The sequence below is a fragment of the Lissotriton vulgaris genome, chromosome 1_1 (genome assembly GCF_964263255.1).
Source record: "Lissotriton vulgaris chromosome 1_1, aLisVul1.2, whole genome shotgun sequence".
Classification (NCBI taxonomy): domain Eukaryota; kingdom Metazoa; phylum Chordata; class Amphibia; order Caudata; family Salamandridae; genus Lissotriton; species Lissotriton vulgaris.
In genome coordinates this window covers 1443418827-1443490915 of record NC_141685.1, presented here as the reverse complement: position 1 = coordinate 1443490915, position 72089 = coordinate 1443418827, and positions in this window count along the sequence as shown.

The window sequence follows — 72089 nt, the reverse complement described above, 5'->3', positions numbered from 1 at the left end:
TATATATATATATATATATATATATATATATATATATATATACATATTCACTGAAAAAACCATAGATTATAGACCATATATAGTTAGGGATTAGCATTTACAAAACCTTATTGTACTCATATATATATATATATATTACCTACTGGCGGTCGCCAGTAGGTATATATAGTTAGGATTTTTTCTCTATGGGATTTTAGAAAATTCTATGTCTAATAACTTTGGCGTTTGTGGACGGAATCGGCTGAGCAGCCCCTGACAATTTGGGGGGGTTTCGTCAAGGGGGGCCGAGAAAAAAGGGGGTCCCAAAACTTGTTTTTCCCATGTTAATTTCCATAGGGCGGTTGGCCTCACTTTTAGCTCGAACGGCTGAATGGATTTGCACGAAACTTGGCAAAATTGTAGGGACTGTTAGCCCGATGTGCCTTTGCTAGGTCTCAATATATGTGCTCCAGTGGATTTTGAGTAATTTAGGTTAAAAAAAAGATATATATCTGGGCGGAGCCTAACCACACATCTGATCTGATTGGCTGTCAGCACTTCATCCAAGAAGTGTTGGCAGCCATCTTGGGACCAATATACATGATAGCACCTCATTAAAAAGCATTGTAGTTAATAGAGGGTTTTAGGACTTTAGTTACATTATAAATCATTTGTTGATGGTACCATACTCGTTTTAGGAATTGTGGTGGGTTCTAAGGTGATTTTACCATGTGAAAAAACCTTCTGCTGTGATATCATGAATATTGTTTGAAAGAAAACTAATATCTCATGATTTTCCCACAGTGGTTTGGAAGGGGATCTATAAGCTAAATTGAAAGCATATTTTCTGTAAATTCACATTATCTTTCTCAGTCATGTGAAAATGAAGTCTGACATTCTCAGTAAAACATGTACATCCAACAACGACAGAGACTGTCAGTTGATTCCTTTGTGTTCTACTGCAGCCTCCTAGAGTGTTCTAAAGAACAACTAGAGCGCTAACAGTTTTGCCATAGAAAGTATGATTAGTGCTGCAGAATGAAAAATTAGGGCACATTTTGAGTGACTTCTCAAATCCTTTTCTATTTCATTAAAACATTCTGACATGCAGTCTCCCAAAAAGGCCACCAGAGACAAAAGAGCCCAAATGTAGCCCAAATATCACCTAGATGTAGCCCAAGTATAGCCCAATGACAGAATGTCCCAGAGTGTTCTAAAGAACAACTAGAGCGCTAACAGTCCTATTTATTACAAAGGTATGGCACACCTGAAGCCATCTTGATTGGAATAAAGTGGTAACTCTTAAAACATTTAATTTAAAAAGAAACAACATGAGGGGGTATATTTTGCCATAGAAAGTATGACTAGTGCTGCAGAATGAAAAATTAGGGCACATTTTGAGTGACTTCTCAAATCCTTTTCTATTTCATTAAAACATTCTGACATGCAGTCTCCCAAAATGGCCACCAGAGACAAAAGAGCCCAAATATCACCCAGATGTAGCCCAAGTATAGCCCAATGACAGAATGTCCCAGAGTGTTCTAAAGAACAACTAGAGCGCTAACAGTCCTACTTATTACAAAGGTATAGCACACCTGGAGCCATCTTGATGGGAATAAAGTGGTAACTCTTAAAACATTTAATTTAAAAAGGAACAAAATGAGGGGGGATATTATGCAATAGAAGGTATTATTAGTGCTGCAGAAAGAAAAATTAGGGCACATTTTGAGTGACTTTTCAAATCCTCTTCTATTTCATTAAAAAACTTCTGACATGCAGTCTCCCAAAATGGCCACCAGAGACAAAAGAGCCCAAATGTAGCCCAAATATCACCCAGATGTAGCCCAAGTATAGCCCAATGACAGAATGTCCCAGAGTGTTCTAAAGAACAACTAGAGCGCTAACAGTCCTACTTATTACAAAGGTATGGCACACCTGAAGCCATCTTGATTGGAATAAAGTGGTAACTCTTAAAACATTTAATTTAAAAAGGAACAAAATGAGGGGGTATATTTTGCCATATGAATTATGATTAGTGCTGCAGAAAGAAAAATTAGGGCACATTTTGAGTGACTTCTCAAACCCTCTTCAATTTCATTAAAAAATTCTGACATACAGTCTCCCAAGATGGCCACCAGAGACAAAAGAGCCTAAATGTAGCCCAAATATCACCCAGATGTACCCCAAGTATAGCCCAATGACAGAATGTCCCAGAGTGTTCTAAAGAACAACTAGAGCGCTAACAGTCTTACTTATGACAAAAGTATGGCACACCAGAAGCCATCTTGATTGGAATGAAGTGGTAAGTCTGAAAACACTCAATTTAAAAAGGAACAACATGAGGGGGTTAATTTTGCCATAGAAAGTATGATTAGTGCTTCAGAAAGAAAAATTAGGGATCATTTTGAGTGACTTCTCAAATCCTCTTCTATTTCATTAAAAAAATTCTGACATGCAGACTGAAACATGCACTTTGAATACCAGCAGCAGACGTCCCTGGTGAGCAGTAGCTTTACTACAGTGATATAATGTGCAACTAGAGTGCTAACATTCAGAATTTATGGCAAATGTGTGACACATCTGAATGCCTTCTTGATGGAACCAAAGTAAACAAGCATTGAAAATGCAATACATCTCGCCCTCGTTTAAGTTAAAGCCATTCTGTTTGTAATGAGGTGGCTTTTTAGCTTTGCTTTTATTAGTGTTTTTTCAACTTTCATGTAAATAACATGCATCTGTATGCATATAAGTATATGTATGCATGCATTTATGTTTGTATTTATATAGATATACAGATGATATATGTTTATATATGTATGTATATATATATATTCACTGAAAAAACCATAGGCTATAGACCATATATAGTTAGGAATTAGCATTTACAAAACCTTGAAAATTCACTGAAAAAACCATAGGTTATAGACCATATATAGTTAGGAATTAGCATTTACAAAACCTTGAAAATTCACTGAAAAAACCATAGGTTATAGACCATATATAGTTAGGAATTCGCATTTAGAAAACCTTATTTTACTCACACAAAACCATTGAAATTCCATATATAGTTAGTTGCACTAACTATATATCGCGCACCCGCAATCCACTGCTGATGATGTCACATATTACATCATTCATGACATGGTCAGTGACATCACTGATGACATCACTGATGACATCTCAAATGACATCACTGATGACATCACTGATGACAACATCCAGTGACTGTATGTTTCTGTAAAGTTAAAATATGTCTTACATATTGAAGAATGAGTGGATGTATAAGTGTCTGGATGAAGGATTTAGTAGGTGCATGACTGACTGTATGAGTGAGTGATTAAATGTGTCTCACTGAGTGCATGGGTTAGTGACTAAACTGTCTTAATTTGTGCATCATTATGTCTGTTGTTCTGTAAACTGTTGCATGTGTTGATAAGTAGCTATATGAGTAACTATATGGGTTATTGATTGGTTGCCCAAGTATTTGTATGGGAGACTGAGTGTGTGTGTGGGTGGCTGGGAGGTGTATGACTCTGTGCATAGATGTGTGAGCAGTTGATTCACTAGATGTATGGTTTCAAAAGTGCATGTGGAAACAGCTGTATGGGCGGTTGACTGTGTGCATGAGTGTATTGGTGAGTGAATGGATATCTCAGTGCTACATGTCAAAGTAAGTACATATGTAAAACACAGTACATGTGAGAGTTGACATATATAAATAACTGTGCATTAGAGCCAGTGAATGTGTGAGTGGCTGTATGGATCATTGTGAACTTGTATCAGGGATTGTATAAGAGAGTAAATATGTGTTAGTATATGTTTGAATAAGTAAAGTTTGTATAACTGTATAGTTGAGGAAATGGAGGTGTGATTGATTCTTTGCATGACTGACTAGGTGTGTGAGTAACTCCATGGATGAGTGACAGTCTGTGAGTGTCTGTTTACACTGATTGTATCTAAGGTTATATTAGAGTCTGAAGAGGTTCATCGTATTATCACATGAATGATATCATCAGTGATGTGATCAGTAATGTCAAATGAGATGTCATCAGTGATGTCATCAGTGATGTCATTTGAGATGTCATCAGTGATGTCATTTGAGATGTCATCAGTGATGTCATCAGTGATGTCACTGACCATGTCATGAATGATGTAATATGTGACATCATCAGCAGTGGATTGCGGGTGCGCGATATATAGTTAGTGCAACTAACTATATATGGAATTTCAATGGTTTTGTGTGAGTAAAATAAGGTTTTGTAAATGCGAATTCCTAACTATATATGGTCTATAACCTATGGTTTTTTCAGTGAATTTTCAAGGTTTTGTAAATGCTAATTCCTAACTATATATGGTCTATAACCTATGGTTTTTTCAGTGAATATATATATATATATATATATCCAAAAACACAAGGTTGCCCCCATGAGAAAGCCACACACAAAGGAGTACAGCACAACACTCCGCAAGCAGCAGCGTTCGATCAGACTGCGTGTGCTCCGTCTGGCCATACGCGTTTCGAGCTCCCTTGAGCCCTTGATCACTGGCGGCATGAAGAGGGAAACAGGTAAGTAAGAACGAACTGCTTTTATTCAAACTTGAAGTCCCGCCCATGTGGGCGTACAAGACATGCTGGTCATGGTAGTTCCAAATAGTGCATAAAGGGCTTCTGCGTTCTCTAACCAAGTGGATCCTGCTCCCTCTGCACTTTAAAATGTCAATCCCGTTAGGAGGAGCACTCTGCCAGTCTTTCACTCCCGCCGCTAAGTCTCCAAGCGGGTGAGGCCACCTTTGTCCCACATGCACCCAAAGAGACGCAGAAGCCCTTTAGGCACTATTTGGAACTACCATGACCAGCATGCCTTGTACGCCCACATGGGCGGGACTTCAAGTTTGAATAAAAGCAGTTCGTTCTTACTTACCTGTTTCCCTCTTCATGCCGCCAGTGATCAAGGGCTCAAGGGAGCTCGAAACGCGTATGGCCAGACGGAGCACACGCAGTCTGTTCGAACGCTGCTGCTTGCGGAGTGTTGTGCTGTACTCCTTTGTGTGTGGCTTTCTCATGGGGGCAACCTTGTGTTTTTGGATATATATATATATATATATATATATATATATATATATATATATATATATTACGCTCCCTGTCCCACTGGAAATCGAGGCACTCGTGGGCGGGTGCAGTTTGCGGTAATGGGTACCCGCAGTAACACTCTCGCTCTGCTTCAGAAATTATCTCTTCTAAAGGACTGCACTCGTGGGACCAAAGGTTTTGCGGTGCTCACACCAAAGGTTTATTCACAATTATTGACAAACGCGTTTCAGCATACGCCTTCCTCAGTGTCAATTGCATTGTGGAAACTGTCCCGGGATATAGCGGTAAACAATCATAGACATGGTTGACGGACTTTACTGTTTATGGGTCGCGCCATCTTTGAACATGTAAATACACTTCACAATGGGTGCATATTACCCCTGTTGGAAACAAAACAAAACAAATACAGCCGTGTATCGGCATGGTTCCCCGTATTTATGCATCCGGGGAAGATGTCCATTTTGGTTTCCAGAGTCCATCGAGCCATGTATTGGCAAGACCCGTTTTTCGGCCAGTTTCAGTGCAATATATTTACAGTGTCCCAGCTTCCCATCACCATTCTAAGGATCAAAGATCCCAATCATTACAATCATATAGTTAAACTTTACATGAACTCGTTATTGGATCTATTGGGTTTGATATTGTCTCTTTCATTCTTTCATTTCCCCAGATGTACTGCCAATTCTTCCCCATGATTCAATCCCCTTGGTGCCTTGGTCATAAGGTCAATTATATACCTCGATTCCAGGCGTCTCAATGTTTTTAATCTGTCGCCTCCTCTTGGGTTTTCAGGTACAAAGTCTAAGCCGAAGTACTGCAGTTTAGTTCTGTCTCGCTGGTGCACCATATCAAAATGTCTTGCAACAGGGTATGCTGGGTCGGCCTTCTCTATTGCCCTTTGGTGTTCGAGTACCCTGATCTTGAGTTGGTGGATCGTGCTTCCAATATATCTTAGCCCGCATGGGCAGATAAGGCAATACACTGCATAGTTGGTACTGCAGGTTAGGAATTTCTTGATGGATTTGGAGATTCCTGCCTCTGGGATGTCATATTTGCGCACCCTCTTACATCCCGTGCAGGCTTTGCATTTCCCGCAGGGGAAGAATCCCCCCAGCTCCGCAATTTTGCCAGTTCTCGATGTTGCCTTTTTGAAGTGGCTTCTCACCAGAGAGTCTTTCAGTGACCTCGCTTTTCGATACGTGATCAAGGGCTTAGTTGGAATGTCCTCTTTCAGTATGGGGTCCGTTCCCAAAATGTGCCAGTTTTTTTGCAGGATTTTTCTGAATCCCATGGAGTTGCTGGTATATGGCGTAATCAAGCGAAATTTACCTTCATTTTTGGATTGTTTCTTGGGGACATTAGGCTTTAGGAGTTCTTCCCTTTTGATTTTTCTTACTTTTTTCAAAGTTTTTTCAAGAGACACCGGATCATACCCTCTTCTGCTGAACCTTTCTATGCAGCCAGCTGCGGCTGTCTCAAAGTCCTGCTCCCTGCTGCTGTTTCTTTTCATCCTGAGCAGTTCTCCATACGGGATGCTTTGTATCAGCCTTTTTGGGTGGTTGCTATCGGCTCGCAGAATGGAATTGCCTGCCGTCGGCTTACGGTATAGTGATGTTTGTAATCTGTTGTTGTCTACTACTACCCTCAGGTCCAGGTACTCAGTTGTTGTTGCACTTATTGTTCCTGAGAAGTGTAGGTTGCAATTGTTGTCATTCAGCATTTTGATGTACTGCTGTGCCCCCTCCATCGTCCCTTGCCACACGATGAAGAGGTCATCAATGTACCTAAGCCATTTTATCACTCTTTGTGTTCCCTGTTCCTCAGTCTGAAGGACCATGGGCACCCGCTCCTCCCACCAGCCAACGAACAAGTTCGCGTAGCTGGGGGCAAAGCAGGTGCCCATCGCGGTCCCAGAGACCTGTGTGTAGAGTTGGTCATTGAACAGAAAAATGTTGCTTGTGAGACAGAACTCTGTAAATTCCAGCAACATACGATTGTGAAGAGCGAATCTGGCAGGCCTTTTGTTTAGGAAGTGCTCCACTGCTGTCACGCCTAAGTCGTGTCTGATGTTAGTGTAAAGACTGGTTATGTCTAACACGACCATCAGATAAGTAGAATCCCATGTTATATCAGATATTTTTGTTAAAAAATCTTTAGTATCTTTTACATGTGATTTAAGCTGCGTCACTAGGGGGAATAGGAAACTGTCTATGAACTTCGACATATTTTCTGTTAGTCCATTTATTGATGACACTATGGGCCTCCCTGGGGGCTCCCTTGCGTTTTTGTGGAGCTTGGGTAAGTGGTAGAAGGTTGGAATGGTGGGGTTGTTGCTTCTCAAATATATGTTCTCTTCACTCCCCAGCATGGATTTCTTGTACCATTTGTTAACCAGTTCATCATACCTTCTTATGCCCTCTTTATATTGTTTGTCATCCGTTTTTTGATAGTATTGTGTGTCCGATAATTGTCTCAATGCCTCTTTTTGGTAGTATTCCCTTGTTAGTAATACAACATTCCCCCCTTTGTCCGAGGGCTTTATTATTGTGTTTTCATCCTTTTCCAGGTTGCGTAAAGCTTCTCTTTCCTGTGGGGTAATGTTGTCTTTGGTGTGTGACGTTTCTCGTTTTCCTCTTAGAGACACCAGATCGTTCAGAACCGTTTCGGAAAATGCGTCTATTGCGTCCCACGGCATTACTGGACAAAATGTGGACATTGGTTTAAAATTGCTTTCAGACAGATTAAAAACATTGAGACGCCTGGAATCGAGGTATATAATTGACCTTATGACCAAGGCACCAAGGGGATTGAATCATGGGGAAGAATTGGCAGTACATCTGGGGAAATGAAAGAATGAAAGAGACAATATCAAACCCAATAGATCCAATAACGAGTTCATGTAAAGTTTAACTATATGATTGTAATGATTGGGATCTTTGATCCTTAGAATGGTGATGGGAAGCTGGGACACTGTAAATATATTGCACTGAAACTGGCCGAAAAACGGGTCTTGCCAATACATGGCTCGATGGACTCTGGAAACCAAAATGGACATCTTCCCCGGATGCATAAATACGGGGAACCATGCCGATACACGGCTGTATTTGTTTTGTTTTGTTTCCAACAGGGGTAATATGCACCCATTGTGAAGTGTATTTACATGTTCAAAGATGGCGCGACCCATAAACAGTAAAGTCCGTCAACCATGTCTATGATTGTTTACCGCTATATCCCGGGACAGTTTCCACAATGCAATTGACACTGAGGAAGGCGTATGCTGAAACGCGTTTGTCAATAATTGTGAATAAACCTTTGGTGTGAGCACCGCAAAACCTTTGGTCCCACGAGTGCAGTCCTTTAGAAGAGATAATTTCTGAAGCAGAGCGAGAATATATATATATATATATATATATATATATATATATATATATATATATCCCCAGTTTTCACACAGCAAAAACACGTTCTGCCAATGCACTCCACTTCGATATAATCACCACTGCCACGTTCTGTTGCAATAAAGGATTTATTTATTCCAGCATGTTAAATTCGAGAGACGGAAAAACCTATATATATATATATATATATATATAGGGCACTTTGGAATACAAAATTACAACACAGCAGCCTGGCCGTGAGGAGGAGCACCATCACTGACAGGAGGGGAAACCTAGTTTCCAACAAGTGAGGCTGTCGTCATGCAATGATCAAGACGTTTTCCAGCACAGAGCCTCATATGCTGATTTAATCTGCTTAATGATCCGGAACCTACTAAGGAATGGCAAATCCAAAATGAAAAGGATCACTTAAGCAGGTTACATTTGGAAGCCATATGGGGAGGCTTTGTCGAGTGACCTCCTAAGCTTCAGGGCACTTTGGAATACAAAATATATATATATATATATATATATATATATATATATATATATATATATATATATATATATATATATATATATATATATATATATATATATATATATATATATATATATATATATATATATATATATATATATATATATATATATATATATATATAAAGTTCCATACCTCCTCCGAGGTAGCCGGGACTCCAGGACAGCGGTGCGCCCAAGGGTCGGAGGTTGCCCTTTTGAAAGGGCAACCTCCGACCCTTGGGCGCACCGCTGTCCTGGAGTCCCAGCAACCTCGGAGGAGGTGTGGAACTTTATTGGGAAGTGAGCCGGTCGACCACACTGCCGAGCGCTGTGTTGGTGGCGTTGTTTGGAGTAACGGTGACTGCGAGGAAACAGTCCGGCGGGATTCGGATCTGTACCTGAAGCCTGCGCTGACGAAAGAATCGAGGAAAAGAAGCCCTGATTACCACGCGCATCAAACGACTGCCTTGAGTTCCCGCAGGGTGAGTTTTCAGAGGTGATCCTGTTTCCCCAATCTGCTGGCTGTAATAAACTCTCAGCACTGCCTTTGTTTTACACGCACCACCATTTCCATTGGGAAGCGCCTTGAACGGCAGCGCGACCTTTCCCTGCCCACTTTCCAGTTGACTGTCGAACTGGCATGTGATAGCGGGGACCTCCAAAACTTACCTATTAAATCAGAAATTTAAAGAAATCTCGGGTTTGACTATCGGAACGATAATCATTAATCATAATGCATGGACAATAAGGGCAGGACGCCTGTAACATTGAGCAAAGATGGATGATGAAATTGAGTCACGCAGGAGGCTCAGAGCACAGTCTATGTTTCTGCAACAAGCTAAGCAGGCGTCCAACGCAGAACAAACAGCAGTCTCCAATATTACTGTGAATAAGTATCAAAAATTGGAGAAGCTGATCCGTAAAGAGGTGTCCCGATGGTGGGAAGCTATAACATTAGAAAAGTATCAGGAAGAGAAAAGAGTTCCTAGGGGTCTACGGATCTTAATTTCCCCCTCACATGAAGAACCTGATGTTGAATTGGCTGAAGAATGGGCAGGGAACCTCATGGACTGCTCGAACAGAATGATGTCAATATTGATTAAACATGCTTGGAAAGATAGACTTATGCTACTTAAACAAATAGCAGAACTCAAGGATGAAATAGAGAAGGAAGAAACAGCTGAGAATTTTACTAAGAAAATGGAGGAAATATCCAAGCGGATCTGTAAACATGAGGATGAAATTGTGGCTAAAAAAGGAAGAAAGTTTACACGAGACAAAATTGATTATCAGGCTGGCCGTATCTTTACCTTTAGCCGCAAGTATGACAACATGAAACGGAAAGGTATTCAAGCTAATCTGGATATGGTACAACCAGGGAATGAGGTGGATGGTGAAATAAGTGAAAGCGACATCTCAGAGGATGGCACAACGCCAGTTGGAGTACAAAATCCTCCTAAATCGTCAAATTTTTGGGAGGAATTTTGCATGATGAACCAATCTGCTCAACAGCAAAACTGGCAGATAGATCGAGGCCGAGGGAAGGGCAGAGTTTTTCGCGGAAGAGGGAGAGGAAAAGGCAATGATGAAGGAGAGGTCATGCAATCCAAAAAGAAGCCAGGCAAAACGAATACAACCCCAATGGGAGTGGAAACACGGGGTCAAAGAAAAAGAGGAAAATGAACCTGAACCTAACGAATGTGGTAAATTTGTCTTCCCGTACTCTATCTAATATGGAATACAATGTTTTGCAACATGGTCTTTCCTTTTGTCCTACCTCTAACTTTTTGTTACTCCCAAGAACGCATTGATTTGTTCAAATTCACCAGAAAACTAAGACTCCATAAATGGCACAAACTTAAAGTTAAAGGCACTGTTAAAAGTACTGCTGTAGTGCCTCCGGCCATTGAAACCATAGGAGAGGTTGAAACTCTCATTGTTTTGAAACAATTGGAGATTGAAGACCTGGAGGATGGAACTATCAATGCTATGTCTTTGGGCTTTAATACTAACCTTAATAACATCAACACTTTCAAACCTAAATCTAACTTTAACCCTACATTACCGTTTTGTGGCATTGATACGTTTGAAAATCTTTTGATCAATGACTTAAAGAAATTGGCTAAGATGAAGCATTGGTCCAATGATACTCTCAGCAAACCTGAACGTTTAGCAATACGTACCCTAGAATGTGATCCCTCAATTGTAATCCGCCAGTCGGACAAAGGGGGGAACGTTGTTGTTTTGGATACAGTTAAATACTTACAGGAGGGGATGCATCAACTAAACTGTACGGAGTGCTATGAGAGTACTACATTGGACATAATTGAAGGCTCTAACAAAATGTATTATGATATGTTGAAAAACTGGCATGCAGATGGGATTTTAGAATGGAATGAATATTCTTTTCTGCTCAATCGCAATCCTAAAGTGGCAACTTTATATCTTCTACCTAAATTGCATAAGAACGCAGTGGAGCCCCCAGGGAGACCTATCATTTCCTCTATGAGATCACTATTAGAAAAAACATCTAAGTATATAGACCACTTTTTGCGTCCCTTTGTTGAGAAACTCCCGCAGAGACTTCATTACCAAAATCAAAGATGTAGATTGGAAAGATGGTTACTTGTTGATCTCTTTAGATGTATGTAGCTTATACACATCAATTAGACATGCTGATGGTATTCAAGCATGTCGCCATTTCCTCAAAGCCCGTTCAATCTCATTTTTAGACCATACTGAGATGTTACTTCAGATGATGTTGTTCTGTCTGGAAAATATTTTTTTTATTTTCAATGACAACTTCTTTAGGCAACGACAAGGGACTGCCATGGGAACTTGTTTTGCTCCCAGCTTTGCCAACATCTTTATGGCCAGCTGGGAGCAGCAAGTCGCACGGACTCAGGATCTGTATCGCAGCCATGTGATTCTTTGGCTGCGATACATTGATGTCCTGTTTATCATCTGGGATGGTCCTTGTACATTGGCAGAACAATTCATCCATAGACTGAATCAGAACACTCTGAACCTTAGTCTAGAAGGGAAAATAAGTGACAGCACGATGGAATTTTTAGATCTCACTGTCCAGGTGACAAATAAGAAACTCGTTACCAAACTTTTTAGGAAGAAAACTGCCGGTAACACTCTGTTACACGCAGACAGTGACCATCCAAAATCCCTGATTTGGAGCATACCATTTGGCGAATTCCTCCGGGCTCGGAGAAATTGCAGCTCTGAACAGGACTTCTTAGCTGAGGGTGCATGTATGACTGACCGTTTCATTGAGAGGGGCTATGACACTAATATCATCCAGGCAGCATATGTGAAAGCTAGTTCTCTTAGCCAGGTAGAACTACTAATGCCCAAAGAGAAACCACTGGATATGAATGACAATAAGATCAGATTTGTAGCCACCTATCACTCCAAATCTTGGCAGGTACAAAAGAGTCTAAGAAAACATTGGAAAGTACTTGGTACAGAATCTACACTTGATGATGCATTGAGTTGCAATCCGGACATTTCATATCGCAAAGCAAGTTCCTTGAAGGACAAACTTAGCAGGAATGATGTAAGCTCTTTGAAAAATAGGAAATCTGATATAGAAGGTTTTTTCACCTGCATGGCCTGCAAGGCTTGCAAATTCAGCACCAATGTTAAAAAGGTTTACTTTCCAGTGGAAAATAGGGAGAGAATTATCAAAAAACATCTGTCGTGCTAGTCAGACTATTGTGTTTATGTTCTGATTTGCCCTTGTGCGAAAAAATACGTGGGCAGTACAATGTTCCCCGCCAAGAAACGTATTCTTGAGCACATGAGAGCAATTCAGAACAGGGATCAAGTGTCGCCGATTGCTAGGCATTTTGATGAACTACACAAAAGCAATCGGAATTTGTTGAATTTTTCATTATTGATCGGGTCCCCCCAATGAAAAGAGGAGGAGACAGAATACGGAAACTTCGACAGCTGGAGAGTCAGTACATCATTGATTTAGACACTAGATCCCAGTTGGACTGAACTCTGAGGAGGAGCTGTCTTGGTATTTGGGAAAGTGATTAGAGCTGTGATTACGTTTGATTTTGTCCTATCCGTTTTCTGAATCTACCCTTGAGTGTTCTGACATACTGTGTTTTTAATGGGAACATGTATTAGCCTCCTGTGTCTAGGCTTTATGATTGTTTTTAATCTTCACGTAACTTTAATTTTCACTGTTTGTTTATTGTTAGCTATTACAAGCTAGGGCTGAATCACAAGGCATTTATTCTTTAATATATAGTCTTTACTGAGGTGGTTTTCTTTTGCTTTGTTTTGTCTAGGCATAAGAGCAATCAAGATAGGATACTGTGAAGATCTACCGACATTCAAAAATTTGCAATGAACTGTCCTATTGACTTGTGATTATGGGGTATCATGGTGTCGAATTGACAATTTCCCCCACTTGGGACTACTTGGATTTATTCTTTCTGTGATTTTTGCCATGACGCAATGCAATATTTACAACAGTTGGTTTCTTAATTGATGAATTTTGGATATTGCTTCCAGGATTTCATTATTAATCTCTTCTATCATTCTCCCACTGGGGACAGAATATTTATCATCATTGTGTTTGCAACTACCCACTGGGGTAACCAATATTATACCAAATGCAACTAGCTCTGATTATTGTTTTTGCTTAATTGAGCATGTATTTCTTATTGCATATTGCCAACAGCGTCTAGGTTACAGGTCACTATCGGCCTCTATAATCTGAAGGCGTCAATTTATTGGGCAATAATATTTGGTAATGTCCATTAGTTTGAAAATCATTTAAAAATCATTTAAACTATACTTGTGATGTATTATGATCTCAATGTTATTCTTGGTGCCTGACATGTTATATGCGGTTAATTTGTCAATATGAATTTCTACGAATGCATTAATTCAGTTGTTTCTCATAAAATAAGAATGGCATTTATGTGATTCCACAGTAAAACCCCTCTCTAAGATGGCCGCCACTTGCAACAGCTATCATTGTGAAGTCCTACACCTATGTTGAGCACCCACTGTTTGTGTGTTTTCACTTTGTTTGTACTTTATTTAAAGAACTGCATGAGGCATGGGTGTTACCCGTGAGCAAGACGAGTTCATTGTCGAAACGCGTTGGGTTTTTCCATCTAGCTCGTTATACCATGCTTAATATTATGGAATAATAAACCCGATTTTTCTGCAAACCATAATGGAGTGGTAATTTGTCTTTTGGAGTGGAGTGCGCCAGCAATTTCTTTTTGCGTTTGTGAACCACTGTATATATATATATATATATATATATATATATATATATATATATATATATATATATATATATATATATATATATATATATATATATATATATATATATATATATATATTTATTTTTTTTGTTCACTGAAAAAAACAAAGGTTACCGGGATGTTATAGTTAGGGAAAGACTTCACAAAACCAAAGAAATTCAGCAGTTATAGTTAGCTGAGCTAACTATAACTTACGCCGCCACAATGCACTTCTTATGACCTCACATACTTATGACATGGTCAGTGACATCACTGACATCTCAAATTAGGTTCTCTTGAGACCCAGACAAGGCAGTAGAACAAAGGCAAAGTAAATGCTTCCCCTGAGGACATCACAATAGTGGGCAACCTCTTTTAATAAACACTGTTGTTTATTCACCACAGTGAATACACATGTTTTGATTCTGTTGTTCTCAATAAAAACTACCAATGGAAAGCATATAACGCACAAAAGCGATAAACTATTAGCACACTACATGGAATCCACACCTCCTTTATAACATTTGGCTGTGAAATATTGCCAACAAGAAAACATACCAGTGACATAAACGCTATTCACACAACTGGAGATGCGTATTATCATGTAGCATGCAGATGAAATCCTGTATTATAAATATAACAAACAACCATGAGTATTATTGACTTTCTAATCAATAGCAACAAAACTTGACCATGAACATAATTTTGCCTGCATATGTTAATAATGTTGTGAGGCTTCTCACATATCTGTAGCATATGGAAAGTTGGAATACTTACAAAAAAATGAAACTAGTATTTATTGAGAAGGATAGCACAACATACATTACACTTTGTGGAAACAGCATTACAGACGATATCACTTTTGCATATGTAAAACACTTGTTTCCCATAGAAAACTGGCTAATGTGCCTGTTAGTCTGTTATACACTCCAGGCCTCATCCTGATGTCACTCAAACTGGGTTTACACGAGCCAACTATCAGCTGCTGCACTGCAGCAGGATCGAACTCCGTGATGTTTCTGCACAAGCAGCTTCTGCGCTCTGTATGCACTATGGCAAGTCCCTGAGCAGCCAGATTATGATAATGTCAGCAGGAGGGAGCCATTCCTTGACTTAGCTCTTGATACAGCAGCTGTTTGCAGTGCTCGACCTCACTGCCCCAGTATTGTCACTGAATAGAAGGGAAAAACGGGTAGCGCAGTCTAGACCTCAACAGGGTTCTGCTCTCTAGGTTGTTAACTGGGTCCTGTTCTTTCCCATCTCAGATTGAAGGAGTTAATTGATTACATGCTAGGTGTTTCTATTTTATTTATACATCACAATATATAAATATCATAACTAGTTTATCTTAAGTGCTTCACTATTGAAATATCGAGTAAAAGATCAGATTAAAATTAAAGAATACTAATAAAAGAAAAATTTGAGTTATAAAATACACACATAATTATCTTCAAGTACAGCATCACTTGAAAGTGTGAGTTTATATAATACAATTTTAAATATTTATATATAATGTTCCTTGTACACGTCTACCCTTTCTATGTAAATATGTATATATACATGTATTTCTTTACTCCTACAGTAGAAAGAAAGAAACAAAAACCTTGAGGCTCTCCAATGCACTACTCTGTCTCTCCCTATACCTCGCTCATTATATCCTCTACCTCCACTCTCTGACTCATTTCAAACCTAATTCTACTACTATAACCTCCAAAATAACCCTTTCTAGATTCGTCCCTCCTCTATCTCTCCTTGGCCTACCCAACACCTCAGTTTGCTACTATGATTTCCAAACAACCTTTTCCAAATTCTTCCCTCATTAATCCCTCCTTTGACTCACCCCAAACATCATTCTACTATTATGATCTCCCAAATCCCTTTCTAGAGACTCTTCCCTCCTCCATCTCTCCTTTTACTCATCCCAAACCTTATCTGACTACAATGATATCTTAACTAACATTTTCAAAACTCTTCTCTTTTCTATTTTTCCATTCTCGTATTCAATAAAACAAACAGACTTGCATGTCCACCATTCAAATTAACTCCTGTTTCCCTATATTAATCCACCACTAATCCTTGCAGGTTTCAGAGTAGGCCGGGACCCGCTAAAAAGCACTTCAACACCTCATCAGGGGTTGTAAGCTCTATATAAATATAATTGCAATTAATTAAAAATCAAAAGAGAAGTTGGAAAATGGACACACAAAATGCAATGCTGGTAGTGAATACTAAATGACATATGTTTAAGGAAGCATAGTGGCAAAACAGGTGGAGCAATCTCCTGACCTGCTGAAGAAACCACCTCTGCTTCTGGTTGGGGGTGTGTGAAAGAATAGCCCACATAAGGTTGAACCATTGCAGGTTGAACACCCAGCCACAATACACTATTCAAGTTACTAACATATTCCAAACAGTGTCTTGCACCATTAAACATGAATGCTGACTCCCGTCTTATTTTCCTCCTGTCAGATCTGTAGCCATAAAGATGGACAGATGTAAATGGAACTTTTCTCTTGTATTTCCAATAAATAGGTGCACGGAGTAATGGTGCTTGGGGTGCTGCAGCCCTCTCACAATTATCATATTGGTGTAACTGACCAATAAATATGATTTCAATTTTGTTTTTATCTTGTCAAATTTGTTGTGCATTCAAAGACAGAGGTCAAATGTGAGGATGTGTTTTCTGACAAATTGCTGATTATTTTATTAACACTGAGATTGGTGTTTGTTTTCTCTAGCTGCAGATTGAGAGGATTCTTTAAAGTGCACTTTGTGATACTCTTGCCTGGGTACCAGAGGTGTGTAAGGAATGCATATTTAAGTAACTCTGAAATATGATGGAAATAAATATTGTAATAGGATCCAACAAATCAAAACATTTTACTTGTTGATGGTCAGTGATTGATGCAACCCAATTTTCACTCATTGGTTGTGTGCTATATAGATTTAGGAGTAAAACTGCATGCCTGTGCAAATGTTGTGGTGATTTCATTTTAAAATGTGCTGCCTGCAAATCACAGTGTGCTACCACCCCATGTTTTAGTAATATATGTGTGAGAGTGTGCTCCAAAATGCACCACCAGCTTCCCACCACACCCTTATCACTCTCTTGCTGAATGGGCTTAGCTTATTTGCTACACTTGTACTTTGTGAGATGTTTAGATTCTTCAAAATTCCTATTACTTCAGTAATGTATCATTAATGGAAGCCCCCCATTCTGAAAACTGTTCCAACACCATTGATACCATATAAAGTGTGTTTCATTCCATTATGCTTTCAGTGTGGCCTCTACAGGGACATTTTAGAAAACTTTATCAAATTGTGCTAGACATCTTCCACAGCTAAATGGATACAAGTTTCTGGAAAAGATACATTTTTGAAATGAGACTCCAATGCTGCAGCACTTGAAGAGCGGGTGTGCTGTCGGATTCCCCAATGGTGGGCGGTGGGGAATCGCTGGTTATTCATGTGTGGCTACCCCAGTGACAGCCGTGGGTATGAGAGGGGTTGGGGGATGGTCCGCCGCCCCCAAAACTCTTGTTGTCCAGGCGATCCCCCACCCCTCCTTACTGTACCACTGGGTGGTAAAGAGTACATGCCATTAACCTCAAATAAATGAAATGGCAGCTAACCAATGGTGCACAATTTCAGATGCTTGGTGACCTGCAGCAATGCAGCGCTTTATATTTCATGAACCCTCTTTATGAGTAATAGGAATATTTATGTTTAGAACGGGCTTGTGGCGCAGGCCTTTGCAAACCGCTTTCTAACATTAAGGTAAATATTGTCACAGTGAGACTATGTACACAGGCTGGTAGGACCATCCTCTCCATGCCACCCACTGACTTACCTGGCTCAGTTTAATGCAGTTCAGAAGTATAGCTGAGGTATTGCAGGTGAGGCATGCTGCAGGGGGCGCAGACCAACTAGTAGTACTCTCAGGGCAGCTGAGAAATCAGGATATGAGAAATGTATTAGTACTTTTGAGAAGACTGTTTCACGCAATGTTGAGCTGTCTGAGAACCATGGCATAAAATACATTTTCACATATGCCACTACATTATGGATAGGTTATTATGTTGATTCATATACACGTTACACTTCTCTCATTTTCAGCACTGAGAGAATATGTAGATTTGGCAGTGTGATCCATAATGCACAGCACATGGTGCATTATACACATTCGCAGACAGGGACCCCGTACATTTTTAGACCATGGGCCTTTGGAATGGAGAGGGAGGAAGAGGGAGCATCAGCTAAACCAATCCCTCGAGCTCCAGAGCTCACCCTGTGCACCAACCTTCCCAGTTGGGGACATTCTGTTTAAGGGAGACGGGGCAAGTTAAAAAGACCTATCTGAGGAGGCAAGCCAGGGCACCAAGATTTTACAACGCATGATAAAATATTAAAATATTGAAGAGGATAGGAGCCTCATAAAGCCATATGTGTATGGATTTTGTCAACTAGGAGCTTGTTTCGTAATTTTAAATGTGAATGATATTTGTATGATATTTAATATGTATGTTGCACTGTTTATGGCAACTTGATGCTGGATTGTTGCTAAGGTCTTAATTTGGGGAAAGTATTAGTAGGCTTTGTTTGGGTTAGTTATTATTTTGTTGTGCTGTTGTTTTTGTTTTCTGCTTTCAGGATTTTGTGTGAGGCAGGATTTGTATTTGTTCTCAGTGAGTTAATACTATTATCTTGCCATATAAAAATGCATATTTTCATACAACTTTGAAGCTTGACATTATTCAAGATCTGGTTTTGCTAGTATTCAACTTTAGTCCCTTTTTTCAAGCTCCCTGCATCTGCCTCCTGTATTACTCATTTTTAGCAAAAGTATTATTTTCCCACCTGCTTCAACCTTATGTGTTGCAAACCCTTTACTTTTACTCTCTCTTTTTTCAAACCCCTTATCCCCTCAGCCTTATAACCATTTTTTCAAATCATTTACTCGCACTCCCGCTGTCCTTAACATTCCAATCCCCTTACTCCCCCTTCTGCTTTATTCCAATCTTTACAACCCTCTGTGCTCTCATTTTATTCCTATTTGTCAACCCTTTACTCCTTGTTGGACCTGAACTCTCTACAGGGTCACCAAACCTTTTGCCTAAATCCTCCTGTTTTCTGAACCCATTTTTGTTGGCCTTACAATTCTGCACTAACCAGTGCTGAAATGCCAGAAACCGGTCCCTGGTAGCTTGTCTCCTTTCTGGTGAAGAATTGGCTTGGTAGTTTAGTCTGCCCTGTTCCCATGATGCACTGGGACAGGGACAGACTGATTTGCATATAGCCAGGTTCTGAGCTGGGGTGGTGCAGTGAGCTAAATAACGGTGATGGATCAAGCCCTGATCTTTGGACTGGGTAAGAGTGGTCTGCTTAATTCAGACACTCTGTTCATCACCACCCCCTTTTCTGAATCGTTTTTGGCCACTATAGGTGTGGCAGGGTATACTCAGACATGAGTCCCTTGCTCACTGCACCATCAGGATTCAAGCAAGCTGGGCCGACGATGGCTGAATTGCCAGAAACCGGTCCCTGGTAGCTTGTCTCCTTTCTTGTGAAGAATTGGCTTGATAGTTTAGTCTGCCCTGTTCCCATGATGCACTGGGCCAGGGACAGAATGATTTGCATATAGCCAGGTTCTGAGCTGGAATGGTGCAGTGAGCTAAATAACGGTGATGGATCAAGCCCTGATCTTTGGACTGGGTAAGAGTGGTCTGCTTAATTCAGACACTCTGTTCATCACCACCCCCTTTTCTGAATCGTATCACAGGTGAGGCATGCTGCAGGGGGCGCAGACCAACTAGTAGTACTCTCAGGGCAGCTGAGAAATCAGAATATGAGAAATGTATTAGTACTTTTGAGAAGTCTGTTTCACGCAATGTTGAGCTGTCTGAGAACCATGGCATAAAATATATTTCCACATATGCCACTACATTATGGATAGGTTATTATGTAAACCTTACACTTCTCTCATTTTCAGCACTGAGAGAATATGTAGATTTGGCAGTGTGATCCATAATGCACAGCACATGGTGCATTATTCACATTCGCAGACAGGGACCCCGTACATTTTTAGACCATGGGCCTTTGGAATGGAGAGGGAGGAAGAGGGAGCATCAGCTAAATCAATCCCTCGAGTTCCAGAGCTCACCCTGTGCACCAACCTTCCCAGTTGGGAACATTCTGTTTAAGGGAGACGGGGCAAGTTAAAAAAACCTATCTGAAGAGGCAAGCCAGGGCACCAAGATTTTACAACGCATGATAAAATATTAAAATATTGAAGAGGATAGGAGCCTCATAAAGCCATATGTGTATGGATTTTGTCAACTGGGAGCTTGTTTCGTAATTTTAAATGTGAATGATATTTGTATGATATTTAATATGTATGTTGCACTGTTTATGGCAACTTGATGCTGGATTGTTGCTAAGGTCTTTATTTGGGGAAAGTATTAGTAGGCTTTGTTTGGGTTAGTTATTATTTTGTTGTGCTGTTGTTTTTGTTTTCTGCTTTCAGGATTTTGTGTGAGGCAGGACTTGTCTTTGTTCTCAGTGAGTTAATACTATTATCTTGCCATATAAAAATGCATATTTTCATACAACTTTGAAGCTTGACATTATTCAAGATCTGGTTTTGCTAGTATTCAACTTTAGTCCCTTTTTTCAAACTCCCTGCCTCTGCCTCCTGTATTACTCATTTTTAACAAAAGTATTATTTTTCCATCTGCTTCAACCTTATGTGTTGCAAACCCTTTACTTTTACTCTCTCTTTTTTCAAACCCCTTATCCCCTCAGCCTTATAACCATTTTTTCAAATCATTTACTCACACTCCTGCTGTCCTTAAAATTCCAATCCCCTTACTCCCCCTTCTGCTTTATTCCAATCTTTACAACCCCCTGTACTCTCATTTTATTCCTATTTGTCAACCCTTTACTCCTTGTTGGACCTGAACCTCTCTACAGGGTCACCAAACCTTTTGCCTAAATCCTCCTGTTTTCTGAACCCATTTTTGTTGGCCTTACAATTCTGCACTAACCAGTGCTAAAATGTCTGTTCTCTTTCCTTTAAACATAGTAAAATTAGCTTACACTTGTAAGTCTCTAGTAAAGGGGTAATACATGTACCTATGGTCTGTAAATTAACTGCTACTAGTGGGCCTGCAAAACACACAAGATGATGGACGGAATGTTACACAATGGCAAAACATTAACCTCCAGTAAAAGATCTGGGTTTAATCGATCGTTATTGTGCTCACCAAGCCACCCAGTTCAGACATGGCCATATGCAAATCAGTATTGACCCTGTGCCTCATGGGCACAGTCCAGCCCGAACTGCCAAGCCATGTCTTCCCTGGACCGGAATAAAGCATCCTAGGACCGGTTTCTGGCTATCAGCCGTCTTCAGCCAGTATAGCTTGACTCCAATGGCTTAGTGAGCACAGGACCTAAGTCTGGGCATACCCTTCACACATAGGGTGAACAGCAAAACACACAAGATGATGGACGGAATGTTGCACAATGGCAAAACATTCACCACCAGTCACAGATCTGGGTTTAATCCATCGTTATTTTGCTCACCAAGCTACCCCAGTTCAGAGATGGCCATATGCAAATCAGTATTGACCCTGTGCCTCATGGGCACAGTCCAGACCGAACTGCCAAGCCATGTCTTCCCTGGACCCGAATCAAGTATCCTAGGACCGGTTTCAGCTATCTTTAGCCAGGATAGCTTGACTCCAGTGGCTTAGTGAGCACGGGACCCACGTCTGCGCATACCCTTTACATAAAGGGTGAACAGCAAAACACACAAGATGATGAACGGAATGTTGCACCTATTGTGCCATCCACATACGTTGCCCTGTACAAAATGTCTTTGGCCTGCCATATCAGCTTGTGTATGCAGGTTTACACTGCCATGTCGACCTGGCAAATAAACTTTTTGGCATGCCTAAACCTTCTTTGGCAATACATATACGTCACTCCATGGTAGACCTACCAAACGGTTATAGAACGGGTGCATTGTATTCAAAAGGTTGGGCAAGTCAGTTTATGTTGATGGTGAAAGACCCCTGAAATTTGGTATTCACTATTGCAAGGCCTACAGCTCCCATAGGATGCCATGGGGATACCTTATTGTATTTAATACATGATAATGATTGTGTGGGAGCAGTTAGAAATGTTATGTTTGGTGTCTGAGGAATTGTAGTTTAAAAATATCTTTAATGGTAAAGTTAGATTGTGAGTTACAATTCTGAAAATGCCACTTTTAGAAAGTTACCATGTTCTTGTCCTAACCATTTGGCGCCTACAGCCTGTTCGTGGGTGACATAACTGGGTGTAGTTGGCAGTTTTGTATTCCCCTAAACACCCACACAACAGAGGATCTGGGTGTTGGCCAGATGTGACATCTTTGGCAGGATGATGCAGTGGAGCTGTCACCTACCACACTTGCAATTCATTGAGGCTGCCCTGGCCCACACATGGAGGACATCACATTAGCCTTTTGTGAACCCAGATGGACGGGGACCAGGGCAGAAAGGCAGGAAATTCCAGACACCTCTTGAGGTGCAAAACTTCAGATGTTTTTCACTCTTCGAGGTGGGCACCAGATTTAAAAAGACACCCTGCTAAGACTCACTTTTCAGTGCACTCCTGGACCTGTACATAGGACAGAAGATGGATGCCCTGCTGCCCTGCTGTTTGAGGCCTGCCCTGCTTGATGAGAAGGAAGACTGGACCTGCACCCCTAATCCTAAGATGACGTCAGTTCAAAGGTCAGCTGACTGACCTCCAATTCTGAGCTACAGGGACATAACAAGCTCCTGAGGCCTCCCAGCCACTGCCCAGATGAACTACATCAATTGGACCTGCTTAGACCTGCAAGTGGACCCATCTAACCCCTGCTGGCCTCAGCTGGCATGAGTTACTGATCCCTAAGACTTCCCCCTCAGGACCTCCGAACCTTCGTGCGGAATTAGTTGAACTCCTCCTCAAAGAAAAGAAGAAATCCTCATGTCTTGGGCTCTTCAAGACTGTGAAGAGGCCAGTTTGCACTGAGATCTTGCCACCCACACTGACTACCAAAGCACAGCTCCGGCGAACCCGTCTTTATGTGCTACAGTGACTGCCAGTGACAAACATCAATGTGAGATCCGTGCTTCGTGCAACAGCATCAATAACCAGCGGTGACCGCCAACACAAATCTTCAACAATAACCTCCCGCGACATTCAACATGATCTTCTTGCTACAGCAGTGACTGTCTGTGATCCCTGGCCTGCTCTTTAGGCTACAGTGACAACCATATGTGACGCAGTACCTGCTCTTTGTTGCTGGCGTTTAGAAGCTAACTTTTTCAGTTGAACTAAGTTGGTCCATTTATCCGGCACATGCTCCATCAAGGTCAGCCTGAACTTGTAACTTTCACCTGGTCTTGCACTACCAGATAAACACAAGCGGAGCTTTCTGCTATTAGGCGCTATACTTACCTCAAATCTTTCAGAAACTAAATATATCTGGTTCTACTGCTCGTATTTATTTTTATTTTGATGTAAAATAATGTTCCTATATTTGTGAGGAAGTTATCTCGGGTGGGGTTTTCACTTTATTGCTGTTTAAGTACTGCCCAAATATTTTATACATTGCCTCCACGTTAAGACTGACTGCTTTTATGTCAAGCTACCAGAGGGTTAAGCACAGGTTAATTTAGTGTCTTTTTATGGTTCACCCTTACAAGGAGTGTCAATCAATCAATCAATCAGTGACACTTATAGAGCGCGCTACATACCCGTAGGGTCTCAAGGCGCTGGGGGAGGGGGGGTGCCGCTACTGCTCGAACAGCCAGGTCTTCAGCTTCTTCCTGAAGGAGAGGTGGTCTTGGGTCAGGCGCAGGTCGGCCGGGAGGGAGTTCCAGGTCTTGGTGGCCAGGTAGGAGAAGGACCTTCCTCCTGTAGTCGCTCTTCGGATGCGGGGGACGGCGGCGAGGGCATGGTTGGCTGATCGGAGGTGGCGTTTGGGAGCGTAGAAGTTGATCCGGCTGTTGAGGTAGCTCGGGCCTTGGTCGTGTAGGGCTTTGTGTGCGTGGGGTGAGGAGGCGGAAGGTGATTCTTTTGTTGACGGGGAGCCAGTGAAGGTCTCTCAGATGTCCGGAGATGTGGCTGGTTCGTGGGATGTTGAGGATGAGTCTGGCTGAGGCGTTCTGGATCCGCTGGAGTCTCTTCTGGAGCTTGGCGGTGGTGCCGGCGTAGAGGGCGTTGCCGTAGTCCAGTCGGCTGGTGACGAGGGCCTGGGTGACGGTCTTCCTGGTCTCAGTGGGGATCCACCAGAAGATCTTCCGTAGCATGCGTAGGATGTTGAAGCACGCCGAGGAGACGTTGTTGACTTGCCTGGTCATGGAGAGGGAGGAGTCCAGGATGAAGCCCAGGTTGCGTGCATGGTCTGTCGGTTTGGGTGCGGTGCCCAGGGCGGGAGGCCACCAGGAGTCATCCCAGGCGGAGGGTGAAGAGCCCAGGATGAGGACCTCCGTCTTGTCAGAGTTCAGTTTCAGGCGGCTGGTCGTCATCCACTCGGCTACCTCTTTCATCCCTTCGTGTAGGTTGGCTCTGGCGGTGGCGGGGTCGTTGGTCAGGGAGAGGATCAGCTGGGTGTCGTCGGCGTAGGAGATTATGCTGAGGTTGTGTTGGCGTGCGATGGCCGCGAGGGGGCTCATGTAGACGTTGAAGAGGGTGGGGCTCAGAGAGTATCCTTGAGGGACGCCGCAGATGACTTCGGAGGCCTCTGACTTGTACGGTGGTAGGCGGACTCTCTGAGTTCTTCCGTCAAGGAAGGAGATGATCCATTCCAGCGCCTTGTCCTGGATTCCGACGTTGCTGAGGCGCTGTACTAGGGTGCGTTGGCAGACAGTGTCGAATGCCGCGGAGAGGTCTAGGAGGATGAGGGCCGCTGTTTCTCCGTTGTCCATCAGGGTTCGGATGTCATCGGTGGCGGCGATGAGGGCGGTCTCGGTGCTGTGATTGGCTCGGAAGCCGGACTGTGAGGGGTCGAGGGATCCATTCGTCTCGAGGAAGGCGGCCATCTGCTTGTTGACGGTCTTCTCGATGACTTTGGCTGGAAACGGGAGGAGCGAGATGGGGCGGTAGTTCTTGAGTTCGGTGGGGTCTGCTGTTGGTTTTTTGAGTAGAGCGCTGAGTTCGGCGTGCTTCCAGCTCTCAGGGAAGGTGGCGGTGTCGAAGGATGTGTTGATGATGTCTCGCAGGTGGGGTGCGATGACAGCGTCGGCCTTGTTGAAGACGTGGTGAGGGCAGGGGTCGGTTGGTGATCCGGAGTGGATGGAGTTCATCGTGCGGATGGTGTCTTCGGTGCTGATCGGGGTCCAGGCGTGGAGGGTGGTGGTGGGGGGTGGTTGTTCGGTCATGGTGTGCGTTGGTTGGTTGTTGATGCTGTTGTGTATGTCCGCGATCTTGTTGTGGAAGTATGAAGCGAGGGAGTTGCAGAGGTCTTGCGATGGGGTGATGTCGTTGTTTCCTGCGCTGGGGTTGGATAGCTCTTTCACGATGTTGAAGAGTTCCTTGCTGTTGTGTGCGTTGTTGTCCAGCCGGTCCTTGAATGCAGTTTTCTTGGCGGCGCGGATCAGCTGGTGGTGCTTCCGAGTGGCCCGCTTGAGGGTGGTCCTGTTGTCCGGTGTAGGTTCCCTTCTCCAGACTTTCTCGAGGGCTCTGCAGTTCTTCTTGGAGCTCTTGAGTTCGTCGGTGAACCATGGGGCTTTCTTGCTGCCGGGTCTGCTGGGCGGGGTCCTCAGCGGGGCGAGCTCGTCCGCGCAGTTGCTGATCCACTTCGTGAGGTTGTCGGCGGCCTGGCTGGGGTTCGCTGAGCTGGCAGGAGGGTGCTGTCTCAGGGAGGTGGCGAGCTGGTCTGCTGTGATCTTGTTCCAGCTTCTGCGGGCGGCCTGTTGCTGGTGGTGGTGGGTCGTCGTTCTCTTGAAGGTGAAGTGGACGCAGCTGTGGTCCGTCCATTGAAGCTCTGTGGCGTGGCTGAAGTTGATGTCTGTGCTGGAGGAGAAGACTGCGTCGAGTGTGTGTCCGGCGAGGTGGGTGGGGGTGGACACCAGCTGCTTGAGTCCAAGATTGGCGAGGTTGTCGAGCAGGGTGCTGGTGTTGCGGTCGTTGTTGTTCTCCAGATGGAAGTTGAGGTCTCCCAGGAGGATGTAGTCAGCGGAGGGGAGGGCATGCGGGCTGATGAAGTCGGCGATGTCCTCGCTGAATGGGGTGCGTGGTCCCGGGGGTCGGTAGATCAGGGTGCCTCTGAGGGTGGTGTTCGGGTTGGTGTGGATCTGGAAATGCAGGTGTTCGGCGCTGGTCAGGGTGTTGTCGGTGCTGGTCGTGAGACGGATGGTGTTCCTGTGGATGATGGCGATGCCTCCTCCCATCTGGTTGGCGTTGCGGTCCCTCCGGACGATCTTGTAGCCCTCTGGGATGGCGATGGCGATGTCGGGAGCTGAAGAGGCGTTCATCCAGGTCTCCGTGAGGAAGGCAACGTCAGGGGCTGTGGCGTCTAGGAGGTTCCAGAGTTCGATGGCGTGTCTGTGGACGGAGTGGGTGTTGAGCAGGATGCACTTGAGGTGGGTGCTGCTGGTGTTTGACTTGGCGGGTGCTGGTGCGAGGCAGGTCCGGATGCAGGTGAATTTGCAGGCGTGGCAGCTGAAAGGTCCGTGGGTGCGTCGTGGTGTGGCTTGGTGGCATTCTGGGAGTCGGCCGGTGTTGAGTGCGATGAGGGTGGCGGCGGAGTACGTCAGGCGGGTAGGTCGGGGTCTTCGTGGGCCAGGGGTCCTGGCGCTGGGCGCGGTCCGGTCGCGGACGGGCGCAGACGGGCTTACCTTTGTCGCGCCTTCGGCGCACAATCGGCGCTCCCGCTGCGCGTTCGCACGGTCGCCATTTAAAGCGAAGTGCGCGGGTGGGCGGAGCAGCTGGGAGGCGGGAGCGGGGAGGGAACAGAAGAGAAAAGGGGCGGGGCAAATGGCGGTGGCGGGAAGCGGGAAGCGGGGAGGGAGAGCGGAGGGCGGCGAGGTAGGCAGGCAAACAGGAAGGAAACTGAAACACGGTACAGAGATTACATTAAATGAAACAGGCACAAATGGAGGGCAAAATAAATGGCAAAAACAGGAAGGAAAACGATGTCACGGCACAAAAAATACAGGCACAAATGGGGGGCAAAACAATGGCGAAAACAGCAAGAGAAACGATCACACGGCACAAAAAATACAAGCACAAATGTAGGGCAAAACAAATGGCGAAAACCAATGGGGAGCGACCAGGCGGCAGCGAGGCCGGCGGCGAGGCAGTAAGGTAGGCAATGGGGCACACGCAGCAGCTGGTGGCCGTGCGGCGCGGGGGTGTCCCACAAGTGGGTGAGTGTGGGTGTTACTTGTGTAGGGTTTCATCCTCCCCTAAACTAACAACCCTATTTCTCATACTCCCTCAGCAGCTTTACTCCCTTTTCTACAAACCACTTTGTCCCAATATCACTTTACTCCTTTTTATCAAATCCATTAGTTCACCTCCTGCCTACGTTCTATTTTTGGCAAACACATTACTCACACTACCATTTTACTCCCTTTACCAAATCCCTTTTCTCTCCCTTTAGCATTATTCCTTTTTTACAAACCACTTACTGCCACTCCTACTTTAACCCTTTTTATGAAACCAATTGCTTCCCTTTTAGCTTGACATTTTTTTCAAACTGCTTACTCTCACTCCAGATATATACCAATTTTTACAACTCCTACTCCCACTTCCACTTTACTCTATTTATTTTTAAACCCTCTACTCTCTCCCAGATTTCCTTTCTTTACCTTTCCTTTCCTTTTCCATTTACTTACTTTTTTTTCCAAACATCTCATTCCCCAACAGCTTTACTCCTTTTTTTCAAACTCCTTACTCCCACTTCCATTTTACTCCCTTTTTAAACATACATCTTACCCCCTCCTGCTTTACTCCCGTTATTTTACAAATCCCTAATTCCCCTCCTCATTGACTACCTTTTATCACTGTATTCCTTTTTATTTATTTTTACTAACGTATTCCTTTAAAAAAAATTGTACAAACTTCTTATTCCCTATCTAAACTACTATTGTCCTGTTTATTCACCCCCTTTTCCCTTCTCCATGAAAACATGTTCATGGAAATGCTATTTCGTCATTTTAACTTTTTCCTGAAATGCAGTTTCTTCTGTCTCTTTTGTCATTCTGACTGCCTTCATTTTAAGAATTCGTTGAAATGATGGATTACCAAATCACGGTTTATCAGCAAATTTCAGACTGACACAACTCATTTTAAAATATCTAAAGAACGTGACCATGTATTCATTAATTTGAGGAAGGTATTGACTTTATGGACATGTTTAACTCCACGACAATTGTTAAATGAAACCTGCTTCGATTACTGACCATTGTGACGGATCCTCAAAACCTGTTTTGCAGCTCCAGCATCGAGATTTTTTAACATCAATATTTGTATGTGTTGTGTTAATAGGTGATAGTTTTATTATACCCATTTCCCCATTTCTACTATAACACTGTCCCTGTTGGCCCCTTCGCTGTCGTTGGGGAATCCAGTGTCTAAGGACCATGACAGATGTATATCAGAAATTCATGTGATACAGTTAATAAGTTCTCCTCAGCATCAGGAAATATAAATATCTTACTTTTCTTTGAAATTGCTCCATGGCTTAACCACTTCCCAACCAGTACTCCGTTCACACATATTCGACTCTCAAAAAGTTGGTTTGTGATGGCTTTTAGGGCATATTGTGGTTACATATGACCTGCACATTGATTGAATATGTGCTTCATATTTGTGGTAGAGGTGGGGTGAGCGGGATCTTCTGGCAGAACCAGATTAACATCTCTGCACTCCATAGCTCTCAGAACATGTGAGAAGTGAGCTTCTTGGTTGAAGATTTGCTGTTCTGCTGCAGGTCTGGGGAAAATAAATTATGTGATGTGACTTGTAGACAGGGCACAAGTCCTAAAAAATGAAGTGGGGGCCCAACCTAGCTAGGCAGTATGCAAGCGAAATCACGGGACTCAACATCACGGCGCGCAACATAGCGGCACGCAACATCAAGGCGCACAACATCACAGTGCACGACGTCAATCATGGCATCACAGGAGTTGACATCATAGGAAGTGGCATCACAAGCTATGACTTGACAGGAAGTGGCATCACAAGAAGTGACATCAGACCTTAAGCCCTCACATATATGATTAGCACATCTATCATGAGTACATTTGAGCGCATTTCGGGTATGCATGCAAACCCTTCTGATTGAGGCAGAAGATCATACTTTTGTAAGCTACACATAATCTTTAACTGCATGCGCTCTCCAGAGGTGAGATCACTCTCTTATGCAAAGTATTTTTACTTAGCCTTCCCATCTGCACTCATTTTAAGATATTGTGACTCATTTTTCACCAACAGACCATGGTTCAAGCCAAGACAGAACGACAGAAAGTGAAGATACGGGAGAAATATAAAATCAATGATTTAATACACAAAGGTCTGAAAAAAGAGCCTGCAAAAAGAAGCAATTTTAGGGTAGGCAAAGAAAAAGGTTATTGCAACCTTGGCATTCAGCAATAGGACCCTAAGAAAAAGTTTGCTTAGTTTTTTTTCCCCAAAGACACATAAAAACTAGTTTATGAGGCTATTTCCTCTTTGTGTGTGTGGTGCAGAATGCAACATATATTCAAAGAGGAAATAGTGAAGAGAAATTGATATATTTGTTCTTGCAACGTCAGCCTCAGGTAGATTCACCAGTATGGTGCAAACCTAAATTTACAAGTCTTTGTAAATTTGGTTCTGCTTAGAAATACATTGATGGATGCACAGGAACACTCTAGCACCACTCATATAATGCCTACCTGATGTAAGGTAATGAAAGGCAGTGCTATGTGTGGTGCTGTGAATCCCAAAACAGATTTTATGTTAGGGTTGTGCCAGAAAAGTGACTGAACTCTGATGCAAAATCTGGGCCTCAAATTATACATTCATTCTTATTTAAACTCTTGCCACATAGAAAGTGGCAACAAGAAGAAAACTGACAGCAAAATTGTTCTGGATAATTGGTTGCAAAGATTGTATTTTAAAATCCCTTATGGGGTTAAGGCACCTGCTGCAGAGTTCTGTGTGTTCCACAAAATTTGAATGAATAATAATTGTTGAGATAACTCTGGATGGAGGTTAATGCACTTGCTGCAAAGATCTGTGTTTTGTCTAGCCTCTGTTTTGAGTCAAAGGTTTTGTAGCTAGGTAAGTGGGTTACTGCTTTGAACACAGGGACCCTTATCGTACTTACATTTGCATTGTAAACCTTTTAATATAGCACAGTGAGCTATGGAAGATGATATGTGACTTCTACACCTTGTAATCCCCCACTGTTTTATTCAACACATCCTGTGGAATGATTTACAAATGCATATGATTTATTGTAAATGTAATATGTACGTGTGATGTAAAGTGTTCTGACAACTTGCATTAGGATGAGTAGCACTGTACAGGGAAACATAGTGACACTTAAATTATTTCAACGCCACCTCAGGGGTAGCAAACGCTATATAAACTACATCTATTTTGTGTAAATACTGGGAGAGACCAACACATGAACAAAGTGAAAAGCTGCCTCTTTAAAGTATGTGTGAGCCTTTATTTCCCCTCTGCTGCCTTTGCGTCTAAGTGTGAGGGTCCTGATTGCTCCCAGCCAGGCTCGTCAAACAAAAACGAAAACGGTCCCCAGGGGCCCCAAACCGGCCCCCCACCCGTGCGGCGCACCGGGGGATTGCTCGGGGCCGCTACGGCCAGTCCGGCCCTGCTTTGTTATGTGCCAGTAGGAGTCTGAAATAAGAATACCGTGTCCCGGCCTGCACATTGTTTATCGAACGTGCAGGCGCTGCTGAATGTGTCCAGGGGTTACAAAATCGCACCAGGCCGAATTAAGCACATTAGTCAGTGGGGCCCAACTTCTTGGCAGGGTGTACGGCATCCACCCTGTGAAAATAGTGGGTGGACGCCGACCACCCACATGTGCCCCTGAATTGGGCCCTGCTTGTAGGCCACATGGCAAGAATGCTGAGATCAGTGGCAGCCCGAGCAGGTAAGCATGGTGAGGCTGTAGTGTGGGTCAGGGTGGGTGTTGTGTGGTGGAAGTCGACATACAATGGGATAGTGAACGCAAAACAAATAAATAAATATAAAAACTTACCTTGCTCTCGCTGCATCACCAAGTTGACTCGGCGATGATGCGAACACAAGATAAGTGGTTTATTTATTTATTTTATGTTCACTATTCCGTCGACTTCCCACCCCACCACGCCTACCTGCACGGCCCACCACTGGTTGTGATCCTTTTTACAGATCTGCTGCGAAAGCACAGTCTTTTGTACCTGCTTTGAGCTTGCACTGTTTGTTGTAAGCATAATGATTTTGTGCTACTTTGCATGACTGTGTCATATTAAAAGGTAGATTTTGGGTGGCATATCTTGGTTATTTGTCTAGCTTCACCTTGAAATTCCCACATTGTATACATTAAACTTTTTTTCGGCTCGGCGTAATGCAAAACAATTTTGGTGTTATGAATATGAAGAAATCCAGCGCAATCCATCGTTATATCAAATAGCAGACAGGGGCACATTTTTCAGCATTTTTCATTGTGATAGCGCAGAGACAAACGATTAGTGAATAGGAATGTGTGTGTGTGTGAAAGGGTGCATGTTTGTGAGTGTGAAAGAGTGGCAGAGAGAGTTACTGGAGCATATGATTACAATTCCTGACATTTGATGGGAGATTTAAACCATATAACTACAATATCTTAATTGCACTTGAAACACCAGTAGACATGGTGGCAGTAGCTCGGATGGAAAGTCATTGCCTCGCATTTGTTGGAAGAACATGGACATATGATAGCAATACCTGTGTTATTGGTGCAAGTACTTGAGCAATTGATGACAGCATCTTCACGAGCCCCGTGGCGCTGCGTGCGCCCCCCTCCCCCAGCACAGCGGGGGAATTAGCCCCGCAGGGAAGGGGTTAATACACTTGTATTTATACCTCATTAATCATGCCTACTGCTCAAAATTCAATACAACTGTTGATGTCAAAATACAGTGTGACAGGGCTGAGAAATAGAAAATCAAGTACTACTGCAAGAATACCATACTACTGAATGGCCATCATTCCAAAGTTCCTAGCCAATATCCCACAGACTAATATGGGCTCTTGTTTTCAGCTAATGACAAAAGTAGTGGCAAAGTAAATAGGTGTGGCAGGGTTTATGTGTTCTTTGCTGCAATGGTGTGTGTTGTTTTGTGATCTGTTTAGCTAGACTAATAAAAAGATACATACAGGTGGGAACACATATACATTCACAGGTACACTGGATTTATGACATCTTTAGTTAGATTTAATGGCAGTGTGCTGTATTCAACGATACATAGATGGTCCAATGGTTGTGGATGTGGACAATGCTAAGTGAAAGGATGCATATTTTTGCATAGCTGTAAGGACACACGTTTAAGTAGATAAGTAAATGATTGGATGTTGTTCGATGGAATAACCCATAAATGTGGATGGATGGGCTAGAGTGAAGTTAGAACTATGATGCATGATGAAAGCTGATAGATTTAGGGCCTTATTATGAGTTTGACAGTCCACTGGACTGTCAAATCTGTTGTGGTGGTCCACGGACTGCCAAATTCCACCTGCATCATTAGGACCAGGGCCGGATTTAGGGCAGTGCGATCGGTGCCACTGCACCGGGCACTGACTCGAGGTGGGGACCTTATTTTTGCAAGTATATTATCATTTTGAAAGCACCTGCTGCTGCGTTCCAGGCCAGCTCCAGCAATTTCCAGGCATCAATTAAAATGTTGAGATAACTCCATGATTAATCGTCTTCCTGGAAAGAGACTGGAGGTTTGTCTAGTAGAAGTTTTGACTCATCCTAAGGTAGCGCAGAGGGTTAAAATGCCTGGTGATAAGATTGTGTACCATGCAGATAACAAAGTGCATATAATGTAAATAACTCAGCGAGTTACTGCTTCTGTAAGTCAGCACCCTTTTTTACTTGTTGTTTAGAAGTAAAAATCATAATATAGAACATTGAGCTATTGACTGTCATCAAAGAGCTACATGAAAACTGCAAGGTATATGTTAGAGCTATACACATTTTGCCCAGGCTTTCATGCCAAAAGGATCATTTGGGTAGAAAAAATTCCTTTTATTAAAGAGAACTCCTAACACTATTATATTACTTTTAAAATTCTGAATTTGTGTTTTTTCTGAATAAGGACTCAAACTATACTGCCTACCAGTATCGCTAGCATGTCACGCAACATTTGCTATACACTATACAGCTCCTAAAAAGGTTATTCCCTTGGATCCTGCTAAATTGTAGGAGAACCATCATGCAAGCATTACTTATTAGTAGGTTGGACTATGGTTACGCACTGTTCGTGGGCATGGCAGACGACCTCTTTACACGCCTACAAGTGGTGCAAAATGCTGCCGCCAAACTGGTATGTAACAAAGAGAGACTCAGCTAGCCATCTGAGTGCCTGAAACTACTTCACTGGCTGCCAATGCACCAAAGAGCAAAATTTAAGCTGCTCAGTCACGCGCACATGGCACTGCACAAACAAAGGCCTCCTATCCTACAGAACAAAGTTGAACTTTATGTACCTACCAGGTGCCTAAGATCACGGTCTCTAGCTCAAACCAGAACAAAACGCATTAAGAAAGTAAGGGCAGGGGGTCGTAGTTTCTCATACTTGGCAGCAAAGCATTGGAATGAACTATCACAAGACCTCCGCCTTTCCGAGGACTACCCCGTCTTCAGAAAAAAATTAAGACCCACCCGTTCATCAACCGCTCAGCTATCTACCGGAGTCCTAGCACAGAGCCGTGATATCCTTCCCAGATGAATGTTGCGCTTTACAAATAAAATACAAAATAAGTTTTGGGCCCTTGCCTGTCGCGGGTCCTTGACTCAACCACGCGAGTGAGGTATCATTTATATCGAGAGACCTGGGGGAACGCTCGGGGGTAGGAAATTTGTGGATCCACATAGATTCCAGAACTTTCCCACACAGATATTTGAGAAAAAAGTGCTTTTTTTCAGCTAAATTTGAGGTTTGCAGGGGGATTCTGCGTTGGGGGACCCACGCAAGCCATACCTTGCTGGACTCCCCCACATGTCTAGTTTTCAGAAATGCGTGGGTTTGGTATTTTCCCAATATGGCCATCAAGCCTTGGGCCAAAAACCCAGGTGACCCCTTGCAAAACCAGGTTGCTTTGTGATAAGTAATTTTGATGTTGCCTCAATAGGTTTTGGGCCCTTTCCTGTCACGGGTACTTGACCCACCCACACAAGTGAGGTACCATTTTTCTCAGAAGACTGTGGGGAATACCGGGTGGATGGAATTGTGTGGATACACAAATTCCAGAACTTTCCAACACAGAAATGTGAGGAAAATGTGTTTAAAAAAAGAAATGTAGGTTTGAAAGGGATTCTGGGTAACAGAACCTTGTGAGATCCAGTCAAGTCACCCCATCCTGGATTTCCCTGGGTGTCTAGTTTTCAAAAATGTATATGTTTGCTAGGTTTCCCTAGGTGCCGGCAGAGCTAGGGTTCAAAATCTACAGCTAGGCACTTTGCAAAAACAGGGTCAATTTTCACTGTGAAAATGTGGTGTGTCCACGTTGCGTTTTGTAATTGTAATTGCAATTGTAATTGTAATTCGCACTTATAGAGCGCGTTATCACCTTCAGGTCTCTAAGCGCTATGGGAGAGAGTCCTACCCTGACACATGAGTAGGTGATCTTTAGTTAGGTAGTGACCCAGGCTTCTGCAAAAAGAACAGTTTTTGAACTTCTTCCTGAAGTGGAGAAGGACGTGTTCCTTAAGCACATTTTCCGGCAGCCTATTCCAAAGTTGAGATATGGAGGTGGAGAAGGCTCTTCCTCCTTTGGAAGATAAGCTAAAGCGGGGGAAGGCCTCCGAAGACCGAAGCACCCTACTAGGGGTGTAGTTGACCAGGCGATCTTTGATGTACGTAGGGGCTTGGCCATAGATGGCTGTATGTTCGTGCAGAGGCCCTTAAACTTAGTTCTCTGTCTGACCGGGCCATTTCCTGTCACTGGCATTAGGCCTACCAATACAAGTGATGTACAATTTCGCTCTCTGAAGACTTTGGGGAATGCAGGGTGGGTGGAATTTTGTTGATCAACGCAGATTCTAGACCTTTCCACCACAGAAATGTGAGGAAAATGTATTTTTTTGGACAAATTTGGAGGTTTGCAGGGGATTCTGGGTAACAGAACTTGGTGAGATCCTGACAAGTCACCACATCCTGGATTTCCCTGTGTATCTAGTTTTCAAAAATATATAGGTTTGCTAGTATTCCCTAGGTCCTGTCAGGGGTTAGGGTTCAAAATCTACAGCTGGGCAAATTGCAAAAAAAGGGTCAGTTTTCACTGTGAAACTTTAATGTGTCCATGTTGCGTTTTGGGCCGTTTCCTGTTGCGGGCACCAAGCCTACCCACAGAAGTAAGGTACCATTTTTAGGTCTCGCCTACGCAGCGCGCATGCCAAAAATGGGTGGCACCATATGTTATCAATTATCGCTGCGCCATCAGCTTGCTCCTGAAAATGAATCGCGCAGGCCCTCTCCACTCACCTCCTTGCTGCCATGCGCGCTTTGTATTAAGGTCGCTTGCGCTTGCTTTTAAGGTTGCGTGCGCTTTCATTGGGCATGCCTGCAGCTATATTTTATTTCAGCACAAGGTTCTATATTGACAGCTCCCTGTGTGGTAAAACGTGCACGACTGGATGTAATCAACGCTGATTGTCATTTTCTGGCTGGTTCTCTCCTGGTGCAGCCTCTTCAGCGTTGATTGAGGTGATCTCATCGTGGTCACTGAGCATGCTCAGTCTGCCTCTCCTATGCATAAGGCCAAATGCTGGTACCTGCCTAGTTTATCTTTGTCTGTTACGTGCACGGGGCTGTTGCGCTTCTTTAAACGAAGGCTCAGATTTTATCCAGGTATTATTCAATAAAATATGAAGAGAAAAAGGTTAATTCTGTTTTGAAAGCATAATTGAAGCCTTAGGGCCTCTCAGAAGCAATGACTTGTGGAAAACAGGTAATTGGTTTCTGCCGTGGGAGACCAACAAGCCAAGCCTCAGCAGGAGACAGCTAAAGATTTTAATTGTGCTTGGTTAACCCCTGCCCTGAAACCAGGTGGATGAGTCACTGCCACGGCCTGGGCACCGGTTGTGCACCACCATCTGAAGGTGCGGTTCTGATGACCGCCTGGGTGCGCTCACGGGGTGGGGGAGGTGCTGAGGTGCCACAGACCAGGATCACCACTGCAGAACGAGAGATTTGTTCGAGATGTCGACTTGGAGGAGAATCTGTGAATGGCATGCTAGCAGTCCTGCCCACGCCAGGGGCGTAACTAGCAACAGTGCAGCAGGTGCAGTGGCACCGAGTCCAGTGGCGCAAAGGGCTCCTAGTTGATTTATTGGGGGTGGGGCATTTTCCTTGCCTGTAATTAAGCCTGTGGCACCGTTGCTACGCTACTTGCCCTATCAAAATGGCTCTGAAGTGCCAGACAGTGGAAGAACCTGAAATAGTCACTGACAAAGTCGATAGGTTGCTATCATGTTTATCCCAAGAAGCTGTTGCATGCTTTGCACGTACTTGTGATTTACAAGAGAAATAGGGACGCAAAGGTACCTAGATACAGTTTATTATTGGTATCATGGAACTGGGTTAGTGGGGAATGCTCCTGCTCTGAAACGGTCTGTTAATGTCGCACTTCTGTTTTATCCACTCGAGGGTCTAAGATTTGTCTAAGTGAATAAGACACCCGAAGGAACGGTTTGCAAATTTGCACAAGTCAGTGAACTGTTCGGGTCGGGCAAACGCGAAGAGGCGTGCTGATTGGCAAAGGTTCCCCTCTACATCGTTAGTATAGACGTAGCGACTCAAGAGAGGAATGTTTATATAGTAAATGCTTATGTTTTACTAGTTTTGTCGTATATAACCAGAGGGAAAAGGAGGTACTGAAGAACAGGTCGTCCTCCTAAAAAGTCGTATGAAGAAATGAGCCCAGAATCTGGGTTCGGAGACCTATCTCGTGTGGTGGCTAACTTAAAAATAATATTTAAGTTCAGACGAAAAATAAAGAAAAAATGTCTTTCTTTAGTCCCCTCACTCACCGGGAGTTTCCTCACGGTGACATGCTTCATCATTGGGTCCATCCCAGTTCTCTTCGAAAAGGGACGTGCTACGACTTGCGAACTACGTAGGAGCACTATAGTTGTGAAGGAGTATGTGTGGTGTAGTGGGGTCGAGTGGGTGAGTGTGTAAATTAAAAATACTGTGCTAGTGGGCCTCAATGTTTTATTTTGCCCCTAGACTGGTATGTTAAAAAGTGGGGTTATACTGTACACCGACCAATTATGTAGGTAGGTTCAGTATATGGTCAACATGTTTCACGCTACCCCTAGCGTTCTGCCACTGTGGTCTGTACACCCTTATGGCTATAGAACAGCTTGGAGACAGTTTTCTTTTGTGTATGCAATTCAAAATATTTTACAACGTGCACATACCTTCTACATTTGTGCACGATTTCTTAAAATGTTTAATGCACTTTTAGGTGGCACTGCATATGCTATTCGTCCATGGATTATGACATGCTCCCTACATCATCAATCAACTAAGCAGCGAAGATGTAGTTAGCACATTGGCAGACCGGATTTATAATAGACAAAACATTTGGACTCCTGAAAGGATGCTTCAGATACGTACATAAAGGTCGGGGAGCATTACAGTATGCACCAGATGTTTCATGTAAAATCGTTGCATGTTAAATGTTTCTTAATGTCACAGCACAAAGAGGCCTTCCTATAGAGATGTTGGAGGACAATAGTGATGATGAAGGAATGCCTCCATCTCATCCACAACGTCAAGGTATAGGTGCCAACAGAGCTATTGATTGAAGGATTCGTACAGCACAAATCACCAACTCCTTTAAAAAAGTTAGGGGCATATTATCAAGGGGGTTTATCTCTGCTTTTTTGGCTTTAAAAACCAAGAAAGTGGAGATAAAATTATCTCCCTATTATCTAGCTGTCGCTAACACCAGTTAGCGACAGCTAGTAGGAGATAGCGACCATCTTGGGCCCCACTTTGCATGTCAGTGATATTTATCACTAATGACATGCAAAGTGGGCGTGCCAAGATGTTAGCGACTGAAAACAGTCGCTAACATCGCTATCTCCTATTACCAACTTTTGGAGATATTCGCGCTAAGCGTGAATATCTCCAAAAGCTAACACCTGCCCTGAGCAGTTCTTAGCCATGCTATCCAATGGGAGGTGGATAACATGGCTAAGAGCATTAGCTCGGTAATGCATGAATATCGCTGACTTTTCAGCGATATTCATGCATTGCGGCGATTTTTATCGCATTTGCGATAAACCTTGGTAATATCAAGGTTTATTTGCGGTAAAAATCGCCGCAGCTCAGCGGTAAATTTTTCTCTCTAACCAAGCAATAGCGATAATTATCGCTATTGCTTGGTAATATGCCCCTACATTCGGAGGCAGGCTTTGTGAACCTGTGCGCCTACCTCTGCCCCCTGTGCACTGCACACACACACACAAGTAAGTGAGATTTTATTTGTGTACGTGCCACGCTGGTGTGGCGATGAGTACACTGCAAACGGAAGTTATGTAGCTCCGAGGGTTAAGCACTTCTGATAGAGATATGTGTAACCGTACTACACAGTTTTGAATTCTAGCAGGGCCCCACCAGCATTTCATCATTCTGAGGGTGTTTAATGAATACCTTTGCGCAGCGTTGTAAATTCCTATCAGTGGTAATTCAGTGTGTGAAGTGTGCTACAGTATTTTCCAGCAGTGGTATTATGAATACTGGTGGGTGCCGGTAAAATGCCCGTGTAAAACATGGTTATCAGTTTTGCACTGTTCGGTCTTTTTTTTCTTAACCGAGTGGTCTCAAGACTCACAGTGTGATTTGTTGTACATTAGCTTGGTGCAGAGTGCTGAAGCATGTAGTTTGTTTTCAGTATGTTGCAGCTGCTTAGGAGGCTGCAAGGAGTTTTGTGATTTCACAAAAAACTATTGTTGAAGCCAATGGTTTACCAGAGGTTAAAGGTCGGCAGCAGCCTTTGAATATGCTTTCAAAAGCCCCTGAACAACAGGACCTATGGGTCAGAAAACTGTATGTGATTAAAATAACTTTTGAGTAGGAGTTATTTCTAATATGTTTGATCAATTCTGTAAGGTTGTCATCCTCCTTCCATCTATATTTGCTTTCATCCGTACACTCTCCATGATTTCACCTTTCCGTCTTTCCATATGTAATCCCTACATCCATTCTTTTTCTGCCTATACATCCATTCACTCTTCCTTCATGCATCCTTTAACCCATCTGTCTATTCTTCTATGCTTCATCTTTTAACTCTTTCACCTATTGATCCCTGCACCCATTGCTTCATTCTTTCACACTTCAACGAATCTTAATTTCACCATTCCATCCTTACATCTACTCTTTCTTTCATCATTCTTTCCTTTCACTTTTCCATCTTACCATAAACCTTATTTTGCTTATATTCTATCACCCTTACCAACCACGCCTGTTCTTTACTTGCTCTGCCACTCTAGCGTTATTTCTCAGGCTTTTTTTTCTTTCTTACTTGTTTTTCTCTTGCATGTTCACTATCTAGGGCTCGGGCCTACGCCACACTGTGTAGCAGTGTGGGCGGAGCCCAAGAGTCCTTGTGTGAGGGTCTCCGAAATCTTACCTAACATATTTCTGGCTGCTCGTGAATTTTTGTCCTTTTTTTTGCCAGCTGCATGGCAATTGGGCCTCGCATGCGTGTGTTTTTGCAAGAGAGCACACAATAGGCCATAGGCGTTTGAGTTGCTCCGCCTAGTGCATATTCCGTACGGACACGCGCAGCAGAAGGGCATATTTCTTCAATTACCAGCTGTCAGGGACCGCGGTAATTGAAGCCAGATGCTGGGCGCGCGTGCACCACTCTCCAGTTTTTTTTTTCAGCTGTGTGTGTGCGCATGCTGGTTCCTGTAGTGGAAAGCTGAGCACGATGACTGTGTGGCCACCCCCGTTGCACTCGCCTCGAGCCCCCCTTGCCTACGTGGGCGCGCGTGCACCACTCTTCAGTTTGATGCTGTGCGCAAGTTTGTAGCTGCGCTTTCTGCCCGTGGAAGCGGCGGAAAGTGAAAGTTCGTAGCTTCATACAAAACAGTTAAACGGACTCAGACGCTGGAAACCACAATGTTTTTGAAAAAAAGACTGTTTGACTCTTGCAGCCAGCCGCGAGTTTGGGAAATGTGTGTCTCCCTATATATATAAACTGGTTTCTACCTGTGGGACATATGCTTACAATTCAGTATAAGTGGAAAAGATATTCGTTGCCATGTAAACAAACACACTAAATGCGGAGCATACCAAACTCCAGCTGCTTGTTGACAGCTGGGTGTTCCCACCCCGTTCACATTCTGTTATGCAAATTACGAAGCAGAAAAGCGGATCAAGCTGTCTAAAGGCGTCTGAGAGCAAGCGATGCACAAGCTTTGAGCACAGCAGAGGTGTGCCAGACAACACGCTTAAAATCTCAGGTCAGAAATTCAAAAATCGATTGTACCTCAGAAAAAGCAACACTTTCCACAGGGATTAGACATATTCGGCGCAGAGGTTTTATTGCTGGCAATACTGATGAAAAGAAAAACTCTCAGTCGTGATTGCATTTGTGAATATAGACATCAGTGAGTGTCATTGAATCTTAATGAGCGGAGGAATCATGGGTGAGTGGTCTTAAGCGGTTCGCAAGTTGGCGCCAGTGCTATACAAATAATCCATTCATCCTTGGATATGTTTCAGTTAATGACCGGCCATAAAAAAACTTCAATAACTGGAAAAGTGTCTGAGAATCAAAATCCATTAAAAGCCTCATCTATATAGTATGCTCTCGGAGGGTTCCTACTGGGCCAAACATAGTACTGACCACCAGGGTTCCAACAACATACACCATAAGTGTGTACTCGGGGTATTTCAGCATACCTCAGACATAGTGTGTGCCCTGAGACTTCTTACAGGTTATATCAGATATAGTATGTCCTCTGAGGGGTCTTACAGAATATTATATCAGACATAGTACTCGCCCTGAGGATTACTACAACACATAAAAGACACTATGTATACTCGGAGGGTTCCTCCAACATACATCAGATGGAGTATGCAGTATGAGGATTTTTACAACATGTATCAGAAATTGTATGTACCCTGAGAGTATCTTGGCCAGCAAGGAGTGCGAAGGGAGACAGACCGCTGCCTTTAAGGCAACTACCGGGTTCAAGAGCGAGCGTACTCCGAACAGATGCACGTTTTCTTGCAAGGTAGCGCTGTGATACCCATCATTGAGGGGCTGTGGGCGTTTGTATTTAGCGGAAGACGTCAGACCGTAGCAGGGTCTCTATCATGTTCACGGTGACCCACCCTTGCTTTCGCCGTGGGGGCGGGGAGGGAGAGTGTGTACAAAGCACAGCTGCTGGATTCCAGGGAGCTCACTCCCAGAGCTGAATGAATTCCTTAAAACACCACAGGTGCCTGGTGTAACCAAAACAGCGTAGTGACAAATTCATAGTCGCATATCTTGGGGGAGCAGCAGCGCGCATACCCTTCCTCCAGAGTGGCCACGCTATGACTCCTGGTTTATCAATACTCGGAAGTGTAGATTTGTGACCCTGTGCTAATACAACATGCCTGTAAATCTTCTATCATCCCAAGGCCTAGGAGTACACAGTGCTTTCAAGTAGAGCAGTAGAATTAGAACCTAGATCTTCTGAATTCACAGCCAGAGTGTTTCCAGGTGGTCTCCCTTATGAGTAATTAGATGGCAGCCTCCCCATGGTCCCGTTCAGAGCATTGAACAATGATACATTATGTGCCAGGTGTGAGAGCGATTTGTGAGAGGCAGCTAACAAGTGTGGACATGCCAGTGACTAGGTTAAATTAGACTGATCATTGTTATAGAGTACACACTAAAGTAGATCATCTATTCGTGCTTGGCTCTAACCCACACCTGGTGTGCTTTAGTGAAAATGTTTAAACAATCTTGCTTTGAACAGTTTTTTGTGGTATCTCAGGGACTTGGAAAGTTGATTCCTTTTACTATGCTGGCACATTGTTTTCAGTTAGACCAATCAAAGGCAAACAGAGGTCCAAGTGCAGATTGTGAGTGCATTGTGTGGAATGCAGATTGTGAGTGTAGAGTGCAGAGTGTAGAGTGCAGAGTGTGAGTGTGAGTGCAGAGTGTGAGTGCAGAGTGTGAGTGTAGAGTGTGAGTGCAGAGTGTGAGTGCAGAGTGTGAGTGTGAGTGCAGAGTGTGAGTGCAGAGTGTGAGTGCAGAGTGTGAGTGCAGAGTGTGAGTGTAGAGTGTGAGTGCTGAGTGTGAGTGCTGAGTGTGAGTGCTGAGTGAGAGTGAGTGCAGAATGACAGAAGTGAGTGCAGAAAAAGTGCATAGTGAAAGTAGAATGACTGCAGAGGGAGAGCGAGTGAGTGAAGAGTGTGAGTGAGTGCAGAGTGCGTGTAGAATGAGTGCAGAGTGACAGTAAGTGCAGAGTTAGTGCAGAATGCTGAGTGCAGAGTGAGTGCAGAGTTAGTGCAGAGGCAAAGTGAGTGCAGTTGCAGAGTGAGTGCAGGGTGAGTGCAGAATTAGTGTAGAGTGAGAGTGAGTGCAGAGTTAGAGTGAGAGTGAGTGCAGAATATGAGAGAGTGCAGAGTGAGCACAGAGTGCAGAGTGAGTGCAGAATGACTGCAGAGTTAGAGTGAGTGAGTGCAGAGTGTGAGTGGGTACAGAATGTGTGCAAAATGAGTGCAGAGTGACAGTGAGTGCAGAGTGAGTGCAGATTGCTGAGTGCAGAGTGAGTGCAGGGGCAGATTGAGTGCAGTTGCAGAGTGAGTGCAGGTGCACAGTCAGTGAGTGCAGAGTGAGGGCAGGTGCAGAGTGCACAGAGAGTGAGTGCAGAAAGAGTGAGTGCAGAGTTAGTGCAGAATGCTGAGTGCAGAGTGAGTGCAGAGTGAGTGCAGGGGCAAAGTGAGTGCAGTTGCAGAGTGAGTGCAGAATTAGTGTAGAGTGAGAGTGAGTGCAGAGTGAGAGTGAGTGCAGAGTGAGTGAGTGTAGAGTGAGTGCAGAATATTAGAGAGTGCAGAGTGAGCACAGAGTGCAGAGTGAGTGCAGAATGACTGCGGGGTTAGAGTGAGTGAGTACAGAGTGTGAGTGAGTGCAGAATGTGTGCAAAATGAGTGCAGAGTGACAGTGAGTGCAGAGTGAGTGCAGATTGCTGAGTGCAGAGTGAGTTCAGAGTGAGTGCAGGGGCAGAGTGAGTGCAGTTGCAGAGTGAGTGCAGGTGCACAGTCAGTGAGTGCAGAGTGAAGGCAGGTGCAGAGTGCACCGAGAGTGAGTGCAGAAAGAGTGAGTGCAGAGTACAGAGTGAGTGCAGGGTGAGTGCAAAGTGAGTGCAGGTGCTGAGTCAGTGCACAGTGAGAACAGGTGCAGAGTGAGTGCAGAGTGAGTGTAAGTGCAGAGTGAGTGCAAAATGAGTGTTAGTGCAGAGTGCGTGTAGAGTGAGTGCAGTTGCAGAGTGAGTGCAAAGTGAGTGCAGGTGCAGAGTGAGTGCAAGTGCAGAATGGCTGCAGAGTGAGGGTGACTGCAGAGTGACTGCAGCATGAGTGTGACTGCAGAGTGACTGCAGAGTGAGTGTGATTGGAGAGTGAGCGTAGAGTAGGTGCAGGTGCAGAGTGAGTGTAGAGTGAGTGCAGGTACAGAGTGAGTGCAGAGTGAGTGCAAGTGCAGAATGACTGCAGAGTGAGTGTGACTGCAGAGTGACTGCAGCGTGAGCATGACTGCAGAGTGACTGCAGAGTGAGTGTGACTGGAGAGTGACTGCAGAATGAGTGTGACTGCAGAGTGCCTGCAGAGTGAGTGTGACTGCAGAGTAACAGTGACTGCAGAGTGACAGTAACTGCAGTGTGTGAGTGTGCAAGGTAAACAGTGTGTGAGTGTGCAGGGTGAACAGCGTGTAAGTGTGCAGGGTGCACAGTGTGTGAGTGTGCAGGATGAACAGTGTGTGACTATGCAGGGTGAACAGTGTGAGTGTGCAGGGAGAGCAGTGTATGAGTGCGTAGAGCACTGTGTGAGTGTGCAGGAGACGAACACTCAAACTAAGTCCACCACACACATACATAAGACCACACACAAAACACCACACCACATACACATACACCACACACACATACCACACTCACTCACAACACACACACACTAGCCTCTCACCACCACACACTCATCACCACTCACCACCACACACTCACCACCGCACACTCACCACCACACACACAACCACACACACAACCACACACCACCAGCCGTCAGTGCACGCTTTCACTCGGCGCAAACACCACCAGCCATCAATGTACGCTTTCATCAAGCACACACACCACCAGGCATCAGTGCAGGCTTCCACCACGTACACAACACCAAATGTCAGTGCATGCTTTCACCAAACACACACACACACACCACACGCCGTCAGTGCACACTTTCACCAGTCACACACAACACCAGCTGTCAGTGCATGCTTTAACTAGGCGCACTCGCCACCAGCTGTCAGTGCACCCTTTTCACCAAGCACACACACCACCAGCCATCTGTGCACACTTTTAACAAGCACACACACCACCAGCCATCAGTGCACAATTTCTACAGGCACACACACCACCACACATCAGTGCACACATCAATTGTTAACGTATCCACAATTAACTATTGTAGCAATTGCAATATGGTGCCCTTTACTTTTAAACATATTCATCTAAAGCGCAGCGTGCCACCATTCCTTCTATTCCAATCCAACACACATATTTCCACTACACACCACATGCATACACTCCACAACACATGGCTAAAAGACATTGCCATTTACAATTCTATTAGTTCTAACTCAAAAATATCCGAGACCTATTGCATTTCTAATGCTTGTTCTATTTGTAATTACTTATTTTACCCACTTAATATTTTTTTTTTTGCTTTACTAAAATGTACATATCAGTCATGGCCCACAGCCCTCTGTCAAAGTGTATTATATAGTGAAGCAGGACATGTCTAGAATATTTTTTGAAATGACTCAATCAACTATGGCATATGTTGTGTGCTAGAGTTGTTTTTAAAGCACATCTTTCTTCTCTGCACACAGAATCTCCCATAATTAACATAGAACCATGAGAAAACGGCTGAAAGCGTACAGATAATTAGAGCGCTATAGTTCTGAGACCATTTGCTAACCTTATTGTTGAAACACCACAGATTTCTTTCTTGTTTGTTTAAAAAATGTCTTCTTGTGTATGTCGTTTTTTGAAGGTAATGAACCAGATGTGCAGAAAGCCGTTGAAACATTAAAACAAATCTTAGAGTCGAAAGATGCATCAGGCAGCATACAGCATAACTTTGCTATTACAGGTGAATATGGCTTGTGCTCCTATAAATGATGTGTCATGGTTACCCGTACAAACCAAAACACCCAAGACTCCAGCGTGCCATCAGAGAGTGTGCTAACTCGGTGTATTATATATGTATTTTCTTCACAGTTTCCCTGGAAGCTCGTAATTATGCCAAACCTTGGCAAAAAGTAGACCCTTGTTCAAAAGTGTTGGCTGGAGCCTCAACAAGTCCTGGAAATGTTGCGACACCGCTCAAAAAAAGGAAGTTTTCAGGGCCTACAGACGGATTGACTACAAAGAAAGAAGTTTCACATAGAGGCAAAGCAGGTATGTTTTGCAAAAATGTAGAACCAAAAGAACCCTAATGTTTTTTTTGTCTCAAGCAGCATGTTCCTCCAGCATCTAGTGAGGGCTATAAAAAAATGTAAAGCAATAGTTGGACAGCGGTTACAATCATAAGGTTGTAAAGAGTTGCTTAGGCTCCTTTTTTAATGTGTTCTTTTTTTTGTTTGATTTGTTTCCGCCATAGAGTAAACACAAAGGGGCAGATTTATGATGCCCTTGCGCCTCTTTGCGCCGCAATGGCGTCACTTTATTTGACGCAATGGCGGCGCAAACAATGCGCCCTATTTACAACGTGACACATCTAGGAGATACATAACGTTGTAAAGCCCTGCGCCATGAGGAGGCGTTCCTGCGCAGGGGGAGGCGTTCCTGCGCAGAAACGCCTCCTGAAAGTGGCTGAGTGAAATCTATGAGATTTCACTCAGTCACTTTCAGGCCAATGCTGCGTCAAAACCCTGCGCCTGCTTGAAGCAGGCGTAGGTCTTGACGCAGCATTGTGAAGATGGGGCACCCCCGAGCCTTGCTGGAGCTGCGTCGCGCTTGCGATGCAACTCCAGCAATGTGCCACCTTTCCGGCACAGATGCGTCACGCATCTGAGCCGTTTTTGCACCATGGTGCGCCGCATTGTAAATGTGGCTCACCATGGGTGGTGGAGCTGTGGCGCACTATGGCGCACATTAACTGGCGCATCCCTGGGGATGCGCCAGTTGTCATAAATCTGCCCCAAAATAGCGTTGCCAGAGTACCATTAAAGGTTAAGCGCACATCGATGCCTCTAGGGACATCAGACAGATCTGTCAAAACACCCCTTCGCAAGCAACCAGTGAGTGATGTTGGACTCTTCAAACACAGATTTTAGAGAGACTTGTTACTCTAATCCCTACACTACTATACCAGCACAACCCACAACCAGTACGGCAAACATGCATACAGAAAGGACTTTTTTGGCTAGGGGTGTAGACCTCAAAGAGTGCACACTTTCAGCCACACACACAACAGACAGGGTCATTCAAAAAAACAGGAAGTAGAGCACACGCTAAACAAACCAAAATCGAGTCACTTTTTCTTAAAGAAGAAGAAACCCAGAGTCCCGAACCTACAAACTGTCTCTGTAGATCTATTCTTAAGGGTGTGAATGCCAATGGATGCTCCAGGGGATCTCTAAAACAGACCATAAATATCTCATATAGCCTTTGGGACAAAGGGCTTGAAATTCACCATCCAAAAGAGGACAAACCTATCACACATACTCTACTTGACAAAAGGCTTAAAAATGATCAATCAGACAGTGACCCATATTCTGAATGTATAGGGCTTATCAGGGAGCTAACCAGTGAGCCCCAACCTCCTATAAAAATCAAATGAATCCTAGTTGATGTAGGGATTTAAAACAATCATTCTCAAATGACCTCATCTTATGTAGGTACAAGGGTTTTCAAGGGTCTGCCAGGGGTGCCAAGGAGTTCTGAAACACCAGCTCGCATCGCAGCTGATCACAGTGTTCCTTCTAATATAGACCCCTAGGGGCAACAGCAATGTGTTCCCAGCCCAAGCACTTGCTACACCGCTACCACCCAGATCTATTAGGACAAACTTTTAAATTCCCATATCCTATGTCACTGGTTACATCTCCAGGTGCGTGCAATCCCACCAGCCTGTGTCCAGTGTAAAACAATTGTCACCCACCTCAACATACCACACCAGCAGTACAGGATGGAGCGAAAGTCACATTCAGAACTTTGAAACAGAACAAAGCGGTGAGGCTTCCTCAGAAGGAGCCGGTGGATACTCCGCTGGGTGTTCAGATTAGGAATAATTTTTTCTATCGCTCCAAATTCCATACCTTCAGAGCGGTATTGGTGGTGGTAGTCCGGGAGCTGCACTAGATTTAAGGTATTATACACCACACCCTTACAGTCACAGATAGTGCCCCAGAATATTGATCTTTAGCCCAAAAAGCTATACTAGGATCATATATGAAATACATGCACCAGGTTGGCAGAAAACTAAAATACAAGCTGAACTCTAAGGCCAAAAATCTGTGGAAGACAGAAACAGAGAACCGACCCTTAGGGGCTGTATTGTGGGGGATAATCCAGGGGGTACAAAGGTGTAGAAGAGAGGTGTTACAAGCTTGTAAATCAGCCGCTGCAGACATAGAGGTTATTTCATTCTGACTAGGTCTGTAGCGCCCTCTAACGAGCAGAGGTTCAAGTTTTATTAATATCTCAGTCCAAACTTCAAATGTAAAAATAAGTGCAAGACATCCTTACTAAAGCACAACAATTTTTTTAATTCTGCATGGCCAAGAAGAAGTTAGAACCCCGCAGACAGGGCCTAGAAGTTCCAAACACCATGACATTGTATCCTAAAATGGCACAGATTGGACCTCCAAACACAAATCTCCGAGAGGGCCGCAGGTGCGCCTACTGTTTCAAGCATTCACAGGTAAAAGCTGAGAGACCCAGATCCACCAAACACAAAGACAGTCTTGAGGTAAAGCATGTAGCAGGAGAATAGGGGAGGACATCTTCAGCAAATACTCCTGAGACCATTCAAACCAGGTCCAGTGTGCTGTCTAAAAATGAGTAGTCAAGAAGTAACATAAGTGGGCTAATAGCACCAATCAGTTTAAGCTTTTAATCAGTAAAATAAAGAAAAACAAAATTTATGCTACAAGGAAGATTAAAAATAAACTGCTTCAGAAGCAGAGTCAAGCCCCCAAAATGATTCACCAGAGAGTTCAACCTCCAACGCCAACCCCCAATCTGAGGATTCAGAGATGGTGTTTTTAGAAAGCATCAGAAGGTTCTGGAGAAATGTAGGGAGATTTAATGCTAAAGAGTATTACAAGGAATCCATAAACTTAGAATCCATAAACTCATCTAATGAAGGTTTTTTTAGCTATTCACCAGGCCATACAAATTCTCGAAGAATGGTGTTTGCACAATGTAGATCTGAAAGATTTCTTTCAGCTCCACTTCTATAGGCAGGGTATTGACAGGAGCTTGTTCACAAGGTGAATGCCGCGTGATGTGTTTGTGGAATTTTTAGAAAACCTCTCTAAACTTTTACAGAGTAAAGCCGAAATACTGTAAAATGTCTTTACTACAGCAGATTGTGGAAGTACTTTACATCCAGAGAGGCTGTGAAGAGTAAGATGGTTTTCATTTTCCATCATAAAAATCACTTTTATGGTATCTTAAACCTATAAATTTTTCTATCCAAGTACGTGTGCACCCATTGCGACACCATGTACAATAAACAGAGAGCTCATCAGTGAGAAATGCATTGTAAAATGTGTCAAAGGGACAGCTGTATTGTAGTCGCTGAATAGAAGGTGAGATGTTCTACATGTAATCTATTCAGTCGCTCACAAAACTGCTTGAGTATACACACTGGGTTTATTCAATGCATCCCTAAAATGAAGGTGCAGGGTGCAGGCGCTATAAAGCAGCAGCTGGTTACAAAGTGAGACATCTTTTCTACCTGGTACAGAACACATGTGTTACATGACTAAAGTGCAGCCCCAGACCAAAACTAAAGACAGCATAATGTTCGATATAGCGTGTATTTCAAGAGACTGGAGTACACCATCCTAACTATATATTCGCACACCATTTAACTTCCGATGTAAACTACGAGTTTGTAGGCCCTTCTTGTGTGAACAAACTTCTTTGCACATTAATTCAGACAAAAAATAAAATAGTATACCCTGATGGCCTATAACTCAAAAGTGTATGACTCATTCTTTATTTTGCAAAATATGAGTTGTGAAAAGATGCCTGTAGAATGCATCACCCAGTGTTCCACACTGATGCTACTAACAGTTGTTTCTTTACATATAAGATTGGTAGATACTTTAATGTTTCTGCTCATGAAATGGAGCAAGTTGTGAAAAACACTTGGTCTTCCAGGTTGTAAAGGTTTAATTCCCCACTCTTTAAACACCCAGTTGAAGCAGAATGATGAGGGCCCCATGCCTCCACTCGACAGATACGGTGTTGAGTATTTGATGCCTGGGGAGAAAGAGAGTTTTCTACAGTGGTATGGTGAAAATTGCAAAAAAGAAGTTTCATTTTCAAACCAAGTTGAAAGCTCACTGTCGGGGAGATCTTGAGAAAAGTTTGCTATCTCTTCAAGGATTTTGTTGTAGAGATGACAAAACAATAAAAGGCTCTGAAACCCAATACCACCAAGATGACAAAATCCATAGAGTACATTGACCATTTTCAACACGTCATGCTGGCTTGTGTTGTGGATGTGTTCACAACCTGAAAGCATAGATGTAGTGCCCCCGACCTCTACTATGGTAAACAGATGCATTCTTCTATTCAGTGACTCACGTACATCTCTGACAATGTAAACATCTACATCCAATATGCCTTACAGAGAGGTGAATAAAATGTTGGGCCTTATTTCCTATATGGGTACCACTGCAATTAATGACGTGCCAACGATCTTTCAATGCAATGGATGCTATAATCAACGGTTGTCCCCAATATTTTGTTAGAAGCTGTTGGGTAGCATATTTGAACACTTACAGAGGATATCTCTGGGAATTGAGTGGCTAGATATGTTCATATCAGATGCAGAACTCCGCTGCTTCATTTAGAGCAGTGAGTTACCCGTACCTTTGGAGCCCTTAGACGCCTTATTTTGGGGTTGTACACACACTATAGAGTTGTATAGGGCAGTGGGTGAAAGTGAAAAAAACATGAGTACTATTTCACAAGTCCATATCCATTTGTGAACAAGATGAAGTTATGCCCATTAGGCCATTCCAGTATCATATATAGGGACTTTAAAGTCATAGAAAAATACTTTGGGTTAGTTAAATGTCAAGTCTACCTACCCCAGGGGTTTACATCCCGGTTTTACTGTAACGGAGTCAATGGTAAGCTTATATTTCCCCTGTGTCGAACATACACTAAAAAGTTAATAGACTAACATGTGCAGACACACTGACGAGCAAAGGATGCTCATCGGGATCTGGTATAGCATTAAGTACAGGCAGCTCTAGAGAAGGGATACCGATTTGGAAAAATACACAAAATTGGGTACTTTGAGAGCACTACAACCAACTCTTTTCTGAGTATATTACCTTATTTCTCAGAGACAAGCAGGATGCATCGGGGTTTCAAGAAAGGTGCATTAATGATGTTTCAAAGTAAAAATACATCGATAAATGACTACACTCACAAGGGTATGTGCTTCAGACCCGAATTCATCAAATCAACCCCGCCAGAAGGCAGTTAACCAAGCTGTGCCTCAATTTCTGATGTGTAAAATTTGCACACGGTTCAAACTTGTCAAACACAACCATCATCACAGATCCTCACAAACTGTTTAAATATCTTTTTCTGACGTGTTACAAGGTGTCCAGCTGTGAATTTACCGATGACAAATCCACAGCACTGTGTTGAAAATACACAAAACAATACCCCACAGGTTGTAACAATATAAACATCTTCATGGACTGTTTAACAATCGCTCACGCTCGCATGTGATGGATAAACTTCAGGAACAGTGTCTGTATCACAATACTGACTCTGTTATTTTTGTGAGCAATTTAGGGGATGACGATCTTCAACTTGGCGATTATCTAGGCAATTTGACCATTGAGCTAGTAAAAAGGATGAGTACATAGTCCTATTCACACCATCCGGGCTGAAAACCTATTCTTACAGAACTTCTAAAAGTGGTGTACATATGAAAGTCAAAGGCATCACCTAAAATGTTAACAACCATGCCAAAATCTATTTTGACAGTTTAGAGGATCTGGTGAACAAATACTCTACCTTGAGCAACCATGAAAATTATAAAACAATCTTTGTAAAACAACCTAGTATGGTTTGGTGCACAAAGCGGTAGAGATAACAACCCAGTCATTGCATAAAACCTATCGGGTAGTGTTTGATAAAAGGGTCCTGACTGAAGACCACAAAAGCCTACCGTATGGTTACTGAAGGTGCATTAGAGTTTTATAACCCGAATTATAGACACCTGATTGCAGTACCCATTCTCCTGTGTTTTAGCAGGCCTCTCAAATGCGGGAGAAGCTATTTTATAAAGAAACTACTAGAAAATGCTCCAGAATTTTTTCCCAAACCCTTAAAAATATTGTTTGCCTTTATTTGTGTTGCAAGATCTTTATACGGAACTATGCCTAAGATTTCGACTCATCACGTTTATAGAAGACATTTCAAATAATCTCAATGACAATGCATTGTTATCTGCAGGTCTTGTAAACATGGTGGTTGTAGAAAGCCTTAAACAGAGAAGGTGGGAATCACCCTGAAGTAGAGAAAGCTTTAACTCAATAGTCACACCATCGCAATCTAAGCATAGTTTACATCATTCAGAGCTTGTTTTACAAGGGTTTGGACAGTCGTTCTATAGCTCTGACCGCCTCATACCTGGTGTTATTTAAATGACACTGGTACACACAACAGATTATTGCTAAACAGATGTACCCCGAAAACAGACAGTTTTATTTTGAAGCCTTTAACAATGCTACCAAGAATCCCCATGGTTACTTGCTGGTAGACTTAAAATCCAATACTCTTGGACAGTAACAGACTGTGTGCTGGTATTTTCCCACCCGTTCTCCCCATCTCTTACACACTTAAAAACAAGCCCAAAGCCTATAAAATGAATTGCTAAAGAGACTCCAGTGTAAATATCTAGGGCAACTCAGAATAAATACAACAGTACATTATAACATTTCTATTATATAGAGCTACACAGGCAAAGAAAAATATGATAAAAATCCAAAAATAGATATTTTTTGATCATATTATAATAAATATGTATTCAAAAAAGACAATCTTAAAACAAACCGCAAGCACACCATATCCATGTTATCATTCAGAATAAGCAGTCATAATGCATACATCACAGCCACAATAAACACCTGAAATGGTTGTAATTCAACACATTATGTACATAGTCTGAAGTTGTATATTGCCATTGTGATATTGATTTCAACACTTTTACTCGGTGAATCCGAGATGGACGATTTTTGTTCCTAAATTCGTATCTGTTTCACTGAGTGGCAATAACTATAACATTTTTATTTTTTTGACTAAATCTCTTTATATAATAGAAATGTTATAATTTAGTTTTGTATTTATTCTGAATTGCTCTAGGAATTTCCCCGCCTAGAGGAATTCCCAGGGGGCCCTTATCATTAACCCTTAAAGAGACTCCAGTAACATTTACACTCTAGACCTTAGAATACCCATGTTGACATGTCTACACAGTAATATAGCCCTCCTAAAAATGCTAGCCACAGCTATCCCTCCCCAAAGATAGGCCATGCTGTGTCGGGCTTAGGGCGATTTAGTGTTTAGCATTCCAGAAATCGCCCTAAACACCCTAAAAAGTAATGTCCCTGCATCAGAGCACCAGTTTGAAGTTTTGAAGAAAAAGTGCCACCTTATCTAAAAGCGGTACAAAAGGGGGTGGTGATGGATTTGTACCACCTTATCTAAAAGCTCAGCAATAAAAGTGTTTCTCTCATTTCCAAGAATCAACCAGTAAACCAGCCTCCTAACTGGAAGCTGATGGATCATGCCCATATTATTTACTTGGTACCACGGTGTAGTGACCGGATATTTTGTCCTATTTCTGAGTGATGGTGACTTTGGTCTACTACCATCTTAGCCTAGTGGATAGATCCCTATTTCCGGCCTATTCTTAGGGTTAGCCTACTGACTTTGGCATAATAACATGCCCTTTCATTACTTTCAGGCCTGAAGGCCTATATTATAGGGTAGATTCATTATTCCTGACATCATATTATCTATTGGTAGGGCTTGCTTATGTATCTTGATAGAGCTATGAGTATCTTTCATCTTCTTCGGGCCTATAAGGCCCAAACGAGAGAGACTCCATTTTCCTTTCTGCCTCGGCTGCTCGAGGCGCTTGTAGGTCAAGAGTAATGTTTTAGTTATGAGCTGTTGTTCACTGGAGAGGAACCGGTCAGAGCTGGCCCTTATCGGAGGAATGTCAGCAGAGCTCGGGTTTAAGACGAAACAGCAGCTGGCCACTGTGGGAGCGTTGGAGGCCCGGAGCCTAGTACAGGAATCTGGTGGGCGGCAGGTTACTGTCTGGAAATTTCCATGAACCAAGAGCTCTTTATATTATCGAGGTGTAGAGAGGAGAGGCAGGCAGTTGACAGCAGACAGTGAACAGTGAGCAGTTGACAGTTGGAAGTTGCAGATGACAGTTGGAGTTTGGAACAATCGAAGGCCAATGATCTTTTGGAGAGACTGAAGTTACATTGTGAGTCAGTCTGTTAGAGCAGTTGGAGATAGTTAAACGTCGGAGTTAGAATAATCAGAATGAAGAAGTTAGTTGAACAGATGGTTTCCAGAGCAGTTGAAACTATATCATTAGATTGAAGTCTGGAGGTGAAGACAGTTCGTGGGAGAGAGGAAGCCAGTGCAAAGTGATCAGTGCAGAGCTGAGAAACAGAGGAGAAGGCGAGAGAAGGGTTCCAGTGCTTTGAAGGAGCATAGCGGTGCAGACGTGTATCCGTGGGTGCAGAGTAGAATCTGAGATGAGCCAAGGCACAGACGAGAGAGGGACCGAGATGACAGCTAGAACCGGACTCCGTAATTATAAGGTGAAGTCTGTCCTGCTATTATAGTGCATGAATATACTAACTCTTTCCTTTACTTTTCAGGCTATGCTTAGACTGTTAGGTAGTATTGTGACTTTATAATATAATGTTTTCTTTGACTGTTATTGTGTAATAAAGGGACCCCGGTTTGTAACGAACATATATATATTTGAGTATTGTTTCAATGATAAAGCTAACCTTTCTTTACAGCCAGGTGCCAGCGTATGGAAGGATGGGCGATTCCCTTCCTACAGGTAACTGATGCGGGAGATTGATGTTAGTTTTTTGTCAGGGAATAATTCTTAAGTGTAAGAATTTGGCAGTTCTTGTGTGAGAGGATCGGATCTCCCATCTATCACATGAGGCATAACAATTTATATAAGCTAGAAGATACTCCCAGTAAATATTAGGTATTTAGAAACTTCTCCAGTAGAGAGAGAAGAAGGGATTAATAGGACAGTGAGATCTCTCGGTGTTGGTCTGTTTTGAAGCTGCACGCGCCGGCCGAGCCTACCTCTGCTTCTGGGGCTCCGCTGAGGCGCGCTGCCTGTGGGTTGTGGCTGTGAGGCGACCGGGCTTTGCTCCGCTGCCTTCCATCATCGCATACTTCCGGCTGGCCGGGCTTTGCTCCGCCGGTCGGGAGGGTAAAGAACTACAGACCCCATCAGCCCTTGCTCCAGGACGCCTCCCCCACCATCATTGCACAGCGCCAGGAGGCTCATAAAGACCCACCCACTGCTGAGGACCGGGTGTTGGTCTGTTTTGAAGCTGCACGCGCCGGCCGAGCCTACCTCTGCTTCTGGGGCTCCGCTGAGGCGCGCTGCCTGTGGGTTGTGGCTGTGAGGCGGCCGGGCTTTGCTCCGCTGTCTTCCATCATCACATACTTCCGGCTGGCCGGGCTTGGCTCCGCCGGTCGGGAGGGGAAAGAACTACAGCCCCCATCAGCCCTTGCTCCAGGACGCCTCCCCCACCATCATTGCACAGCGCCAGGAGGCGCATAAAGACCCACCCACTGCTGAGGACCGGGTGTTGGTCTGTTTTGAAGCTGCACGCTCCGGCCGAGCCTACCTCTGCTTCTGGGGCTCCGCTGAGGCGCGCTGCCTGTGGGTTGTGGCTGTGAGGCGGCCGGGCTTTGCTCCGCTGCCTTCCATCATCGCATACTTCCGGCTGGCCGGGCTTGGCTCCACCGGTCGGGAGGGTAAAGAACTACAGCCCCCATCAGCCCTTGCTCCAGGACGCCTCCCCCACCATCATTGCACAGCGCCAGGAGGCGCATAAAGACCCACCCGCTGCTGAGGACCGGGTGTTGGTCTGTTTTGAAGCTGTAAGCGCCAGCCGAGCCTACCTCTGCTTCTGGGGCTCCGCAGAGGCGCGCTGCCTGTGGGTTGTGGCTGTGAGGCGGCCGGGCTTTGCTCCGCTGCCTTCCATCATCGCATACTTCCGGCTGGCCGGGCTTGGCTCCGCCGGTCGGGAGGGGAAAGAACTACAGCCCCCATCAGCCCTTGCTCCAGGACGCCTCCCCCACCATCATTGCACAGCGCCAGGAGGCGCATAAAGGCCCACCCACTGCTGAGGACCAGGTGTTGGTCTGTTTTGAAGCTGCACGCGCCGGCCGAGCCTACCTCTGCTTCTGGGGCTCCGCTGAGGCGCGCTGCCTGTGGGTTGTGGCTGTGAGGCGGCCGGGCTTTGCTCCGCTGCCTTCCATCATCGCATACTTCCGGCTGGCCGGGCTTGGCTCCGCCGGTCGGGAGGGGTAAGAACTACAGCCCCCATCAGCATTTGCTCCAGGACGCCTCCCCCACCATCATTGCCCAGCGCCAGGAGGCGCATAAAGACCCACCCGCTGCTGAGGACCGGGTGTTGGTCTGTTTTGAAGCTGTAAGCGCCAGCCGAGCCTACCTCTGCTTCCGGGGCTCCGCAGAGGTGCGCTGCCTGTGGGTTGTGGCTGTGAGGCGGCCGGGCTTTGCTCCGCTGCCTTCCATCATCGCATACTTCCGGCTGGCCGAGCTTGGCTCCGCCGGTCGGGAGGGGAAAGAACTACAGCCCCCATCAGCCCTTGCTCCAGGACGCCTCCCCCACCATCATTGCACAGCGCCAGGAGGTGCATAAAGACCCACCCACTTCCTCGTCCCGCGAGGACGCGCGCGGGACGCGCCAGGCTAAGCCCGGACAAAGGGCGGGCCCTCTGAGGCCCTCAGAGACCGCAGGAGACCGGACCGGGCCACCCCCCTGACATTTACCATTCCCGGCTTTTCTAAGGTATTCAACCCCTCTTTTGTGAACTTATACAGTAAATAGTGGGTAACAGGCCTGATGGAGGTCAAAAGTAAAAGTAGGGTGGCGGTCAAAAAAACACCTATGCACACTGGCTCAACTACAAGAAAACAAACTTTGGCGCCAACCCCTTTACCCACCCTAACTGCAATTGATAGAATGCTGCAACAAACAATTGGTGTTGTTGTTAACGCTATTGAAAGTACGGAAAGAAGTTTATCATTACCAGCGAGTATGTGTTTAATAAATCAAACGTCACAAACTATTAACACACATGTTAGCGTTCCAAATGAAACAACAATATCACGTGATTCACTTCTATTGGAATCGTTTGCAGGTTTGCCAAGGTATGACTTAATTCAACCTGATATACCACAGCTTTTAGGACCCACTGTTCCTTGTACTAGAGAGTGTAGACTGTCTATAACACCTGACCTGTCAGCCAGCATATCACCACAGCCCCTAATACCTAGTGTTGTGACTGTAACTAATGGGGATTTGGATGGCTGTGCTACTAATCCTGTCATTCCAACCATACAAATCAGTGAAATCAGTTTGTTAAGTAGCGAAACTGACTGTGAGCCTGTACCCTTTAAAAGGAAATTAACCCAAAGTCGAAAAAGGTTAATAATAAATAAACAGACTAAAACATATAGAAGAAAAAAGAAGAGGGCCATACAAACTCTTGAAACCAATGAAAGTGAAGGTGAGATACAGCAGAACAGTGGAGGGAGACATGTAAAAGATATAAAATTACTGGAAATGCAAACTTTAAACAATGTCGAGGCAGTCAAAGAATGTCTCGAGAAAATGGTAAAAACCTACATCGCACCAGTGATGGAATCTTTAGAAATCCTAAGTGAAAAAATAGAAAACCTAGAGAAACTGGGAATAGCTAACTTGGATGTCCTAGAACAACTGGGTTCACACATTAGACCTCATTCAAATAATGTAAATTCTGGGAATCAGAGTAATAGTAAATCAAGTGCAGTAAATCGTACTCCTAGTGTGCCCATTGTGAAGGGAAACCCGATACCCTCTACAAGTGGAAGGCAGAGGCCAATAACCATCACTCCAAAGGTAGTACATGGGCAAAAAGTAGATGGGGGCCAAAGAAACATCAATGAACCTGCCACCACCTATAAGAGCCTACCTGTACCGAGGCGCCATATTAATAATGTCATCCCAGCCACTATTAATTTGCCACCTGATTGCAGACCATTTGTAGCGATACTCGCGAATGTCCCCAAGCTGTTGCCTAACCAATTTGAAAATCAAGAAACCTTGAAAAATAAGACCCTGTATTGGTTGGTGAAAAATTGTGGCTTCCCAATGCGAGGTGCGGATGAGATTATAACTACACAGAGGGTAGGTTGGGTAGGGCCAAATAAAAAGGAGATAGATGGGGACTGCATAATTATAAATTTCAGGACTACAGAATGGGCAAGAGATTCGATTTTACATGCACCTATGCCATCGAATCATGAATATGACATCACACTGTTCCCACTGGATTATTTTTATAGGAACCAGGCAGGAAGACAAATTACTACACATAACTTCCAGCATCCAAGAGCGGCTTTTATCAAATACCCTAATGTTGTACCTATTTGTCCCCCCCTACTGCCTAACCTGTATGACAACTTCTTGGTCCCAACCTCTAATAGATTCCAGTTGCTCAGCTCACTTGAGGAGAATGACTGACTGAGCGATCCATCCTTGACCCCGAGTTCTGGAAGTTCTGTAACAGGTGATACATTAACATTGGAGAAAGAGCTGGGTGATGAAAGCTGTGTAAATAATATAACTGAGTCACAAATAATTTTATCAAATACTTTGCTATGTATAGGCAATGTCGTAGACAATGAACCAGCTGTAACAAATGATAATGCTATTGTTACCCGGATTGCAAGCTTCGAAGCTTCACTCTTGACTAATCACTCTGAAAGTATAGGAACTAGTAATGATGATTCTCTTGTATTTAACAGCTGGAATATAGCCGGAATTGCCTCTAAATTATGTACCCCATTTTGGGATGACTTTATCATATGTGGTTATGACATTATTTGTTTACAAGAGACATGGCATTCAGGACTAATAGAAGTTGAAGGTTACACCTCCTACAATGTGGCAGCAGTAGCTTCTAAAGCTGGTAGAGCTAAGGGTGGCCTACTGACTTTGGTTTCAACTAAATTGACAGAATTTATTCTTGGGGAACATTCTATAGCTTGTCAGCATGCGTCTATATTGCGCCTAAAACATAGTCATGGTAGGGATCTAATTATTGTAAATTTTTATAATAATATTGTGGGCCCTAAACGTGATATGATTGTTCCCGATGTTGAACGTGCTATTGAAGCTGCAATCACTCTCTCTAAGAACAATTTTGTAATTCTGTGGGCAGGTGACTTTAACATCCAAGCCTGCAGATATGCCCGGAAGGGGATATGTGGTCACCGTGAGGATTATGTAGGGGGTGACAGTGTTTATGTTAATCATTTCCCACACAGTAATTATGGCAGCGCAGTGAATAGTTTAATAGCCAAGTTCAACTTGGAATTGCTTGATTGTACAAAAAACAAAAATAATGAAATGTGTCCAACTTTTAGGGGGAGAGATGCCCATTCCAATATTGACCATATTTTGGTGTCCAGCGGCTCAATTTTTACTAATGTTTGGGTAATAGAGCAGCCTGTGAGCGATCACAACAGCATCTCTGTGAAGTTAATGGGCTGGGGTCAAAAAAGCGCTGTGAACGGTAAAGCTGTCCATGGGATCTCCGCTGAGAGACCTAATGGTACGAGAATTAAATGGATTAAAATTGACCCTAACAAACTAACAAAGGATATTATTTGTAAATGTACCAGAGAGGTTGAATACTGCCTTGCACCTAATGTGATAGCGCCTGATGTCCTCTCCAATTTTATGAAAATTACATGCACAGTTGAAAATTCCCTGTTAAAAAGAAACAGAAGGGTTAAAAGAAACAAAACTGTGTGGTTTGACAAACATTGTGCCAAGACTCTGAAAAGATTAAAAAGTGTACTTAATGCTAAACCTAGAAATAAAGAAAGAGTCAGAGAAGAGCGTATTAATTATAAACTGGCCCTGTCAACCAGGAAAAGGGAGCTCCAGGACGAGGCCTGGAACAAACTTGATATGGCCGCTGTAACTAAAAACCATAAACTCTTTTGGGAAACGATAAATGGCCCATTCTTAAAGAATGAAAACATTCCTGAGGTCAGTTCGCATGTCAGCTGTCTTGCATGGATTGCACATTTCTCTGAGATTTTTAATTCTGATCTTAAATTTTTATGTTTTAATTGGAAGAAAATGCAGTTGTTTTTAACTTTAAATGAAGTGACAGACGCGATCAAAAATAGTAAGGGTGGTAAAGCACCTGGGCCCGATGGGGTACCCATGGACTTTTATAAACTTGAAATAACATTATGGGCCCCAATCCTAACTCGTTACTTTAATGCTGCGGTGGAAGATAATTTACCACTGACATGGGGCCAATCAATTATTATACCCCTTTATAAAAAAGGATCCAGGTCAGAGGCAAGGAATTATCGTCCACTCTCTCTTTTGGACTCGACAGTTAAAATCCTTAGTCGAGTCCTATTAGTGAGATTGGAAGCCTGGGCTGAGGAGAATGACATTTTGTCCCCATTGCAGTATGGGTTTTGTAGGGGATTAGGAACAATGGAGCTGTGCGTGAACCTAGAACTCATAGTTGGCAAGTATACCAAAGCTAAATCTGGTAATCTTTATTTATGCTTTGCCGACTTGAGTTCCGCGTTCGATCTGGTGGAACACGCACTGCTCTGGCCCATACTACTAGCAATGGGCGCCCCCACTGAAATTATCCATCTGCTAGCTCGCTTGTATAGTAATTTATCAAGCAAAGTAAGGTTTGGAATAGATGGAGAGTGTACCCCTTTCTTTGAAGTTAAGCCAGGCATCCGTCAAGGATGCGTACTTGCCCCTTTACTATTTTCACTTTTTATTAACCATGTGGATACATTTCTGAAATTGATTAATGCAGATGCTCCAACTATAAATGGTAACCCCGTCCCAGTCCTCTTATATGCGGACGACGCGGTCCTCCTCTCTAGGACACATAATGGACTGCAACAACTAATTGATCAATTCCATATTTTTATTAAGAGGAGGAATTTGAAAATTAATAAAGGGAAGACGGTTACCATGGTTTGTGGTAAGAAACCTAGTAAACACAAACCCTTTTTCTTAGAAGGAGAGAAACTAGAACCTGTTAATAGTTTCTGCTATTTAGGCATCACCTTTTCGGGAAATGGGAAATGGATTAATGAACATAAAAGTGTCCTTTTCAAAATGGCCCGGAATACAAACTGTATATTTAGATTTGCTGCTAAACTAGGGGATCGCAGAATTCGTGAAATGCTAACCCTTTTTAATTCTAGATGCATTTCCTCAGCTATATATGGAGCTGGAGTATGGGGGTATGATGTACAGTGTGCCAAATCTATTTAGGTGAGGGAGAATGTGTTTTTAAAAAGATTAATCAGTGCTCCAGTCATGGCTTCAATGGAGGAAATACATAAGGAACTAGATATGTACTATATCAATGATCTAATTGCCCTTCGTCCTCTATCCTTATGGCGCTCAATATGGGCAAAGGAGGAAACCAAGTTTACGCAGGACGTAATAACAGATTGTATCGAACTTGATCGCCGATCAAACATTCCCTGGCTGAAGCATATACATCATTGGTATAAAACATTATATGGACTGGACATTTATAATGAATTAATAATGGACCCTATTTTATCAAAGCGGTAGCTGAAGGTCTCGTTTATGAAATTTACAGAAGAGACTAGGATGGAAAAATATACCAAACAGAGTACATTCAATCTTTACCAACAATATATTATTAATGTAGGCTTCCAATCTTATTTTGTAATAGTTAGTATTCCCTCCCATCGATTTGTTTTAACCCGCCTCCGCCTAGGAATTGTGCATCACCTTGTGGCTTTCCCTGTGCCTAAAAAACCTGGAACTTGTGAATGCCCATGTGATGGCAAATCAAAACAGAGCACGTGTCACTTTATGTTGTCTTGTACTTTTTTAAGGAAATACTATTTGAAACCCATCTTTTTAAAATACAATACGCATCATCTACAAACAGCAATGACACTAGTGTTTAACCTAGAGTCCCCAGATGTATGCTTTTATGTGGCTACTTATATTTTAAAACGTATCTCTGCAAGAAAATCAATTATTATATGAATTTCTCCAGCTGCTAAATGTACTATGCACTTTAAATTGATGCTGCTGAATTATGTATTTGTATTTTGCACACATATGTTTGTTGGACTAATTGCTGCTACTGTATTAGATTTATCGTAGGATTGGCTTATCACTTGCACTTTGTCTCATTTATCATTGTTTTTAATTAATAGACAGTCTAGGTGCTGCTAATTGCATAAGCACTTTAGAATTGCCAATTTGCACATATACTAATATAGAGACAATATTTAGCACTTTAAATTGCATATTTGCACATAATTATAGGTCGCAGGATTGTTAAAAACTTAGCCAAACTTGAATGACCTAATGACTATGCACTATTGATACTGTTAAATGTTTCTACTATGAGTGCTACTGTGTAAGATTGTTTTTGTGATAGCTTAATTTAGTATTGTGTTAAATTTTCTTTTATGTGTATGTTGCTATATGGTTGTATTTCTTTACAAACCGAATAAAGCACCTTTTGAATTGAATTGAATTGAGATCGCTCAAGATAGGGGGTTAATGAGAGCACTAATTGGGATTGGTGTGTAATGAGATTGCTCAAGATAGGGCATTAGTGAGGACACCAATGGGGGATTGTGTGTAATGAGATCGCTCAAGATAGGGCGTTATTGAGAGCACCAATTGTGATTGGTGTGTAGTGAGATCGCTAAAGCCAATAAAAACTTTCATTACAAATGGCTTTGTTTCCCATATGTTATGGAGTAATATGATATGAAAATGTCTGAATAAAATAGTTAGGTGTGTGTCGTATTTCTTATTTTTATCCCGTTAATTTTCCATAAGCATACTTTTATGGTTTCCTTGAAATGCTTTACTTCTTTTTCCTGATTATCCTTTACTTTTGTTTTTTCATTGAGAGGAACTGCCATGCAAGGCTGTTGTTAGCCAACCTAAATTACGTTGAGTTGTATTCTGGGTTCCTAACTGTATATTTCCTCATTCATTGTCACAAATATGAAAGAATTGGTAACTCACTGTAAGAGAATTCATTCAACAAGCTAGATGATGAACACAAAATCAATGTTTTACTTGAAGTGTATAGAGCAATGTTGTTTGTTTGTGACATCACCAGTTACAGAGACATTGTTGACATACATGTAATTCTGTAGGGATCTGCCATCATTTATAAATCCATAAGCCAAGACATCATAATTGAATGTAACTGTATTGGTGTATTTTTCTGCTTTTGTGTGAGAGTGAGAAATTGAAAGAGAGTAAGAAAGAGAGAGTGAGATATACATTTTTTTTAAAGTAAGTGTTTGTTCCATAGACTATGGAGTTAGCCCCTGTTCCGTCATTACTGCAGCGAATAATCGCATTTTTTGATCTGACTATTCACCATAGATGTTCCCTGCCGAAGCTGTATAGATATCAAACAAAAGGCATTGTATCAATATTGAGAATAGCGATTACCTCATTACAATTCTGTTCAAATCACAATTAGGTAATCACTCTTACTAATGTATGAAACTCATAGAGTTTCATTTAGTGATTCATAGTGGGTCACAAATCGACTTACCTCATGAATATTAATGAGGTAGGTCGCAATTTCGACCCATTAGGAATCAGTGGTCTGTGGAGCTATTGCCTGCACTTGAGAAATGTTGGCGTCTACAGTCACAAAGGGAAGGGGACCCTTGGATACCATTTCCCATTTTCAAATGGGTTAACAATACTTGAAGTAGGTGGTAAAATGCAAATGTTTAGCAACCACATTTCTGTTACTAAACATTCTTACATTCGGTAAAAGGAAGGGACACTCTAAACACGCCCCTTTCTAATACCGAATCATTATGTATTTGCAATTCCAAATTGTTACCGAATCGCAATTTGAGAATGATACAAAATGCTTAATACATCTGGCCCAAAATCTCTACTACCTAGCAGTAGGAGATCCTGATTTGCTTATTGATCATTTTGAGGCTATTCGAGTAGTTGTATAATGTGAAATTGTCAGACTGATTTCAAACTGCACAAATTGAAACTAACAATGCCTGGCTTGATAAAGACAATGAAAGGATCTTATGCTTCTTTTCTGAATGAAACCAGCCTTCCGTATTCCCCTTTAGCTCTTTGAATATTATTTGCATGAGTAGAATAGTGTATTTTCCTGAGTGCGAGCAATACATTTTCAAACCATCCTTTAACAATGTGTCCTCATGCCACCTCCCCCTATGACAGTTCTCCTGTCTAGTTTGCCCAATGTCCACTCCCCTCGGCTGCCGGTCTACCTTCTACCCTTTGTTTTTGCCTCCTCTTCTTGTTTCTTGCTCCATCTCGCTTTTCTGCTCTTTTTTCTGCCCTCTGTTTTGCCTTCTTCTACTTGTTTCTCCTCCCTTAGTCTTGTTTTCCTGCTCATATTTCTGCCATCTATTTTGCATTTTCAGATTGATTTTCTGCCCTCCATTTTGCCTTTCCTGCTCATTTTTCTTCCCTCTGTTTTGCCTTTTATTCTTGTTTTCTGACCACTGTTTTACTTTCTCCTGCTCTGTTTTGGCTTTTCGGCTTGACTTTCTGCCCTCTGTTTTGCCTTTTCTGCTCATTTTACTGCTCTCTGTTTTGCCTTTTCGGCTTGATTTTCTTCCCTATGTTTTTCCTTTTCTGCTTGTTTTTCTGCCCTCTGTTTTGCACTCTTCTGCTCTGTTTTGCCTTTTCTGCCTGTTTTTCTGCATTCTACTTTACCTATTCTCCTTGCTTTTCTGCCCTCTAGTTTTCCTTTCTTCTGCTGATTTCTTCCCTCTTCCCACCCTTTCCCTCCTCCCACTGTCTCCCTTCTCATGCCACCCAGCGTCCCACCCTCCCACCAGGACCTACTTAATGGAGGCTGCAGTGCAACCTAATTGAGCTGGTCCTGGTGCCAGGTACCCCTGCAACAGTTCTCCAGTTCAGCTTGCTGGCTGTCCACTACCCTCTGCTGCCTTTTGTTGCCTTTCCCGCTCACTCTCTCCCCTTTGTTTTGCCTTTTTCTGCTCCCTTTTCAGCCCTCTGTTTGGCCTTTTCTGCTCTCTGTTTTGCCTTCGTCTGCTCTGTTTTGCCCTTTCTGCTCATTTCCTGCTCCTTTTTTGCCATTTCTGGTCTTTTTCTGCTCTCTGTTTGTTTCCTTTCTGCTTGCTTGCTTTTCTGCCATCTGTTTTGCTCTTTTCTGCTAATTTCTTGCCTCTCCCTGCTGTTTCCTCAAGACCTGGCTTTTCGATGGAGACACAGCACTCCAGCATACAGATACCACAGGGGTGACAGTGCCGCGCTCTTCAAATGCTGATTGATTGATTGATTGTATTATACTATTATTTTATGATGTTGTTAGGGAGATTAGAAATTGATTTATTAGTGCGATGATAACAACATGGATATATATATATTTCTTTTTATAAGACAATTCCAAAACAAAGATACTACAACTTGATTTGATATCTGGTCTACGTGGATCTGCCATGCCAGGCATGATGAACAGGGAAATCAAACAATGGTTGTCACATGCAGGGAAAAATCTCCCCGAGCATGCATTTCATTTTTCCAAACAACAATCCCACTTTGGGTGTTTGTTTCAGGAAAACAAACATGTAATGTTTTGAGAACCAAACAATCACAGTGCCTTCTCAGCATTCGTTTGCACCTTCAGTGCATTTGTTTGAAACAGAGGATGCACTTAAGGCATAGATATCCTGCCAGTCATGCTGAGATCTCTTATTATGGCAAGGGTTATTAACGCAGAGAGCAGATGATAGGACCTTCACTGACATGGTGGGTTGCTCATACAACCTTCATTTAGGTTCTAGGACTATTAATTCTCCATATAGAGACTATACATTGTTCCTATGAATACCGTTGTTTCAAATGTGCATTTCAAATGTGTAATATGACCGATACACTCCTAGAAATTTCTTCAAATACTTCATCTTACAAAGATAGAATTGAATCTAGTAAATGATGCTTGCCTTCTGGCCAGAGAAATCCTCACTCAATATCAATCAATTGATAACTTTATTTCGGCCACCAGGGCCATAAAAGCTCATAATAAAAAACATAGGTTCATTGCAGTAAAAAAAAAAAAGTTAAGAACTAACGAGCTACAATGACATTAGTGCTTAATAATAAGTTACTAATTTTCTAAAAACATTTACTGAGTTAAAAACGTATTAAACCATGCAAAATAGTTATCAAAGAGATGCGAAAATTATCAATAAAATACAATAGCAGGAATTCATCAAATAATCATAGTATAAAGGAGTTACGTCGCTTCATCCACATTGCATTTAAGAAGCAGGACACTGCGAAGACTATCGGAGGGTGTGTGTCAAATTTCAGAACTCTCAAAGACGTGGAACATTCCCTGAATCCTAGGTTCCTACAGATTGGTTTAACCCAACATCTGCATGCTGCCTGATACTTAGGACAAAAAAAGAGGACACAATTTTCATTTTCTAGATGGTGATTGCATGATGGGCACTCAGTACTTTGGTTTGTGTCCCATTTGTTGCTCGTAAATGATTTAATTGGCAAACTACCCATCCTGAACTGCATGTACACTTTCCTTGACATGGCCGGAAAAATCACATCCAGAAACTGTTCCAGTTTATACTCTACTTTGACATGGAGGAATTGTGATGTCAACTTCCAGAGTGTAGTGCTCCTGTGTAGGAGAGTTAAGTTGTAATGCGTGCAGTGATGCACAAGGTTAGACCTAGATATTGTAGAGCAAGCTGCTTCTGGTGCGGCCCACAACTCAGGCAGACCAATCCTACTGGTATATGTCTTAATGTGATTTAGCCATGGAATCCTTTTGGCGCAAATGTCCACCCAGACATCATTAAACTCGTTCTTGTAAGCAGCTAGTTCAGGAGCAGTCCACAGTCTTCTCCAGAATATTAGCAGCCTTAGTGCTACCTCCTCCTCAATAGGAAATAACCCTAAATCCAGTCTGAGAGGTACTAGAGGAGTGCTAACAGGCAGCCATAATAAGTTCCTCATAAATGTGTTTTCAGTCTTAGTGAGGTTGATAAGCTTGTTGTGGCCCCATAGCTCAGCTCCGTACATCGATGCATCTCTAACCTGCACTATATAAATTTCTATGACAGGTGCAGTAGGCTTGTGGGCCGAGAGTCTATGCATTTTAGTTAACCCTCCGACTTTTTGTCCCATTTTTAAAGCTGCCTTTGACAGCTGGGTACCCCAGTTCAGGTGTTCCTCGAGCGTGATACCCAGATACTCAAAGGTTTTCACCCTCTCTAAGGGAGTACCATCTAATACTGGATTTTGACGGGTCTTATTGGGCGGGTTGAAAATCATGAACTTGGTTTTGGCCAAATTGATTTCCAAACCCTCATTGCGCAAAAATTGGCAAAGCCCTCCAGGACACGTTGGATCCCCATTGATGTTCTGGATAACAACAGAGTGTCATCCGCGAACATCAATCCGGGTGCTCGAGCTTTGGCCAGCCTCGTGGCATCAATATCCTTTATACCCACTAGGTGGTCCACAAGACCATTTATGTAAATACTGAAGGGGGTGGGGGCCAGGACGCACGCCTGGCCTACTCCCTTTCCTACCGGAAAACGTTTGGATAGTTCTCCTTGTCTCCCACACCTGATCTGGGCAAAGGTTTGTGTGTGTAGCCTGATTATTACATCAAGAAGGTAAGGAGGTAAACCTAAATCTGCTAGAACTTTCCACAGTTTGCCCCTGGGCACCAGGTCAAATGCAGACCTCAGGTCCACGAAGATGAGGTAGAGGCTGCCACCCTCTACACTCACTGCTCTCCAATACAGGACCTGAAGTCTAAATAACTGGTCGGTGGTAAATGTACCTGCCCTAAAGCCAGCCTGGAGAGGGCTCAGAATCTCGTTTTCCTCTATCCAGGCTTGCACCCTATCCAGGATAATTTTACCCATCAGCTTCTGTATGTTATCTATTAGACTGATGGGCCTATAGTTTGATGGTAGGAGAGGGCATCCTTCTTTATGAATGGGCACTATTTCTGCCCCGCCAACTTTCTGGTGGGTCCGCTCCCCTCAGAATAGAATTGTAGAGCACACAAAGTTAGGGGGCCCATATTTTTGGTTGTGACCTAAACAAGTCCCCTGGCAGTCTATCCAGTCCAGGCGCCTTGTTTGGCACTAATTTATTGATGGCTGAGACAACTTCTACAAAGGTAATTTCCTGTTTCCCACCCAGTCGATACTCATGGGTGGGGGAAGGAGCAGAGAATGCTACTGCATCTTCGCTTGAACAAGCATATAAAGATCCAAAGTGTCCCTCCCATACAATTGGAGCTATATTAGGTTCAATTGCCACTTTAGGCACTCTCCCACCACCAATCACTATAGCCCAAACGAATTTCAAATCTCTGTTCTGAAGTGAAATTCTCAGTTCCTCCCATTTATTGGCATCCCAGTCTTTCTTTGCGTTTAGGATAGCCCGCTAATGCAGATGCCTATGTTCCTTGATACCTGTCCTGTCCCTGGCTTTAATAGCTTTCAATCAATCTTTCTTGGTGCTTCGACAAGATGAATTGTTCCAGGGATGTGACGGGAGGGGTTTTGCCATAGCGCTAACTTCTGTGTAGAACATCTCCAGAAGACTAGCAGTCAACTGGCTATGAATTTCTAGCGGCCTGGTCTCTTGGCCTGCTTGCGGGCCCATTTGCCCCACCTCTGCCATTTCCTTAAGTTGGGGCATGACCCGCTGGTAAATACTTGCCAATTTGTCTGGGCAGTCCTGTATATAGGGCCATTTTACCCTCCTCCTATTGTTATGTAGCAGGAGTGGTTTGTGTACTGGTGGGGATGGTTCAGAATTATTCACCAAGCCCCAGCTTCCTGGCTTGAGAGACATTACAAGAGCGTTATGGTCACTGTCACTCCGTCTAACAATCTGAAAATCAAGAATCTTATCCCAGGACCGACATTCAACCATAATAAAATCTATGATCGAAGTATGCCCTTCTCTGTTGAACGTAGTTTGCCCCGGTCTGTCAGATTTGAACCTCCCATTACAGGCCCTCAAGGAAAAGGAGAGTGTTAAGGAATTTATTTGGAGGACCAACGGTGTCCAAGCTCTAACTGGTGGGATACATGGTTCCAAGATGTTCCAGTGTTGGTTCTCACTATCCTCTTCAGAATCGATACTCAGATTATTGAGGGGTTCAAACTGGGAGTTAAAGTCCCCCGACTATAAGAATAGTCTCAGGGTCTAGGGTTGGCAAATAATTGCTAAGATTTTCAACAGTTTTAGATTCTAACCCGTTTTGGGCCGGACTAGAGTAGACATTAATTAGGGCAAGTCGTTTTCTGGAGGGCAAGGTTAAAAGGACACATTGTATGTCCATTGAGTTGGTGGGTAAATGCTCTGCTGTTGCAGTAAGGTGCATACCTATCCAAATACTAAGGCCTCCCAATGGTCTGCCCCTAGTCTTCTTTCAGGCCAATATGTCAAATATAGCAAAGCCAGCTCGTTTATTGCTTTCAAGAGCCCAAGTTTCCTGAAGTAAACAGATATCATGTTCACCTATAAACGGATCCCAGGCAGGGCAAAGTAGTTTATTTTTGATCCCTGCAAGGTTCCATGAGAGGATGAGGATGCTTCCTTTTATCTCTTGCGGTCCATCCCCGTGCCCTACCCACACTTCTGAGTCTGCTGACACTGTAGTCCCCTCCTCAATTTGGGCTATTTCGCTTGTTCTCCCCTCCTCTGCATTCAATTTTGTAATTCCAGTTACATTTTGACGTATTATCAACATCACCCCATCTGATTCACTTTCATCATTCCTCCTAATGCTCACACTGTCACTACTACTTCTTCTAGTTATCGCCCCCTCTTTCTTACTACTCTGGGGACCATACTGTGCATCGAAACTATCAATTCCCACTGGGCGACAGTTTGCTTCATCGGTATCCCTTCTAGCAGGACCAACTAATGTTGTCAAGCTGCGCCTCAACCGTCAATCTACGAGGTCCAGAGTACTAAAACGGTTTTCGAAGTAAAACGAAGCCAGATCTGACATACAGTTTTGGGGCCCAAACCCTATGTCACTCCCTGCCTGCGCATAGTGGTCAAAGTTGTCCCTTGCCTCCCAAAATTGCCTTCTGAACACTCTATCTGAGTTAGTGAGGGTAGGTGCGACCGGATAGAAATAGGTCAGGGGAAGGGATTGAATCTGTGTTTTTGGGCTTCCAATTGATCATTTGCAAATATGGTATACAGCCCTTCTGTCCCTAAAATTAATCACTACACTATCGCCCTGTGTCTGTTTCACCCGTGTGCCTACCCAAGCCACTCGTCGGGTGAAAAGGATTTCACCGTAGACTTGCTTTGGGAGGGGCCTATTTTGTAAGCATGAGTGAAATTAGCATAATCCGCAAATTCGTGCGAATTTGCGGATTTTTTTTTTGCCAGTTCGCGATGGTTTTTGCCAGTTCGCGAGGGTTTTTTACAAGTTTGGGAACGCAAACTTACTTGTGTGGTCGCAACGGTCGCGTCCATGTTGTTTCCACGTGTCCAGCCTGTTTGCGACCCTGTGATTCATCGCGGCCACCCTCTGGTTCATCAGTGCCACCCTCTGGTTCATCACTTTCACCCTCTGGTTCACCTCTGCCACCCTCTGGTTCATCACTGCCACTCTCTGGTTCACCACTGCCACCCTCTAGTTCATCACAGCACCCTCTGGTTCACCACTCCCACCCTCTGGTTCATCACTTTCAACCTCTGGTTCATCTCTGTCATCCTTTGGTTCAGCACTGCCACCCTCTGGTTCTTCAGTGCTACTCTCTGGTTCACCACTGCCACCCTCTGGTTCATCACAGCACACTCTGGTTCATCACAGCACCCTCTGGTTCACTACTGCCACCCTCTGGTTCATCACAGCACCCTCTGGTTCATCACAGCACCCTCTGGTTCAACACTGCCACCCTCTGGTTCACCACTGCCACCCTCTGGTTCACCACTGTCACCCTATGGTTCAGCACTGCCACCCTCTGGTTCATCACTGTCACCCTCTGGTTCATCACTGTCACCCTCTGGTTCACCACTGTCACCCTCTGGTTCATCACTGTCACCCTCTGATTCACCACTGCCACCCTCTGGTTCACCCCTGCCACCCTCTGGTTCACCACTGTCACCCTCTGATTCACCACTGCCACCCTCTGGTTCACCACTGCCACTCTCTCCTTCAGCACTGCCACCCTCTGGTATATCACAGCACCCTCTGGTTCACCACTGCCACCCTTTGGTTCACCCCTGCCACCCTCTGGTTCATCACTGCCACCCTTTGTTTCAGCACTGCCACCCTCTGGTTCATCACAGCACCCTCTGGTTCACCACTGTAGATCATGGGGGGGAAGCACACCGGCCCAGCCTCAACTGAGATGAATTCATTTGGGGCTGGGTAATGTCTCCTTGAATTTGAGCTTCAAGTCTGGCACCTGCTTCCTTAGCTGTAAGTGCTTCCTGTTGCAGTTTAATTTTTTTACAGGAGCATTGTGCCATGCTTGTAACTATTCTCTGACCCTGCTTTGAGGGTCAGAGCAGGGTCAGAGAATAGTTGCAAGTAGGCAACTGAACTCTGGAGGGGCCCCTCAGGAAGCACTACAGGGAATGGCTACAAATTAGCTTGAACTTTTGCATCTGCTAAGTGCTTTCAGTTTTGCAAAACTCGTTCTGCGCGATGTCGCTGATTTTTCTGCA